Source organism: Indicator indicator, chromosome 13 (assembly GCF_027791375.1).
Source record: "Indicator indicator isolate 239-I01 chromosome 13, UM_Iind_1.1, whole genome shotgun sequence".
NCBI classification, from domain to species: Eukaryota; Metazoa; Chordata; class Aves; order Piciformes; family Indicatoridae; genus Indicator; species Indicator indicator.
Genome location: NC_072022.1, coordinates 25,354,485 through 25,412,409, shown reverse-complemented (window position 1 = coordinate 25,412,409; position 57,925 = coordinate 25,354,485). Strand labels below are relative to the sequence as shown.

Sequence of the window (57,925 nt, the reverse complement as noted above, 5' to 3'; positions counted from 1 at the left end):
CTCTGTTACAATCTCTCTCTCAAAATGCCACCTTTAAAGCTGAAATGAGTCACACAGTATATGAGGGGTGTTGAGTTTCTTTTTCAGTATGAGTAATAGGATTAACAGGAAATATTATAGTTGCTGTTTACTGCTATTAAAGGATGTTAACAAAACCAGGTGAGGAGAGAAGACATATTTCCTTCTCACAGTAAAGAAGGGCTCAGAAAATCAAATGAAGACAGCTGCAGAGTACTGGAAGAAAAGAGCATTGCCAAGTGTTTAACAAACCACCCATTGGATGCTGCATCAAACAGGAGCATCACCAAGAGTTTCAACGCATATGCTGAAAGCAGGACACAGTGCTGCCAGGCTGCCACTCTCACTATCACCTCTCAAAATACAACTACTTTGCAAGTAGAGATCTGAACACGATGCCACAGCTCCTGAGTACTTGGAATAACTAACATTTAATAGATATATGGCCACCTAAGGACCTCATAACTGAACTTTAACAGGTATATGGCCAGCTAAGGACCTCATGCCTGACACTGTATTGTAGACTTGCACGTGTTCTGTTGTCAAAGCAAATTCATAGCAAAAAAGCATGCCTTAAAAGCACAGATCTCTTGTATTACAGCTGAAGATAAAACCATGGCTTTGTCAATTTGTATTCCGTGTGCATTATTGATGCCATTTGTCTACCTACATTAGAGCACAAGTTAGCATACATGGGTTAGCATACACTTCAACTGCAATAAAACCAGCATCACTTCTAAACCCACTTTACATTCATTTCACATAAAGCTAATGAAAAGTACCTTGAAAAAAAAAAAAAAGTCCTGTCTCCTCCAGAGGACATTAAAAGCATATCAAAATATTTACAACTACAACTTGCCTAGCAAGTTTTATCAGAGAGTTATGCAACCAGTTAAATTAGCCTAAGAAAACAACATTGGATGTTTTATTTCCTACTACCACACCTTCGTTCTCAGCCACGCTTTAGATGTGCAATGTACCCCCCTCTACTAGCTATGCCATCAGATGTTCAGCCCATGAAAGCTGCTAATCCTTTAAACTGTCTCATTTTCAAAACCAGTCTTCTCATCACCCAAGTTGTTCTCATAAATGGATGTGCAATAAAAACAAGAAAAAGCCCCTAAAGTTTTGTTCAGAGCGGCTTGATGCTGAGAGGCATCTCCAGTCCTCCTCCAACACCTCACTCAGAGTCAGTACGAGATGTTACTTGCCACCCCGTGGCCCTTTTGCAACAAAACCACCCCACAGCTCAGCACTAACACATGGAAACAGCGTGCCCTCTCTCGGCTGAAGGAGCAGTAAAGTGTTTCAGCAGGTTGACACTTGTTAGAAACCTCTTCTGTCTTCAAGTGAGACCTGAAATGTTATAACATTTGTATACACGGAGACCACTTCTAGTTATAAAATAGTCAGACATAATTGACAATAATCTTCCCAAATTGCTCATTCAGTACTCAGCCATAGCAAAAAAAGCAATTAACTTTGGCAAATGTATGAAGACACTGTGAGCAACTTTAACTCAAAATAACCTCTGTAATGCAAAGTAAGTTCTAGAAAATACACTAAATTCTCAACTTCAAACAACCACAACACACTTAAGGAAGCTCCAGATAAAAAGCAGAACAGAAAACTATCTTGAAAATAAGGTTTATTCGACCAGTAACAGTATAAGACATCACACAATTTCAAATTGCATTGTGTGTTTTGTTCTTACATTTTTTTGGTCAAAGTAAAAACCTAAAGTAAAAAAAAAAAAAAAATTACCTGCTATTCTATGCCAGTAACATTAAAGTACAGTGACATGAATGTTACTATGCATGTTTTAGGAAGTTTGAATTTTGGTTAAGTGTCACAGTAATGATGAACACTGCTGACAACCTGCAATCATAACTGGCATTTGAAAATAAGTTAAGAGGGTTTTTTTTTAACATGTACTGTTCATTCTTATTCTTTCCATCCACAACCTCTCCTGACAACATAAAATAAATGAAAGCTTCTGCCAAGTGTAACCCCTCCAGGCAGGCTACAAAACAAAACTGCTTTCCCTTCATTCTACCTACACCACAGGTCAACTTTGTCCAACCGTTGGGATTTTGTGAGTTTGCTTTAAAAAAAAAAAAAAAAAAAAAAAAAAGTACACCCTGTGGAAATAATACGCCCTGTGGAAATACAACCCACGTCACACTGTGCATACGAAGCAACCCACCCGCGGGTTGCCAGGGCCCGACAGCCGGGACGGCGGCGCGTTGAGGGAGGGAGCCCCTAGGCTGCTCCGCGGGCAGTATCAGGGCCCCTCAGCAGGCGTTCCTCGCCGCAGGGCGGGCCCGGCGGGCTGACCGACCCACCCCCTCAGCCCGCCGCAACGGGCTGCGGCCCCGCCCGGTCCCGCCACAATCCGCAACCACGCTCCAACCCGCCGCCGCCGCCCGCCCCCCTGCTTCGCCCTCAGCGGCCCCGCAGGCGCCAGCCGCCGTCAGGGAGGGAGGACAGGTGGGCGGGAGGGGAGACACTCGCTGCCGGCGCGGGGCTGGGCAGGGCCGCCGCTGGGGCGCTGTCAGGGCGCGGGTCCCCGCCTACACGCCCCGCCCCACCGCGGCCTGGCCGGGGCCTGCCGTTGCCGCTTCCCCTCCTCCGCGCGTCCCGCCGGGAGACTCGCCTCGGACAAGCCGCTCACTTCGCTTCCGCCATCTTCTCACCTCCCTCCGGGGGAGGTGCCGCGCAGGCGCGCTGAGCGCCGCCGCCGCCGGGCACGTGACGGCCACCAGCGCCATGTTGCGGTTGGAGCGCGGCGTCGCCCGTGAGGGTTTGCGCTCGGGTCAGGGCTGTGGGCAGCCGGTCTGAATGTTCCCTGGGAGCCTCCTGGATGGTTGTTGGATTGCAGTGAGGTAGCGACTGTCTTGGTATTAGCACAGGAAGGTTGCGGTGGAGAGCAGTGGCCTGGCTGGGATGAAGGGGCTGGTTTCTCTCAGGGCCTGGAGTGGTCTGTGATGTTCTCTATATAGCTGCACACAGCAGCAGGGGCAGCTCATTTAATTTTCCTGTGAAAGTGGTAAAGCTGAGCAGTATGTTACTAGGGAGTGTGGCAAATAAGCCGTGGTGGGTTGAAAATTCCCCCCCCAAAAAAAATTGCCAGACCAGCTCAGTATTTACAAGCAAAACTACACTCTAGAAATGAAATGCAATGCATATGTACACAATCTACAATCTTTACATATATATACAATTTATAAACAGCAGAACACCACCCCTGGACAACCCAGGGGGTACTAATAGCTTCCCCTTCCCTGCTCTCTTCCCTACCTTCCTATACATGGGATGAGAGAAAGAGCAGAGAGTTGTTACTTAACTACAACAAGAACGCATTCAAGGTCAGCAAAGCCAGCAGAAGCCAGAAGTTAGTATCTGCCAGAGTGAAGGAATCAAAAAGAGATAATTTACCAAACTAGCTTTATGTCTGTTATTTGTCCAATGGGATTAAATAGAATTTTGCATTATTTTCCTTTTTACATCCAATAGTGATTTATTTACATTCTACTACTTTCTGTTCAAGATCTGTTGAAAATTTTCTAGGCACAGCCTAAAACTACCACATAAGCTTATGACATGCCCTAGCTACAGTAAAAAGGTGAAGGATGCTGTTGGGAGCTTAAGGGGAGGGAAATCTCTGCCCATAGTGCTTTGCCACATTGGCTCTTCAGGGATCTCTGCAGCTCCAGGCAGCACAGTGGTGGTGAATTTTTAACTTCTCTGAGGAATATGAAACACAGGAGTCTCTTTAGCTCTGTTCAGTTAGTGGTGAGCATGGACACTTCCCAACTAGATCTGGCTGTCCAGGGCCATGTGAAGCCTGACCCTGAATGTCTGCAGGGACAGGGCCTCAACCACATTCCTGGGCAACCTATTCCATTATTCTACCACTGGAACTGTAAAGAATTTCTTCCTTGAGTCTAACCTAAATCTACCCTGCTCCAGTTTGAAGTCATTGCCCTTTGTCTTATCACCACATGGCCTTCTAAACAGTCCTTCCCCAGCCTTCCTGTAGCTCTCCCTCAGATACTGAAATGCAGCTATAAGATCTCCCTGGAACTTCCTCTTCTGCAGGATAAACAGCCCCAATTCTTTCATCCTGTATTCATAGGAAGGTGCTTCAGCCTTCTGATCTTCTTGGTAACCCTCCTCTGGACATGCTCCAGCAGGTCCATGCCTCTGTTCTGTTGGGGGCCACAGAGCTGGACACAGTACTCCAGGTGAGGTCTCACCAGAGTGGCAGGATCACCTCTCTCAACCTGCTGGCCACACTTCTTTCAATACAGCTCAGGAAGCAATTTGCCTTCTGGGCTGCAAGTGCACATTGTTGGCTCATGTCTAGCTTCTAACCCACCAGCATCCCCAAGTCCTTTCCTGCAGGGCTGCTCTCAATTTCATCATCCCCCAGCCTGTACTGATGCTGAGGATTGCCCCAACAGTAGGACAAAATAGGAATTTGCATAAGTTAGAAAAGAAAGAGGTGTAGGGTGGTCAAAGACTCATGCTGAAATACACTTGGAGATCCAGAAATAGAAAACATGTTGGAAGTCCTGGTGAGTTCAAACACAGCAAAGGTACCTCTTGATGTACAAAAAGCATGTAAGGCTGTGTGGAAACTGGGTGGAATGAGTAACTTTATTCAGAGGGAAAACGAACTGCCAAAAACTGCAGGAAGGTCATAGCATGAAAACAAATATTTGTGCTTTGTGACCACACCTAAGGTAAACAGCAAATAGGTCTTTATCACCAGTATGAGAAAGAGCCAGGGGTGTGATTGGGAAGTGCCCACCTTATCTAGCAGCTAGAAACTGAACATGAAAATCTGAACTCCATGCTGCTCCCATAGAGACATCCAGATGTGATGCAAATGGGAGCATGGAGGGGGCAGTGGGAAAAGGAATTTAACAGAAGAAAACAAAGGTTCCCTAGTTCTTGACAGAAGCATCCATCTGTTCAGGAAGCTTTGGTCACTGTAAATACAGTGTTCACAAAGCTATTGATGTATTGTTAAATAGGCAAAGGGGAAGGAAATACTACTTGCAGTGATAAGGTGGCTTTTGATCAACAGTTCTAAAATACTTCTGTTAACCATCCCTTTTCTCCCCTTAATTAAAAAGCATCCTTCCTCTTTCTTTAAAAAATAATCTTAACATTTGATATACTGTAATTAAAGCTTCACCTGAACCAAATAATAGTAACAATATTGTCTTGTAGGCCATGCATAGTGCATGGGTTCTTCAGAATTCTTATGGACGATCGTAGCTGACAGCAGCCCTGTTGCCCGTTGGCTCCACGCTGGCTGCTGAAGGTCAGCGTGCTGCTTCTGCAGTGGTTTTGTATTAAAATCCTGACTTTTCAGTCGCACCTCTCCATCAGATAGGCAGTGAGGTGTCACGGTATGGAACTGACTACGCAGGAGAAGTTAAGATGTGCTCGAGGCTATTTTTCCACTCGCTCCGACAGTAGTGCTGGGCTTCGTTCTACCCAACAGCCCACTTAGCCTGGTACACGGGCTGTACTGCTTATAGACCGGAGTACCGTTGCAGGCGTTTATGGCTCTTTAATCCTCAAAAGAAGGATAGGGCTCTTACACCCTTAAAAAGAGGCTACTCCTATTGGTACCGAAGTAAAATTACGAATTTTCCTCTCTTGCTCGCTCTCCTCGGCGAAGTCCCGACTGTGGTGAAGCCCTGCAGAAGAAGCCGCTGCCAAGAGGCCAGGCATCTAGAGCTCAGAAGCAGCAGTCTGGCGGACCCGGCCTGCTCCGGCCGCCACCGCTGAGAGCGTCGGTAACTCCGGTACCCAGCCCCACTCCCGCGCCGTACCGGCGCCAGGGCCGCGCTCCTGCCTGGCAGTCCCAGCATGCTTCGCGGCGGGCCTAACTAAGTGGCGGGGAGACCACTACCAGTCCGGCTCTGGGCGCGGGAAGGGGGAAAAAGCGGCCGTCAAGGTGACTTTTGGCCCGTCTGAGTGGGAGCGGTTTGCTCTGGCGGCTTCGCTACCGGGATTCCGGCTGCCTGTACGCCGCCACTTTCCCCCTTCCGCTTCAACGTGGAGCGTTCTACTCCACAGGTGTGCGCTGGAGTCCTGCGGGAGAGGCCATGTAGCGCGGGGGGGGGGGGGGAGGGGCACACGGCACGCGAGGCGTGTCGCCCGCCCTCCCCGGGCGGCAGAGCTGCGGACCGGCCGCTCCCGGAGCGGGTGCCCCAAACTGGTGAGGAAGGGTCCATGCTCTCCTCCTGCGCCGTCCCGCACGGCTCCACGCTCTCCCCGTGCCACTTCCCGGTGCTCTCTCCGCCTTCCCGTGGTCCCGCCCTCTACGGGCTGGCGCCGCAAGGAGGGGGCGGGCCCGCGGCGCGCTTGAGGCAGCGGGGAGCGGCAGGGGTCGTGCAGCCGTTACTACCTCCCGCTCCCCCAAACCGCCTTTCGTTTCGCCCGCCCGCCAGTCCGGGCGGTGTCGCCCGCCGCAGGAGGGGGGATGCCGACGCAGCGGGACAGCAGCGGCAATAGCACCATGTCGGCTCCGGGCAGCGGAGGGAGCGGCCTCGGCGGAGACAGCGCTCACCAGGTCCGGGTGAAAGCCTACTACAAGGGGTGAGTGAGGGCGTGAAATCCCGGTGGCTGCGGGGATGGGAGATGCGGCCCGGGAAGGCGGAGGGGCGGCGGCTGGCGTGAGGAGAAGCTTTCGCCAGCGCCCGGGGCGCAGGGGCGAGGCCGGGCCCAGCGGTGGGGCCCGTGCCGTGCTGTCCGACCCCGTACCTTGGGAGCGGGGCCTGCTCGGCCATGGGTCAGAGGAGACTTTCCTCGGGGGCTGTGGGACGATGCTGTGTTTGGGGTGCCTGGTACGGGCTCCTTTGTAGTGCCGGGATATAGTGTTTCAGGACATTCACGGTTCTCCGCCGTAGCCGCCTTGCCAAGGCTTGCCCGATCTCTGTCCTTCTGCTGTGGCTTTACCAGTAAACACGGATGAACCCGAGGGGCTTTCTCTGCCCTGCTCACCCAGCTTCCCATACATCCCGAGGCCCTCGTTGTTTATTTCCTGTCAGTAATAAGGTCGTATCCCTTCAGAACACTTTATTGGGCGTCACATGCCAAAATTCATACTTTTAAAAATTGTTTCCGGGGTCCAGCTTTGGTCCTGGTCTCTGCTTCTTAAGTGATACTAAAGTCTAAAGGAAGAAGGTGTTTGGATGAAAATCTATTTAGTCAGATTTTAGGCATTTTCAAAGACCGAGTGACTTTACGGGAGTCTCAGTGGTAACAAAGATGCATCTACTGTCAGTTATGTTTCTGCTGTATAAAAAAGTCTAGAGATTGGCGCAATGAAAATCTGAACGTTGCTGGTCTAATTCAGTGACTCTATAACAACAGCATAAAACACAAGTGTTCTGCTTTCGATTTGCAGACCCCTGTTAAATAGTAACAGTTACAGGATATAACTTTAAAAGTCTGAGTGCAAGGGTTGACAGTAGTTCATTGGGCCATTAAGCTTAAGAGGAGGTGATCTAAGCAGGAAAAAATGCAGGTTGCATTTTTGGATTAAGAGTGAGCACATGATACTCTCCACAGCTTCTTTCCAGTTATCTGTATTAAGTGCAAGAGAAGATTTATTAGATTTACAGTATTTACTATCTGGTATCTCAAGCTTTCTAATTTTAAGGAGAGGTAGAGAAACCATGCCAAGCATTTGGTGCTTGCTGCTGTATTTTATTTCTGTCTTTTATGTGTCTGCTTTGGGGCTTAATAGAAGCACTGTAGGGACTAGCGCAATCTGTGACTTTAAAGGATGTGTGAAACTGTCAAAGTAATAGGGAAATTCTAAGATCTTTGTTTTACCAGTCCCTTTAATCCACCTATTCTTAAGGACCTGGAGATGCCTTTGGCTATCAGCTGGCAGAAGTGTTCATTTGGCCAGGCAGTGAACTAAAGTGAGAACTGTTCTGGGTTAAAACCATTTATTTTTCTTCTGCTGGATCAGTTTTAATCTTGATCATTTCTACATGTAATCACACGAATTCAGCACAGGAAGGCTATGGTGCAAGAACAGGTTATGGAAGCGAGGAGGAAAACCCATACTAATTTCACTGGCACTGGAATGTGTCTTTTGAGTCTCATCTGCTGAGTTTTTATCTGTTAATGCAATTAGCAGTTTTATTAAGGACACTGAGTCATATAGGGTGTTGATTAACCATTGTGAATACCAACAAACTAACAAGCTGGATGCCTTAGTCATCTAAATAAATTACTCTGTCTACTTTCTTATGATAGAAAGCTTCTTACCTACTTTTCAGACTAGGGCTAGAAGTGGGTATTGAAGCAAAACACCTTACCTGCTCTTACACTGAAACAGCTTGGAGACTGAGAATATAAATGCTGACATCAAAGGCACCATTTTCCCCTTTCATCAAATAATATGTCTCAAGGTTAGAGCTGAATAGAGGATTTGATGAGAAATAGTGTTAATCAGGAAACGTTCATCTTTCTGATTAGAAGCATTTAAGTGTATTGTAGAAGTTACTGTGACAGTCTTTTCAGCTTCTAGAAGTTGTTGGTTAAAGGAAAAAAACAAACAAAACAAAACCAACAACAAGTCCAAACCAAAATAAAACAGCAACCCAGCGACTTGGAAGCACAGATTTGATCTTGAAAGGGTCGGGAATCTGATAGTCTGGATACTCGCCTGAGGCTGGGGACGCTGGGTTTACTAACTCAGCAGAGCTGAACCTGAATCCTCAAAACATCCCATAGTCTGGCCCAGAGCCTAATTGCTTTTCTTAGCCAAGACAAAGACTTTCATGAAGAACTCTTTGAAAAGTCTTTGTTTCATTCAGATGTGCAGTGCCAGTTATTTATCTTAAATTTATTGAATATTTAAAATCAGGAAGGAAGATTTTCCTAAAATGAGCAGAGATCTTGAGAATAAAAGGATGGGAGTTCCTGGAGACTTGGGAATTAAGGCATTAGGTTGAGTTTATCCAGGTTACCTTCTTTCTAGTAACCCACACTTATCTTGCTCATAGGGCTGGTTGTTTAAAATGCTGAAAACACTCTTATCTGCTCTAAAGAGTCACCATAACCTGTAAGGTGTACGTTACAGAGGTTTCTGAGTGAGTTCTTAGGAATTAAATTTATTACAGCAACGGTGTACATACTTTTTTGTTGATATACTAACAAAGTGTAGCAGCTTCAAATGTGCGGCACCAAACAGCATTTGTAATTACAGCAGTTTCAGCTTTCTGATACTATCTGGAGTTTACCTTTTGTCTTATCTTATTTGCTGTAGATGCATTTTGTCTGTTCACTACAAGAAGCTATTAATACACATGGGAAGATGGCACTGTACTATTGGAGGACTGTTAGGGGAAGTGAGACACTGCTTGTGCTCCAGGAATCCTATGGAATTAATGTCATTGGATTCCAAACCACAAACTTGAAGAACTATTCCTCTGTCATGATTGGAACTGCTATCTTGTGTTCTTTCAGTGTCTGACTTAGATTTTGCCCTGTTACAACTGTAGGCTGGAGTATAGGTTAGACTTTCAGTACAGGCATAGGCTGCCAATGTTTTGCCCACCTTCAGTTTGATTTTGGTCAAATGAAAAATACTCCTGACAGTCCTCTCAATATTTGCTTATTTTCTTAATTTTAATACATTTACGTAAGTGTGGGGAGAAAATGTTTTAAGTGTAAAAAACCAGAATAGTCCTTGGAAATTATTTCCAAGAAAATAGTTTCTTAAGAATTTTTGAGTTCTCACATCTGTTCTTTGTATTGTTATATGTCTTGAGCACTTCCTGTTCAATTCTTCAGCTCAATGTCTTTGTCAAGGACAAGATCAGCATAGGAGGGTGTTCAGCTTAAGAAGGCTTTGATCTAAGTCTGTAAACACATTTTAACCTCATTTTGCTGTTTCAACATTGATTTGATTTTTCTGGTGATACCTTTTATTTGGAGAAAAACAAAATGCAGAAGCAGGCAGTTTAAGACCTCAGACTTCCGCTGGGGAAGGAGGTGCTTTAAATTGTTCTAGGTGGCAGTGCCTGTTCCTCACTCACTGTGCTGAAATAATACTGAAACAGCAGAACTCTCCAGGAGTCTTGTCTGGGTTTGTTTCAGTGAGCTATAATTATACATTATCAAAAGCCTTAATGGCTGACCCAGGTGTGTGATAAATATGTGGATATGTAGATAATATGTGATTATGTATCTGTGTATTTCCATATGCATAATATCTGGTGGCTTTATTAGGCTGCAGGTGGAAGAATCTAAATCTCTGTTCTTTACAGTGGGTTGTTCTCTCCCAGAAGTTTAAGCTCAGAAATGAAAAATGATCTGCAGCTATTAAATTGCATTTAACTGTTGGCATTGGGGTAGGGGTTTTTGTTGGTTGGTTGGTTGTGGGTGGTTGGGGATATTTGTGTGTCTGTGTGTCTGTGTGTTAAAGGATGTTATGACTGTTGGAAGATCTGTAAAAGAAAAGGCATGAGAAGAGCTGTTTGGTCTCAGGAAAGGTGGGGAAGATGGTGATAAGGTTCATGTCTTCTAGAGGTATTTAAAATGTATTCTCTAATGTTTGTGTTTAGATTTGGGATTGTTCAGCCTGGAGAAGAGGAGGCTCACGAGGGAGCCTTATCCTTCTCTCCAACTCCCTAAAAGGAAGTTGTAGTCAGGTGGGGGTCAGGCTCTTCTCCCAGGCAACTTGTGACAGGACAAGAGGGCACGGTATGAAGCTGTGCCAGGGGAGATTCAGGAAGCACTTCCTCACAGAAAGGCTGATCAGGCACTGGAATGGACTGCCCAGGGAGGTGGTGGAGTTGCCATCACTGGAGGTCTTTAAGAAAAGCTTGGATATGGCATTTGGTAGCATGGTTTAGCTGATGTCATGGTGTTAGGTCATAGGATGGACTTTTCAGCCTCAATAATTCTGTGATTGTGTGATTTATCATTTGTATTTTCTCAGCCTTCTCTGGTATATCTTCTACTGATTCTTACATTGGCAGGGTATAGATTCAGGCAGACCTTTAATTAGTAGGAGTAAAACAATCCTTTATTAATATTTATGGAAGCTATAAATGACAACGCTTTAACTGCAACTAATTCAGGACAAGTACTGTCTTGTGTATTTGCATGTTTTCTACTCACAGTCCTTGATTAAACTTATTATAATAGTACTAAAACAAATTCTGAAAACCCCGATGCTTCCATGGTAAGAGTTAATTGGCACATCCACATGTGGTGGTGTCAAGGGTGTGCTTAAATCAGATTTTCTTCTCATTCTTTCTGTATCATGAATGAGACAAATGAAGATACACTTTTGAATAGCTTCATGACAGACACACTTATTAAAAGCAGTGCATAAGTTTATCTTCATTGGAAGGAAAGGGCTGTTGTCAAGAGTCCTTCTTAGGTGAAAGAGAGCATTTTGTATTTTTTCCATGCAAGCCAGCAGATTAGAGTCTGCATTAACTTCCTTGTTCATGAACCTGGTCTATTACCTTCTGTTTAAAATGCCAAATAACTTCTCAGTAGAGTTTAACTTTGTCTTACCCTGCGTGAATACAGCTTTTTCCTAATGAAGACATCATAAATGTGGGTTTTGGTGTAAGAAGTAATGTAATTATGAAATAATGTAACAGTGTGATAATAAAACCACTGACAGTGGTTACACTGTCTGATAATAGCGAATTGAAAACCTGGTCAACAGATTTTGCAAATTATCTTTTTTTGCTCGGTTTTTGCAAGAGCATCAATGATTTCAGTCTTTTGAGATTGGGGTTTGTCCCCTAATGCTTTTTGCTTGGCAATAACAGCCATGTATGTAGTCACCATTTTTAACTTACCCTTTCTTGTTACTGACTTGGTCAGTCACAAAATAAACTGTGGTAACTGAAATACCTCTGATTTCTCAGTGCCCTCAGAACTTTTTGTTTAGGAACATAATCCAACGTGATCTGCACTAAAACGTGACTAAGTGAAGTGATGGTAAACTTTAGCACAAAATCAGTGAAGCTGCTAAGTAAGCAGTGCCGTATTTCCTTCCCCTGAAAAACAGGAAATACAGGTTAAGACTTTGCCTCTTAACAAAGGCTTGTGGGTTTCTCTTTGGGTGATACCTGCGTGTCTGTGACAGTAATGCACTCTGAAATCTGCCTCAGTCGGTAGAGGCAGACTCTGAAGTTGGGGTCACAGTTTTTGCATTTTGAGAGAGGCTGCAAAGGCAGAGAGAGCAGTTTTCCGTGTGGGGTGAGTGCAACCAGGTGCCCTCATTTGCCCCAGAGTACTGTACTGTGTCTAAAATTGGGGGTCCAGATACTACTTGGTCTTCTATTTTGTCTCATGTTGAAAGAAGAGGAACAGTTCCTCAACCAAATAATGCAGCAGCTTTTTGACTGCTTTATTCAGATCATTGGAGAGGTGTCATTTCACCATGCTAACCATTTACTGAAGTCTTTCCCCCAACTAAACTGATCACACTAATAACTCCAGAAGCAGGCTAGCTGTTCTTCTGGAGTGTTTGGAAATTGGTGGTTTATTTTATTTGCACTGCTGAACTTAAGGGAGCCTCAGGCAAGGATGCTTATCAGGTATGTTCCCTCCTATTCCTGAAAGTGGTTCAGGTTCAGTGATATGTTAAGTCACCTTCTTGATACCACTCTGCCCACACACAAGATAATATAAAGACCTATACAGTTCAGTCTAGTAGGTATGTTGGTGTGAATTTTAACCAGATAGAAACTTAGTTGCTTAATTATTCCCCCCCCATCCCCCTTCCCCAATAGTGCTGGCACGTGGCATCCACCAAAACAAATCCCCGCTGGCTGAGGCTTTTCTGGGAAGATTAAGCCCAATGTTTGTGATATGTTTGAATATGAGATGTTCGAAGAGTAATGTTGTAAATAGCCCTCTCTTTATTATTTTTTTCCTTCTCCACCTTCCTCTAAACTGTATCTCTGAAATCCTTCGTTTAAAGGTCTGCAAATGAGTCACCTCTTCTCCTTTAAGGTCCAGCAAATACCAAGACATTGTGTCAGCATTTTATGTCAACTTATTTAAAACATTTAAGTTAGTTAAATTTTCATCTCAATTATAACAAAAGTACCTGTTCTACATAACAGTAAAGTAGTAAAATTTAATTCTACGCAACCAAAATGTTTTAAGAAGGTATCAGTCTTCTCTAACCTAATTTTGACTCTGTGTATGTTACAAATCAAGGATAAATACTGCACAGGTTTCCTAGTGGATATGAGGAGACGTTCTAAATATTGAAAATGCCTTTAAAAACGGATTCCTGGTGCCTCTCCACAATGACAGGGAAGAAGGACAGAGAGGCATATAGTTCAAATTTACTACTAACAACAAAGTAGGTAGTAAAGAGCAAGCAAAACCAGCAATACTTTAACAATGTCCTTCAAATGTTTTGCAGCATTTCATTCTTTGGTCACCACTGGTATAATATATCTAATTCCTGTATGTATTTAATATCTACTGCAAGTCACTTCATAGTTATTTGGGCATTTAAATCTTAGTTTTATTTAAGCAGATACCTGGAGGGTTAAATGTCAGAATAATAATCATCATAGAATGGTGTGGGTTGGAAGGGACCTCCAAAGCTCATCTAGTCCAGTTCCCTCTGCAGTAAGTAGGGACATCCTTAACAAGATCAGGTTGCCCAGAGCCCTGTCAAGCCTCACTTTGAATATCTCCAGGGATAGGGCCCAACCACCTCCCTGGGCAATCTGTTCCAGTGTTCCACTACCCTCATGGTAAAGAACTTGTTCCTAGCATCCAAACCTGTTCCCAACATCCAAAATCACTTGGAGCCTGACTTTGCTATAAGAAGCGAACTTGCTAATGGGTTGCTAATATTACTTTAGTATTTCTTAAGGGGCTGCAGCAGAGATGGGGTTTATATTAGTGGTATATGGAGGGCATTGATGATGATCAAATGCTACATCTTGCAGAATAATTACTCCATTTTTTTTTCTCCTGATCAGGGACATCATGATAACATATTTTGAACCTTCCATCTCATTTGAGGGACTGTGCAATGAAGTTCGAGACATGTGCTCCTTTGACAACGAACAGCTCTTCACTATGAAATGGATTGATGAAGAAGGTAAATCAATGCTTGGTTCTTAATTTTGCCACAAATACCTGATCAGTGTGTTCTTCATCTGTCTAAATTTCGTTTCTCTTTCATCTTTTCCTTTGCCTTCATGAGATAAGCTCATAAAACATACTTCATAAGTAGGTTTTTAGAAACAGTAATCTGACTCTAAAAATAATGATTATCTGGAAGTGTATCTTAATGGAAAGGTCATTGCCCTGAACAGCTTTATGTTGAGAGCTGTTGTTTTTCAAACAAACAAATTAAACCTCAGTGATTATGAAAATATTAATTCAATGTTAGTGTTTATTAGAAAGAGAATGGAAATTATTTCCTTATGCTGCTGAAGGAATGTTTGGTTCCCCTTAAGCCTTAAATCTGTAAGTTAAACTATCCTTAAATGACACAAATCATAGTATTTATGTGCCATATCAATATGATTTTGGAGTTGTATATGTAACTAAAACCATTAAGTGTTTGTATCAGCTGTTACTTTAGAGACCTAAAATCTAACAGCACATAACAATTAGTAAAACCTTTTCTGGCTATTAAAAGAGATACTACTAGACCAAGTAGTTTTTCATCAACATGTGGTAGGAGCAACCTTGGCTGAGAATTCTTGTTATCTCTAGCACTTATGTTATCCCTGCTAAAGTTTAACCTTGGAATAAAAAATTGTAGGGAGAAGCTCAGGGTATGATTTCCCTTTTCCTTAACAGATTGTCCTGGACACAGATGTAGTCCAGTTGTGAGCTGTAGGGACACCTTAGTAATCGCTTGAAAAGGTTATATGTAGTTCTTACTTTATTTGTGGACTTTGTCTATTCTACATATAGGTTTTTGAGCTATACCAAAGAGATGTCTGAATTATGAAATAGCTGTTGAGTTATTTTAACATGCTGAGGATTTGATGGAGTACATAAAAGGCCATAACGTGCAGTGATTTGTTGTCAGTGATCAGTATTTGTATGCAGTAATTAACATAAATGGAGCTTTTAGAACTGTTTCCTCCCCTTCTCACAGCTTTCCCATTCAAAACTGGGCGTGTGCTAGTTTATTCCCAGCTGTGTGGGCAGGTGTGTTGAGAATTATGTGGTCTTGGGAATCAGGGCAGGTTTTCCCTCTTCCCTTTTCTCTCTTCCCATTTTTCCTCATCATTCTCAAATTATATGTGCCAGGCAGATGTGGTAAAATGAAAACGTTTATGGCCAAACTTCAGTGAGAGTTGACACTGTAGTTCATAGCCAGCTTCCTGTTGTGTTTTAGCTTGAGGAGGATCAGAGACTTCTCCCTGAAGAGGGAGAGTCAGCCCTAGTGAGAAGTACAGATCTTTTTAACGAAGCATTTTGTAGAAGGCTTTGTGCAGCGTCAATGGTTTACATGAAGGAGCAATTCTGTCTTCTCTCTGCTCTTTAGAGACGAGTTGTAAAAAAAGGAATGCTGCAGTTTGCCTACTTTTTGTGTGTGTGTGTGTTCACATAGGATTCATTTTTCTCAAGCAATCTGTCTTTGTTGACTTAGTTTCATGTCAGTAGAGAAAGTTAACCTGGTGATGAGGAGTGTGTTTAAAAGAAAAAAAAAAAATCCCATCCGTGTGAGTAATTCTTGCATCTACAATTCATGGCTTCTTGCCAAGACCTCTGCCTCCTCTTTTCTTCTTTCCACCACTCTAGTGTTTTCAGTTGGTATTCTTTTTAGACACTCAATATAGGGTGTCTAGGCCATCTCCACCACTGCCTGACTAAACTGCTTGAGAAGATATGTGACTAAACTGAGTTTATCTAGTCACTAAGGTTTTTATTTGACGTATGCTAAATGTCTTTTCAGCCTTTGCAAGGTACAGAGCATCATGTATCACTGCTTCTATTTCACAGAAGTAATGGCACACCAAGGCAGACCTAGCTGAGTGGAATCACTTCAAAAACACTGAGATGCAACTGGAAAACAGAATTAACTGGATGTGATTTTACACAGACTTTATTTTATCTGCATGTGATCACTTCATCTTCTGAGATGTCTTTCATGATGGACATTAGCCTCATGTTTGTGTTCAGTCTGTTGTTTCTTGCTGTATAATTCAAAAGTAAATATTTTTCTGTGACACTTAACCCAGCTGTCTTTGGCTGCAAAATTCATCCTGCTATGAACTTGCTGAGAGTATGTCTATAATCTTCTGTTTCTAGTTTGAAGCATGGTTTAAGTTCTTCAGAGCCTCCTTTTCTTTTGCCAAAAGGAAACACAATACTGTTTGCACAGGTGTCAGAAACAAATGAAGAGAAACTGGTTTGTTGATTCTCATAGTGAGTTTGAATATATCCAGTTCAATAAATCTCCTCCCCCATGCTCTCTGAGTGAGCTTGGGCAGTGGGCAGGCAACTCAGTGTCCAAACAGGCTAATTGTAGGAGGAAGGCAAAAAACAGTGCTGTGAAAAACAGCAACTGGCTTCAAAGGCTCGTTTTGGGGATCATGACATGCAGAAAAGAATAAAGACAAAGTGCTGCAAACGTAAAGTAAACGTTTACTAATATTTTATCAATAGAAAAGAATTGGTACATAAAAGGTTTTGCATTTAATGTTTAAAACTCAACATAGAAGAAAGAAAATATTCCTTTGCTTGATAGGTGCATGGCTCTACTGAAGAGCCTTAGCAATGTCTCTATTAATTCTGATGCCTTGTAGTACATCCAAACCAAAAATAGAATAGTTGATAGACTGGTGGGTGTTAGTTTTCAAACTATGGTATTGACCCAACACTCCAAGCAGTAAAACTTCCCAGTTCAGCTGAGATGTAAATTGTTCTGCCTTCCTCCAATTCAGTTACTCACAACTGGTTTACCACTTACAGATGTGGAAAGTAGTATGTTGGTTAAAAATTGGAAATGTGGTATGATGGTAAACTTGCTATATGGGATTTTGGATAGAAAGAAGCTTGTTCTGCTTATGTTCTGGAGGTAGGTTTTAAAATAATCTTACTAATCTGCATCAGTCACCAAAAAAAAGTTTTGTTGCCTGGCTGCTCTTCTCAGTCTTTGTAGCACTTTCCAAACACCGACAGACACAAGAGGTTCATTAAAATATCAAATGAAGTCTTGAATGAATCTTGAGAAACCGTTCAAGTGCAGGCTGTGTGTCTGAAAGATTATGAACTGAGGCTAGAATTTAAGGTCCTTCTCACTCCTGATCATAAATACAACAGATCTTTAGCTTAACATCCCTTGTTCTTCACTCACCTCAGTTTTAAATCTACCTATATGCCCTAACACAGTTCAGTGTTGTGTTTAATGATTCTGAAATAACTTTGTGGATACCTCATGTTTTTGAGAAACACGAAGTAGATATCTACAGAGACCTTACTGCATCCTGAACTGTTACTTCTGAAACAGATTTTTTTTTTAGAGCAATCCAAAACAGTCCTGTTAGAGAAACTTTAAAATACATGCCAAATGCTTGTGTATCTGCTCCATTTCAGATGATCAACTAAAGGTACAATTGTTTTATGGAAAAAAAAAACCAACCACAAAGCAAGCAACCCTTACTTTTTTTTTCTCCTCTGCCTTGGTGTCCTTTCTTGAAAGGATTTTACTTCAAATAGTCCTGTGAATGTGAAATTATAAGTCAAAAATCAGAAAAATGAGGTATTTTCACTTAAATTATGTGGGTTTTTTTCCAGTGTCTTGATTGAGGCTTGAGAAAAGACTAGAGGTCTAACTGCTTTTTGCACACCTCCTCGTTAAAGTCTTAGCAGTGTTGAAGCAGCTGTGAAAATAAATCCACTTGGTTTCAATTAAATCCATGAAATAAAATGGAATCTTAGAAGGATTTGAGGTACAGAAGATAACTTACACCTCCTGTACTGTAATGATGCGTAACCATGCTTGTGGCAGTCTAAACCAGTGGTGTTTTGTGATTATAATCTGCTTGCCTCTTGAGAGTATTTAATCTTTCTATTTTCCCTGAAAGCACTCAATATGATTGTATTTTCAGATGCACTCTTTGAACAGCATTAAAAATTAATCCTACCACACTTAAGAATATTGTTCTGGATTGCTACAATAATTATCTTACAACTGACTGTGAGGTAACTGGTGAATGGCACAGAACTAATTGGAGTTTTTGTATTGCTCTCTCATCTTTTTACAGGTGATCCATGTACAGTTTCTTCTCAGCTGGAGTTAGAAGAGGCCTTCAGGTTGTATGAATTAAACAAGGATTCAGAGCTTCTAATTCACGGTACAGTGAAATTCACCACATTACTTCTCACGTTTGTACCTGCGAATAAGTGGAATTTTCACCTTGCATTATCAGCGTCCTTTGCAGTTGTGGCATTTTGTCAGGAAGATGCTGAAACCACACGCTGCACTCCTTACTAAATGAAGAGGGAGAAAAATAATTGGCTGTTAGTTTACTAATGAAAGACAGCCCCTGTGTCTTTCATTCATTCATCCCAAGTCCCTTCCTATGCCTCCTGTCTGCCTGCAGGCTGGAAGAGATCTTTAAAATCATGACGTTCAACCATTCACCCAGCACTGTCAAGTCAAAAATCTATAGTACAGTATCCTACACTTAGGTAAGTGCTTTAGAGCAGCATCTGTATTAGGAAAAAAAGTTGATGAACTCCATTCGTGATACCAAGTTGGTCAAAAGTTTGACTATTCTAAAATTAAGTACTTTAGACCAGTTTTGAACCTAATAAAGTAGCCCTGTTTCATGTGTAGCAGTTCGATATTTTTTTCAAGGTTATGTACCTTTTTTGGTAGCTTCTTGCGTTATGTTTTTCTTACTGTTTGTAATTTGTTACAAGAAGAGACAGATTTCAGTTGAACAGATTATAGTAGAAAAGCAGAGGATCACCATAGTGTTGGTGGATGTGTTACACTACAGTGTCTTAACATAGTCCTTCTCTAAAAGGATGCAAAATATCTACTTCACCATCAGCTCACTTAGGAGGAAGAGAGCTTTTCAGTTTCCCTTAAAGACTTTCAAAGAGTGGCAGCTTTGAAGAGCTCACCTGCTCTTGTGCAAGGCTTTGTTAAATGCAGTCTGTGCTGTCTCACTAAAGGGTTGAATGCCTTTCAGAAGTGTTGTGTTTAACCCAAAGGCTTATTTTCTGTCCAAAATTAATCACAAATTAATATCTTTCTTACAGTGTTTCCTTGTGTACCAGAAAGGCCTGGTATGCCTTGTCCAGGAGAAGACAGTAAGTAGGCATTTTAGTTAAGAAGTACAAAAAAAATCAGCAATTCAAATTGCCTGATTTAGAAGAATTTGTTATTCTTTGGTTTGGCATCCTACACATAGGAATATTAATAGTGCACGTCTCTACAAATTATTTTAAAGGAAGAGAGAGTCTTGCTAAACTTCAATGTTGTTTGTCACTTCTGAATCATTGTTAATGAGCATTTCACATTCCTGTTAACTATTCATGTCACTCTGCTTTCCTTGCTTTTGCTTCTTCTATTGTGACAGGTTTTTTTATCCTATTTCTGTCTTTTTGGTAGTTGCCAGATTGCTGGCTGAATAATGTGAACAAAGGCTTGTAACCAGTGGTAACCCATGGTAATGGATCATTGCCTCACCATTTAGAAATCTGTGTGTAATTGATTTTAAATTGATGTTGTGTACTATCAGGAGTATTCTCTGAAGACCTCCAAGTTACGTTAGCAAATGTAGTAGGCCTTAAAGAAATGATTTTTTCCTCTCTTGAAGTTTCATGAGAGCATGTGTGTGTTATGCACACACTCACATCTGTTCAGCTCTCTGACATGTGTAAACATGCAGGCTTAAAAGTTAACTTTCACAGTATGGGTAATGTTGCTTTCTGAAAAAATGAAGTTGTGGTCTGAATCAGAAATAGATTTGCAGCTTGGTGTGGTGTTGTATATTCTAGTTTTCAGGTTTGGGTACTGACATGCCTCTAGTAATAAAACAAAAATCCAAACCAATGGGAGCTGTGGATCTAAAGCACAGGAGGATTCCTGCAAGCAGCCTTATAAATTAGGGCATGCTCCTTACTTTCACCTTCTTTCCTCCTTCCTCACAGCTCTTTCCCAAGTGTAGGTAAGGTAGGTGCACATTTTGCACATGAGGGTTTGTGGTGTTTGGGTAGTTTCCCTTGTCTTGACTCACTTCTCCTGTTTACTCTGGAAGAGCAGAGTTAAGTTAGAATTGGTCAGGATGTTCTACTTCAAATTTTCTCCAAAATTAGAGAAAAGAGATAATTAAAACCTGACTCTGCACCTCTGTAAAGTGCAGGAGTGAGAACTGTACTCTGCAAATCGTTTTACACAGAGATGTCCATGAGCAGATGTTGTAGTTTTGTGTTTTATATTTGTATGGATATAATCCTATGTTTTTCCTCTTAGAATCCATTTATCGCCGAGGCGCCCGCCGGTGGCGAAAGCTCTATTGTGCAAATGGTCACACTTTCCAAGCCAAACGATTTAACAGGGTGAGACACTTGTTGGGCACTTAACAACCACGGTGCAGGGCTGTCTTGCTTTTGTAATTACATATGTCGCTACCTTGAAAAATTATAAGGTAGTTTTGTCCTCGTTTTTGTCGTTCATCTATAGTATGTAGACTTCTGGTAACTCTGTAGTTTGAGGAAACTTCGTTATTATTGAATTATCAGAAAATTAGAAAAAAAAGAAATAAAAATTTTTTAAACTATTAAAAAATAAATTGGTTGCAATTCACTTTTTGAAATCATGTTATCGATTATATAAATGCTCCCTGTGCTCCCTTATAGTCTTCCCAGAAGGCAAGCTTGAACACTGGCATTAGATTACTGAAAGTACTTTCTCAGTTCTTAAAGTTCTGGGAATAAAAAGGTCTGAACTTGCTTATGATGCACAGGCTTCCTTTTTTTTTTTTTCCCCACAACTTTTAAATGAAAAACCTTCTCCAAACAGCCTTCTTGTGATGGCATGTAATCAACTGCAAATAATAAACCATTTGGAATATTTTTTCAAGAAGCAATAGTCAAATATAATCAGCTGAGCACCAAGAAGGCTATCTGCTGTGTTTAGAGAAAGCAACAGCACAAAACAATCCCAAAATATTGGGAAAAGCCGCATTCTTTGACAGCTTCAGTAATCTTTCCTTCTTTTCTAAGCTGAGTGTGCTTAATGCTTGACAATATCTCCACTAAACTTCATCTTGATCATCTTCATATCTAACTTCTGCTCTTTCTCCCCTCTTCCCCCTTATTTTACCTCTTCTGGTCAAAGGCTGTCAAGACACCATAGTTTAATCACTTCCCACACTTGCTTTCATAGACAGCCTGTTTTCATGGATCTTTTGAGTTGTTTTGTGACTGTCCTTCAGTGAGTGGTGATCTTCCTGTTTCCTATTATTTGGTGGTTTATGTGGTGAAGCTTTTGCTCTCCTGCCTTCCTCTGTATAAATGTAAGGACTCATCTACACAGACATAACAACATAGGAAGCAACTTAGCTTGGTCACAGCAGCCTGATGATTTAGTTGCAACACTTTTGACTCTTGAGTGGGCTCCTGCCTCTCTGTGTGCAGAAGAGACTGACTGTGCCTGCACCCCTCCCTGTAGATGTGTGCCTTCTGTACAGCAGTTGCTGCTCACTGTTCAATTGTAATTTTTTAGCTCCTGTGTATTGTATCTGCCTGTTTGTTCTTTAAAGTTTTCAGAGGCTCTTGGTATAGTGGCAAGTTCAGCAGGGATCTCTGACCTCATATCCTATGTTTTTTGTTGATGAAAGTCTGGCTGAAAAGTTTTTATTGTTTAGGTTTGCTCTTTAATCGGTTTTTTTGATTTCTCATTCTAGAGAGCTCACTGTGCCATCTGCACTGACCGAATATGGGGCCTGGGTCGCCAGGGATATAAATGCATCAATTGCAAACTCCTTGTTCACAAGAAGTGTCACAAACTTGTCAATATTGAGTGTGGTCGTCATACGCTACAGCCAGTAAGTAAAACTTAGTGGATTAGAGCAGTAACTGTGAGTAATCAAGTTTAAAAGTAGCTAGATTATTCTCCTCAGGGATCATTTTATTTCATTTATTGTCTCTAATGTCTCTTACACTTGGACAATTTGTTACAAAATTCCTTTGCATATTTGCAGGAGCCAATAATGCCTATGGATCCATCGTCAGTGCATCCAGATAATGTAGAATCAGGTAAAACCAATATATTTTTATTTTTATTTTTTTAAATTACTGTAAGTTGCTGAAAGATGAACTTTGAGTTTTAAATTGAAACAGAATAACTTTAAAATTCTCCCTTTTTTATAGAACAAGAAAAATAAGACAGCTTTTTTAATGCGAAGGGGGATATAAATATAAAAATTCTTCAGTTTTCCATATTTTACTTAAATTTATATTATTTAAGAAACTTGGCTAAAAATGAAGATTTTAGGCTTTCAGTTACATTTTTTTCCATCAAGTGAGCTGTGTACTTCAAATGCCTTAGTCAAAACAAGTCCTTAACAGAATTGGAAGGGTTTCTGCTGGGTTGGGAGTCAAAACAAATTTGTTCCATAGCAATCAGAGTGACAGTCCTAACATTTGGATTTGGATATAGACGTTGTTCAGTTTGAAAACCAAATCACTGTTCTGCACTAGATTCTCTGTACGTGGAGTAAAGATTAATCTGAAGAGATCTCCAGCCATGATTACAGTTTTGTATTAGCCATAACTGATAATAATTGGTGTTACAAAAGAATGATTCTGATGGTTTAGAAAGGAAAAACCAACAATCACAACAGTTTTGAATACTTTCAATGGATACTTTTAAATTATGTTATCTCTGATTGATTGAGATCTTATGTGTGGAAATTGTAAGGCAAAAGAAAATGCTGTTGTGTTGTGTTGGTCTAACCATTTTTCTTGCATCTCTAGTGATTCCATACAATCCATCAAGTCATGAGAGCTTGGACCATGTTGGTGAAGAAAAAGAGGTAAAGTATCTTAACCGTGCTAACTGTATTTGGAGATTTTAAAGCTTTTGTCTCTGTTTAAAGATTTTAGTAATTTTACTTTTCCTGAAGTGAAAGCATAACACACTTTCGGATTGGTCACTCAGGTGTTTGTGTGTATGACTTGAAGGCTGCTTTATTTTGAACCTTGTATTTGGGATGTGTATTTGTGCTTTGACTTAAAACTGGAGGAGGTTGGAATGCTTTATTTGTTTCTCATCTGCCAAGTCTCCTCCTTTCCCCACACATTCCTTTCCAGGACAGTGTCGTTTTAGGAATAACAAATGTTAATTGAGTCAGTTGTTTATATTAATTTTGCTGGTCAAAATGCTAACTTTTGCAGCTGTTACCATTGGCAAGCCTGCTTACTAATTTCAAATTCCCTTTATCAAAAGGCAATGAGCATTAGAGAAAGTGGCAAAGCTTCTTCCAGTCTGGGTCTTCAGGACTTTGACTTACTCCGAGTTATAGGAAGAGGCAGTTATGCGAAGGTGCTGCTTGTCCGGCTGAAGAAAACTGAACGCATTTATGCAATGAAAGTGGTGAAGAAAGAGCTCGTCAATGATGATGAGGTAGGCAAGATTTTTATCAATAGAACAACTCTTCCAAAGAGCTTCAGGATCTGCCAGAACGTAGGAACCAGGCTTCTGGGTCTGCACCAGTAAAAAGTGATACATGCAGTTTCTTATGCACACTGTACTATACTACAGAAGGTTCAGGAGACAGATGAACCCATTTTGAGGTCTCCACTGACAGAATGGTAGCTCACAGCTGCCCTCCTGTGTCATTGGTTTCTGTCATGAGCCTTATTTGTGTTCATCACTGTCTGCAGCAGTGCTTCTGCAGTATTCAAGTAAATGAGCCTGGCTTGCTTCATTATTTTGGAGCAATGTGTCTCCTATTCTGTTGGCTTACTAGGCTGGAAAAGAAATGAGTGGCATCAGATTTTTATATGTTAAAAGTTTTGTTTGTTTTTAGTTTTTTTGTTACAAAGGAGAACTCACAATGTTATTTTAATTGCTCTTTAAATCAAACTTACATTTTAACAATTTGTCTCTAGCTTATACAATGATTAGTGGAAACTTGTCAGAAATTGCAGCATTGAACTGCAACATTCCTATTGTCTCTGAATATTTCCCTTGGATTTATTTAGGCTATTTTGAAAAGACTCAAGTGAATGTGGTTTGCTGCCCAGGAGCTTTTGCATTTATTTCTCACATCTACCATTGATTTCTTCTGCATGTTGTAATGGTACTTTACATTTGTCTGCACCAGTTTATTTTTATAGATGAGTGGGTTTTTTTCATTCCCAAGTGTAGTTATACAATGAGACTCAAGGAACAGGGCACTCAAAATGCAGAAAAAAATTATTTTGCTAAATTGTCTTACTTCACATTGGATAACTATCTAATGTTTAATTTCTTGCAAGTAAAATAAAAATGGCAAAACACTTGAGCATCTTTTTGCTAATTGTCATGAATACTTGAGCTAAGAAGTGTAACAGTCCTTTTCTGAATGTCACTTTCCTTAAACAGGATATTGACTGGGTTCAGACTGAGAAACATGTCTTTGAACAGGCTTCAAATCATCCCTTTCTTGTTGGGCTACACTCTTGCTTCCAGACAGAAAGCAGGTAAAGGTCATGAAATAATGAGAAGAATGCATTAAGTGTTACATGTGTGGCAACAGACAATGTTCCATAAAACTTTGTAGCATTTTATGATCAAAGGGCCAGATTCATCATCTCAATTTTCCATACTGAGATTATGATAAAGAATATAAAGCACTAGTAGGTGAAATGGGAAGGATTCTAGACAGGAAGAGAAGTACGCGTGACAGAAAAAAAGGCTGAAGAATATAAGGTAGAAGACAGAACTCAGAATGGGAGGGGATAAGATTTTAGGGAAGAGAGAAATCAGAAATATAAAAATTGAGGAAATTTACCTCAAACTTGAATGGACTCTCTGAACATGAGTCTCTAAGCAAGACTTAGAAAATAGTACCTGAAGTTTGAAAAGGAAAGCAGAGTAACAGATGAAAGTGATTCTTTTCCCGTATATATAAACAAAAGAGTGCAGTAGATTAATAAATAATTACTGTATAAAGTAATAGTTTGCAGTGTATATAAAACATAGTTGTTGTACATTCGAACAGCATCCTTGCTGTTAGAAAAGGTGAAAAGCTAGTGGAAGAAAGTGAGAAGAGTATCTGTAACATACTAATAGCCCTAACCACAAACAAAGGAGATTAAAGGGGCCAAGAAGGGAAAAGCTTTTTTCCAATTGTTGTGTTGTTGTTGTTTTCATTTTCATGTTTAGGCATAGAAACTGATACGAATCTATTTGTATAGTCACATACTTACTAATGACATGCAGTAGTTGTAATGGATCAGAGTATGGGAAGGGTTAGCTTTAACAGTTAAGGAATTATCTAGAGAAACTTTGTATACTAGATTTTTAACTGGGAATTTATTCAAAGGGAGGAAAAATGGTGAAATGAAAGAGATGGGAGGAGTTGGATTGACATCATTCAGTAACAGACCTGGGACATCTCAAAACTCTTTCAGCCTTGTTTGCAGTTATGTTTAACAAACTCCTCTGTCTTTCAGGTTATTCTTTGTTATAGAGTATGTAAACGGAGGAGATCTAATGTTCCATATGCAGAGACAGAGAAAGCTGCCAGAGGAGCATGCCAGGTATGTCTAATTCCATATTGCTTACATCAAACCAGTTGATTTTCTGACACAGTGCAGAAGTGCAGAGATTATGATGATTAGCTAGCAAATCCTCTCCAGATGTTAAGGATTTCAGAAACATGAAACTGCTTCCTCACTTTAATTCTGCAAGCTACCACATTTTTGTTCCAAGGAGGGGCTGTAATAGGTATTGTTTGTATTAGCATTACCCTGGATGACTACAGTCCAATTCTGATTTTTTTTTTCCTAGAAAAACACTGTTGTGTTATTTTTTAACTGTCTAATGATATCAATGTGTTTTTCATACAACAGCCACTACCAGCTGTCCAGGCAAATGCTGAGTTCTTGGTGCATATGCTTCATCTCAGATGGTGAGATGCAAGGGATGATTTCAGCAGACATTAATATTAATTTTTTTATCTGACTGTGGATAGAAACACTTCTATGATTATCCACAACTTGTCCACTTCTCTGATGAAAAGTAATAGAATACACATGATTATAATTTTAAAATTTTTATACTACCAGGACACTGTGGTTTGGGTTTGATTACCTGAGTAATTAATGTCTCTTTCTACATTAGGTTCTACTCTGCTGAAATCAGTCTAGCGTTGAACTATTTACATGAACGAGGGATAATCTACAGAGACTTAAAACTGGACAACGTGCTGCTAGATTCTGAAGGGCATATTAAACTCACAGATTATGGCATGTGCAAGGTAAGCTCTAGTTCCTTGCTAACCAGTAAAATCAACAATTAAGGAATTATCATAAGTTAAAAGATTAAAAATGTGAGATGCCAAGGTATTAATTTGTGCACAGCACAGACAGCTGTAGAGCTATTTCACTTTTACAAATGTAGAAAAGAGAAAGAAATGCCCAAGTGCACAGACTACATAAATACATTGTTTTTATAAAGCTGCTTTATCAGCTTGACTGAGAGGGGTAGGCTGAGACAGTTAAGACAGCTTGATTTCAAAAAGAGCAAGAGGTTGAAATACATCAGTCACACTTGGATTCTGTGACACTTCCCATTTTCCTTCAGAAAATCTTTGTCACGACAAAGACACTGAAGCACAAATTTGACTTTGCCATGGAATTGTCATTATGCTGATCTTAGAACTGTTTTAAATGCTGTAATTTTGACTAAGCAATGAGAAAGCATAAAATTATATAGATCGGAAGGAGCCTCAGGAGGTCTAATCCACCCTCCTGCTCAAAGCAGGGTAAGCTATAATGTCAGACCAGGTTACTAAGGGCTTTTTTCAGTTTGGTCTGAGGACTCACGAGGATGAAGACTGAACAACTCCTTTGGGTAACCTCCCATTCTGCATCCCATGCTCTTGTCTGTAAAGCTTGTCTCTGTGCATTGCAACACTCTGGTCATGTAAACTCATGCTTCAGTTATTCATATCTTCTTATCACTGGAGATGTGGTGGAGCTTACTAGCTAAAATCTTGAAAGATGTCAGCAGTAGGTATGTGCCATCCTCCTGAGACTTTAGATGCAACCTACTTCTGTTTCTTCTGAAACTGCTAGTGCTTCATATTTATTTATGTGCAGATTTAAATATAGTTTTACTAAAACAAAAGAATTTTTTTCAGGACACTTTAGTCAATTTAAAATAAAGTCCTTAGCAGTGCAGGATCTTTGGCTAACTGAAGTATTTTTTCCCCATTTTTTTAACACAAAGGAGGGTCTGAGGCCTGGAGACACAACTAGCACGTTCTGCGGAACACCAAACTATATTGCACCTGAAATTCTCCGGGGAGAGGATTATGGTAAATTGATTTTATCACTGCTACCATGTAACTTTCACCTTGTCTCTTACTGCTTACTTTCTACTGCTAAACAACTCAAGTATTAGACGTGTAATCAGTCTAAATCAGCATCCTCTCAGAAAAAGTAAGTCCCTCAAAGGAAGAGCAGAAAACACCACCCCAAGCAAAGGAGATACCCTGCCTTCTGCATTATTCTTGTCGTTGTTGCTTATAACTGGTTAGATACTACTAATGATATAGTTGCAGTCTTGATTTGTGTGCAGTTTTAGAGCTTTGTATTTGGCAGCAATGACAGTATTAGATATAGATGCCACTGCAAAGGGCCTGGTTAGTAGACATCCTTTTCACAAATCTCAGTGTTAAAAATGAAATAATCTCTGCAATTGCTTGTTCAGGACGTCCATAAGATTCCTGAAGCAAGAGATGTAAGAGGGTAAAGAAGGCTTGCTGTGTATGTTTCCTCTTACTTATCCTTTTTTCCTAAGCTTCTAGTACTGTGCCAAGTAGATCATAGAATTGTCAGGGTTGGAAGGGACCTCAAGGAGCATCCAGTTCCAATCCCCCTGCCATGGGCAGGGACACCTCACACTAGATCAGGTTGCTCAGAGCTCTGTCCTGCCAGCCTTAAAAACTTCCAGGGATGGATCTCTGATGACTTTTCTTCTCGTAAGGTTTTAACAAGTTCTGCAATTAGTTCCTACTAGAAAAGAAAATTAATTCTACCATCTTACTTATCTCTTTTGGACAAACTTTCTGGGCCAGCCAGACTGCATCAGTCCCGGTCTAGCTACAGGAATCTTTGGCAGTGATAGCACAACAGATATGCTTAGCTCCATAACCTACTGTCTTGCTACTATTGAGTTGCATACTTCCTCCCTGTCCTTATCTCCTGCCATGGATAATGCACTGTTAGTAATGACTAGGCTTAAATATTATCTAAAGCTTTGTTAAGGTCCTAATACCAACCTTCAGACTTCTTGTATTTCCTTCTCTTTGCCCAGCATTCCCTCCAGTTGTGCCCGTAATGAACCCAGTAATGCTGAGAACAGTTTTTGCCTCTCCTGTGTTCAGACAGTCAGAAAGACTGACAATACTTACGGTTTTGAACTCTTTTTTTTTTGTTTGTTTGGTTTTTTTTGGTTTTTTTTTTTTTTTTTTTTAAGGCATATGTTTTTAGCCCCCAAAGCGCTGCTATTTCTACTCCAAAACATTTCCAGTGGTGTTTTCTCCTTTGAATTCTAGGCTTCAGCGTAGATTGGTGGGCGCTTGGTGTCCTTATGTTTGAAATGATGGCTGGCCGGTCACCCTTTGATATTGTTGGCAGTTCTGACAATCCTGATCAGAACACAGAAGATTATCTTTTCCAAGGTAAGTTCCACAAGTGTTCTTTGTGTTTCTACTTGCCTTTAATTCACTTTTAAAGATGAAAAGGCTGATATGAACCTTGTTTTCTTGCAGTAATTTTGGAAAAACAGATCCGAATTCCCCGATCCCTTTCTGTTAAAGCAGCAGGTGTGCTAAAGAGCTTCCTTAATAAGGTAAGAGCTAGAGGGGGGACTATTTAAGACTTGTCAAGAGTGGCTGGTTTTATTAAAACCTGTTGATTAATTGATGTTTAGCAGACTTTAACTGCCATATCAAAACAGGATAGAAAAGGTGTGAGCCTAAAGTAGTTTCAGTGGGACTGAGGGGGACCTATTCTAGATACTTGTCTTAAAATATGAAGCTCCAGGCTCTGAGCTTGCAATCGTGAGTAAATTTCATCTTGAAAGGCATAGAAAAACTCCAAGTGATTTCTTTGATCTGGGGAATTAGACTAATTTACCAGATTTATGTTGTTTCTTAAAGAGAAGCTTAGTAAATCATTCTGACAACTGCTGATGACTTCATTCAGGGAAATGCAGAGGCAGTATACATGGACTGTTCGCTGGTGACTAACCAGCCTGAGTGGCCAAAGGTTCCTGTGTGGACTAGTCCAAGCACCTGCTGGGTCTTTATTGAGTGAGTGTTAGATGAGTGGGGAGAAAATGGTGCAGGAGAAACCAGATTGGGCTATTCTGAGAAAGTAACACAGTTCAAGAACACTGCTTCTGTTGTAGCTCCTTGGTAGTGTGTGCGTGGATGCATACGAATACATGGAGATGGAATTAATTGTCTTGTTAAAGTAACCTTTCCACCATATTTATCAGAAAACTGCAGTTGCTACCCCAAAATGATTACCTGGCAGCCAGTCTGCTCAGGGAGGGAAAGAATCATGTTTGCTCTGAAACACATGAAACATTTAAACAGGTCTCAGTAAAAAAGAAGAAAGGTGACATGGTTTGTATAAAATTCCAGTAAAGGCTTCCATATATCCATGCCTGTTTCAGACAGTAAATTGGATCCGTTTCCAATAACAAAAAAAGTAATGCTAACTTAGTTCTTCAGTGTCTCTCGTAACTCTGGTGTTGCTTTTCTCATAGACTTTGTGACACTTGTATTTTATTCACCCATTTAGAAATACTTTGTTCCTTGTGCAGGATCCAAAGGAACGTTTAGGCTGCCATCCTCAAACAGGATTTGCAGACATCCAGGGACATCCATTCTTTCGCAACGTTGACTGGGATCTGGTATGTGAGTGCCCACTGGCTGAGCTTACTGGCTTTGTATACTGGGAGGGCTTGCCAACTTGTTTTGAGCTTGAGAGGTGATGTAAAAACATCAACATCTCTAAGCTCTTAATTTATGATGTACCATAATGACAACACATAATCATGTAACCCTTTTTACACACAGTAAGTACAGCAGATGAATAGAATGAATTTTTTAAGGTATACAAAAGAAATTTAATAGTAACTTTCAGTCTTGATTAAAAATAATTCAGTAGGTCATAACTTATCCTTGGTGTCACTAAATGCATTTATTCTTAGATGGAGCAGAAGCAAGTGGTGCCTCCATTTAAACCAAATATATCTGGAGAATTTGGTCTGGACAACTTTGATTCCCAATTCACCAATGAACCTGTGCAGCTCACTCCAGATGATGAGTAAGTAACATTGAATTTGGGAAGCTCTATTGAATCAGTGAAGGAGGTAAAACTTCATTCATTAGCTGCAGTTGTAATACACAGAATATGCATAAAGCAGTAAATAACATTTTCTAGTGTTAGTTTGGGGAAATTTTGTTGTATGTCTTCATGGCAGACTTAGTATGGCTGGATTAAGTATTGTACTCTGGCCTGAAGTGAAAATCAGGTAACAGTGGGAAAGTTACTATAAAGAACCTTGGTTCAGGGAAAGATGAACAAGTACAGTTTTTCACAAGTTTTAGTGGTATCAGCTGTAAGAAATGTGAAGTAAAAACCTATTTTGTCAAGTGGTTTATTTTTGCATTACTTTAACCCACGATATTTCTAGAATTCAGATTGGATTTACCTTGGGTGTTCTGAGCAAGAGAAGATGCTTTGTTTGGCTTGTTGGGTATTTTAAATTGTTAGTGGTTGAGTGAGATTATCTTGAGCCTTGATAAGATGAATGCTGCTGTGTTTTATTTTGGTTATGGGTTTGTGGTTCCTTCCTCCTGAAGGACTCTGATTTGGGATGAGGAGGGAAAGGCCTTTCTAGTTTGACTCAGCCACTGCTGTTTGCATTTTAGTAATTTTTCTAGGGTTTTGATAAAGTTCGTGTGGTAGATAAACAGTGAATATTAAACTAGGTCTGACATCTGATGTCTTTTGTTCCTCTGTAAATACCTAAAGTCCAAATAAAGTTTGGAAAAGTTGCTGATGCAGGTGCAGTATCTTATCGCATCCTAATGTTTTTAATGTTTTTTACAAAGTGACTGTTTTGGGAAATTTTTAAAACTGCAAACCTTGCAGATTGTTTTGTGGGGAAGATACACGCATGGGAGCAGCCCAGCCACTACTCCCCAGTGGGTTTGTGTTACCGTTTCAGGGGCTAGAAAAAAGATAATGGTAATTGTAAGGATGGAAAGGGACAAAAAAGTGAAGTGAAATGTTGTCAGTTGCAGTCTGGTGTGCAGGGCTAAATTTTAAGACAAACTCCCAGTTAATATTGCTACCTTTTTAAATTTTGCTGATATAATGCCGTTTGTTTGTTTGTTTTAATCTTTATAGTGATATCGTGAAGAAGATTGACCAGTCTGAATTCGAAGGCTTTGAATATATAAATCCTCTTTTGATGTCAGCTGAGGAATGTGTCTGAATTCTCCATACCTGGACTGTGCCAATTGTTGCTCTGTTTCTGCATGGATAAACATATCTTCATTTGGATGCACTCACGTAAAATGAGTAAAGGAACATCTTACCCTTGCCACCCAGTGTGAATTACTCGCTGATTTTTCTTTTTGTATTGTCATCCAGGACAGTTGTCATGCTTCAACCTTCGCCTGCAAGATGTAAAACATTAAACTTTCCAGCAGTTTTGCCAAACTTGAATTTTAATATATAGGAGTTGGTCTCTGGGGCTTCTGACTCAGCAACGGGGTCTGGCTGTGTGATTGCCAACACAGAGTTCTGATAAAGGAAAGTTTGGGGTTTTTTTTCTTCTTGCTTTAAGAATACAAATTACATTGGAAGGAGTGATAACATATTGTTACAGGACCTCCATTTTCCTGGCAGGATTACTCCTGTATTTCTAAATCTCTAAACATCTGTGTTCCCTGTTGTCCCTACGCTTGTTAGAGCTATGTTACCACCCCTCAGATTGAAATGACAGCAAGGAGAGCAGATTATTAAACTGAATGGCTGCTTTAAAAGAGTATATTGATCCTATTGAAAAGGAGATGATCAGTTCAATATTGGAATCAATAGACTTTGCTCCAAAATTCTGCACTAGGAACTGAACATTCATATGCAGAGTGCCTTTCTGAGCCTGTCCCTGCAGTGAGGGTTGTTCCAAAGTATCAATTTAGATAAATGGAATTCAATTGATACTTAAATTAAAATCTGTCATTTAGCAGTAATGGGCAGCTAATATTGAGGGATGTAAAGCCTCTCACACCTATTTATTGCTTTTACACTTGCTGTCTTAACTGTATCAGAACTGCACATGTTATAGCCATGGCCTCAGCAAGGGCATTTGTTTCCTTTTTGTTGTTGTTTTTTAACCTTACTGCCATACTGTTGGAAATGCCAGTGGAAAAAGCACACCTAGCTAAAAATAGGTGCTGTCCACAATGAATCCCTTAACTTCTCCACTTACAGTTGGTGATTGGTAATCACCATCAAACCTTAAATGTTGGTAGTAGACTCCAAGTTAATAATAAAGTGGTTGGAATTAATGGAAGCAACAGTTTAAGTAGGACTTTGGGGAGGTAACGATTCTTACATTTCATGTTAGTGAACAGTGTAATATACAGCACAGATAATTCTTGTTTTAATGTTTAAGGAATAGTTTGGAATGTCTTCGGCAGAAGAAATGCCAAATGTACCACTTGGGTTTTTTATTACTATTTTTGGGAAAAGGGATTAAGAGACATTGAAGAGAAGATTCATAAGGAAGAGCTGTAAGGCAAGCTAAGCATTACTGAAAACAGATCTAAGTGTCTGTAAGCACAAGTTAGCAAACCTTGTCAAAGCTTTCAAGAAGACTTCTGCTTGGTCAGTGTCTCTCCTTACAAAAGCCTTGTATGGCAACACTAAAGTTGCAGCACAAATCTCCCAGTGTATGGTTTCTCACTTACATGTTAGCTTCAAGGAGAGAGACTGCACAAACACACAGTGGTGTCATGGTGTGGTGTTTCATTCCTGGTTTTTCTTTGCCACATGAATAAGAAGCTCTTAAGTATTGGGCCAACTGTTCAGAACTGGGAAGGGATCGGAGGGGCCTTGGTTTCAGGGAAGCACTGAACCTCCACACAATTAAAAATCAAGTTCCCTTAAACCCCAGTTGTGTATTTTCAAATGTGACATATCAGAATAAGCTTACCTGAAGAGCAGCTCATGACTTTGGCACGCTTAGTTCATGTCAACTGCTTCCAGGCAATTTCAAATTTGTAATTGTTTAGCCTCTGATTTTTACACCCACATGACTTAGTTGAGTTCTGACATCTAAACTAAAACTAAACTTGGAAGTTATTTAAAGCAAACAAGAAAAGCCTTGTCTCTACAGTGGCTTAGTTAATTTCCTATGGGTTACTAAGTAAAATGGTTTTATGTAAAGAACGGCGTTTCTATGGTTCATCACAGGAGAACAACAGTTAAATGCTGTCTTTTGTCCTTAAAGCAAAAATTAATGATTTTTTTTTTTAAGTAGATGTCACAGAAAGGATACATTTTGCATATCATTCTTTATGTACTAAGAATGTTGCTGTGACAGATACCTGAAGTGACTGTAAATCCATTTTTTAACATTGATTTTTTTTTTTCTCCTAAGTGCCATGATATTAACATCTTTTTTTCATTGTTAAGCATATAGCAGCTGTCATTATAAATATTCAGAAGGGACATTGGGTGTAACCAGTCCAGTGCAGTAGGCTTTGTCCTTCAGAGAAAGTGTTTGCATCAGAAGCATGATGTATTTATGTGGAGTGACCTCCTTTTTGTATACAAGTTGGATTCTTATGGGTGCTCTGCTAGTTAATATTGTCACTACTATTTTCCTGTTTCATATGGAATGTGGTCTTGAACGTTGTGGTGTAATCATTCCCTTTATTTGTCCACACTTTTTACTTTAAATAAAACATTTCTATTAGGAGTCCGTGTGTTAGCCTCTAAAACACTGTGACATGCTGGGGTTTGCTTGGCATTGTTGCCTGACCCTTAAATAGCCAGGTCTTACAGGAGCATTGTTTTAGTATTGTAACCTTCTCTAGAAGGTTAGCACTGGGATAGAGAATGGCACCCTAAGAAATACTTCTCTCAGGCTGTGCTCCCCACGTGTGTCCTAGAATAGAGGTCCCTCCAGTGTGCTTCACTGGCCTTAAATTCATCATGCCCTACGAAGAAAAAGCATCCTTGTAGATTGTCTTTGGTTCCAGCACCACTGATGAAACAAAAGTAAATAGTGAGGCTTCAGTCAGCTGTGCAGATACAGAGTAAAATATAAAATGCTATTCCAGCTTGCTTGACCAAGGAGCTCTTTCAGCTGCAACTTCTAAGACATCATCTCAGCTGCCAGAGGTGGGGATGTGGAGTTCAGAGCAACATTCTCATCTACTGCGCTTACTTCTGCATGATTTCTTTCTTTGTTTCTTCACCTCCTCCCCTGCATTCTCTTAGATTTCTGCCACAGAGAGCAAGAGCTCTTATGTTGTACCCTGCTGCAAATGCAGTGCTTTAATATCTCTTGTATTTCAGTATCTGTGTCTCTCTGGTTTGAAAGAGATTTCCTCTTGAGATCTGGCTTGTTATTAAAAGTGTGTATTGCAGTCCTAGGCGAATGCTGCAGATGGCTGCATATCTTAAATGCCTAACCTCCCCCCACGCACGCTTCTTGTTTCTGTTCAGTTTGGTGGCCAACTGCTCTCGCCTCAGTCTGAGCAATTGTTTGTGTTAAGACACTCTATAAAAGAAATTAATAGCATGTATTTTATATATATATATATATATATATACACACACACACACACCCTTGATACCTTAACTGTGAAACATGCATCCTGGCTTCATTATGGACAGCAGGTGAAGGAAGGTGTCTGAGGCTGCCTGCAGATTAATGCTCCCCTGGGTGGAGGGGGGTGGGGTTGGAGCTCCTTTCAGAAAATGGGGATTTTATCGTATCTTATGTTTTCTTGAGAAGAGTTCCCTTAGGGTTTATTTTAAGACCATTTCTCTGCTTATAATAAAGGGATCTGCGTACTTGAAATGTGTGATCTTGCCATTTAATCAGCAGTGGTTAAAGGCAGCGAAGCATTGACTTCCTGGATCTGTTTGGCTTGTGCAGGAGGCATAAATAGAACCAGAAATCTGTTGTGTCCACATTTGATTTCTAAGCTTGGAGGAAGTGTCTGATGCTGGCTGGTGAGGCAGCTAGCTGAGCAGCTGAGTTTTAACTGTGGATTCAGATGCACAAAGTAAGTCATGGCTCAGGTTCTTCATTAGCTGTCGTGGTCTGTACAAAACTCTGTCCAAAGTAACTTGTCCTGACAGATGTGGTGTGTGTTAAAATCATCTCTTTGTGCTTTACCCAATTACAGATCTTACAGTGTCTCTCATACAGTATCTTAGCTCTACTGCTCAATCTGTCACAGCAGGTGGCTTCACAAGAGTATTAAGTATTACAACTTAATATAAAAAAACAGCCCCTAAAGTGATTTTTTTTCTTCTTTAAAATGCAGAGCTAATATCTCCAAAGAAGAAAATGCAGTTTTTGTTCTCTCTTTAGTATTTAATCCTACCCTTTAGCATCCCTAGAGACTATGCATATGAAAAGTTTTCAAGCCTCCTTTGTTCATAACTGCACAAATTGAACCTTATCCATAGAATCATAGAATGGTTTGGGTTTGGAGGGACCTTTAAAGGTCACCCAATCCACCCTCCCTGCAGTGAGCAGGGACATCTTCAACTAGAGCAGGTTTCTCAGAGCCCCACACAACTTGACCTGGAATGGTTCCAGAAATGGGGCTTCTGCCACCTCTCTTGGCAATCTGGGCCAGTGTTTCACCACCCTCATTGTAAAACATTCTTCCTTGTATCGAGTCTAAATCTCCTCTCTTTTCATTTCAAACCATCACCCCTTGTTCTGTCACAACAGACCCTGCTGAAAAGTCTGTCCACAGCTTTCTTACAGGCGCCCTTAAGTACAAAAAGGCTGCAATAAAATCTCTATGAAGTCTACAGGCTGAACAACCCCAACTCCCTCAGAATGTCCTCATAGAACTGACAGAAGTTCTCACACACTTAGCAGCTCAATGAACAACTCTGTATCTCTGTTAATGACCTCAACTGCAAGACCCTGTTTTAATATTGGCACTTGGCACTTTGCTTTCTATGCAGTATTTTAAAGGATTTCTTTATTTTAGTTTGTCTCACTTTCCCCGTGCCCTGTATGCAAATGGAAGAGGGATAAACCCCAGTGACTATTGCAGATGGCCTGCAAGGAATTTAAATGGACGTCGTGGAGAGAATGGGAGTTAGTTGATGGTTTTGGTGGGGGGTTTTATGTTGGGGTTTTTTTTATAACTTTTTTTACTTCGTGATATTTTTGTAAGTCTATGGTTCTGAGTGTGTCCTGCTTGGTAGTATTTTTGAAATATATGAAATAAAAATGGCATACCTTATAAGGAGCCACTTGGTTCCCCACATATATTCTATATACTTTTATTTATTATTAGTATTATTGTTCTTTTAGCCAAAAATGAAACATCTATAGTCGCTGTTACTTGAAAAGCAAAAAATGAAAACGTTTTTTAGAAGAGTAAAGACAAAAATTCTCTACAGACTGTCATGGTGTTAAACTTATGTGTGGAAACCAGGTAGTGAAGGTGCTGTTTGTGAGCTGCATTTTAAGACAACCTTAAATGCTAATTTTCTGAGCTTTGAAAGAGCTTCAGCACCTCATGAAATTTCAGAGGCATTTACAATAAAAGACAGATTCTTCCTCTTCTCCCTCAGTGCAGTTCACTGCATCTCGCAAAGGTCTAACTTGGGTTTTAGTTGCGCAGTGTCTTTGGAACAGCTTTTCACAGTCTGCAGCAGAAGTTGTAGGCAGAGTTAACATCTTTTTTTAGACAATCTTCTACCTCCAAACATTGTCTAACATTGCCTGATTGCTGTAGCTCTATAGCAACACCATCATTACAGCACAATAGTTACCAGCATTCGCAACCTGAAATGGAAAATGTGCAGCAGAACTTGAGAAAAAAAACTTATTTTAAACAATACCACCAAGTTCCTAAGCTTCCATCAGTAGGTCTAATAAAAGATGTAATATCTGCCTACATACTTTCCTTGCATCCATCCATCTGTCCAGCTCTGCTGATACAGACCTTGCATTTTCTTCAGTAAAATCTGTGAAATGTAAAGCAGAAATACGCCATAGTGTGTTTCATTCACTGTTGTTGGTTTGTTGGTTTGTTTTTTTGTTTTTTTTTTGATACTATTTTTATCAGACTGTAATTCCTGCAGGGTGGAGAAGACAGGAATGTCCAGACTGTCTGGACAGTTTTATTGCAGCTCTACTTCTTACAAGATCAGCTCCAACAACTGGTAGATATAGGAATACAGTTTTATTCTGCAGTATTGTTGTTGCTTTTCACAGGATCACAGGTTCCAGGGTTTGGAAGGGACCCAAAGAGATCATTAAGTCCAACCCCAAAGCAAACCTTGTATCTGCTTAGTAAATCGAGTTCCTAACAAATGTGGTTACTTTTCCATGATGCTTTTTGTTGTCCTACCCTCAGACATTGTGGGGGTTGGCCTCTTCTCTCAGATAGGAAGTGACAGCATAAGAAAAAATGGTCTCAAGTTGCAGCAGGGAAGGTTTAGCCTGGATATTAGAAAAGAAATTTTTCACTGAAAGAGTGGTTAAGTATTAGGCAGGTGGAGTCCTCACCCCTGGAGGGATTTAAAAGCTCTGTAGATGTGCTGCTGAGGGACATGCTTTAGTGGTGCACTTGGCAGTGTTAATGGTTGGACTTGGTGATCTTGGAGGTCTTTTCCAAATGTAATGGTTTTATTTTGTGATTTTATTGCAGAAGAACAAATAATTACAATTCAAACAGACAACTGAATCACAGACAAATGCACTCCTGCGTGTTCTCCCTCGTTTTTCTCTGTCCCTGCTCTGCACCAAAGCAGTCTGCATTTTCCTGTAAGGCTAGCAATTGTACTCCAGCCACTGCTTTGTCTCATATTGTTTGTTTAACTGTAAATGGGGGGAAAATACCAATATTTATAAGATCCTGCTGCAGCATCATTACACAAAGCAATCCTCTTTTCTGTCCAAGGCTAGAAATGCTGCAGAAGCATTTGATGTAGCAGCAAGAGTGAGATGATGCTTGTACAGCGCTGTGTAATTGTGTTGCTGCAGGCTAAGGAATAGCATTTATGAGAAGCACCAGGGTACTGCTCCACAGTGCTGGAATTATTCAAACATGTTTATAATGCTTCCCTGCCCAAGCAGAGCAGACAAGCCTAGATATTAAACTGCATATTGAAACAGAATGGCCAGTGTTTATTAACCAGTCTGTGTTGCTGAACTGGATCAAGTGCTGTTGGATGCAAAGATGAACCAAGAACAGTTTATGGGACAACCTCCATAAAATTTCCCTAAATATACAAATCCTATTTGTGGTGAATCTCAGGTAGAGAGGTGTCAGCTTCAGCTGTGGTTCTGCTGCCATGGAGGGGTTACCCAGATTAAGTCCAGTTTAAGAAGTTAGAAAGTAGCAGGGTAAATGTAAATTAAGGACAAATACCCTCCTCATATGGTAATTACTAAAATAAATACTCCCTGAGGAAAGGCTGAGTCAATCTTTAGTGATTTACAATAAAAAAAAAAGAGAATCCAAATGAGGATGGAACAAAACCAAACAGTAGATTATTAAAAGGCAAGGGGTGGGGGGGTGGGAATTGCATTTCTCCAATACTTGTGTTCCTCCCCAGTATTAAATCTTGGTTGCAGTTTTTGGGAAGCTTTTATCTCTGCTTCGGCCCATATGGAATGGAAGGGGTTTATGCTTTCCTTTCCTTTCTCTGTTCTCTCCAGCCTGTGAAAAGTTATGTTTTTCTATAGGCATTCTATGAAATGTCTGTTTCAAGCAGCTGCAAGAAAGAGCAGACTTAATTTCAAGTAATTTGGAGGTTTACATCCCTCAACCAAATTAAGGCTCTTTTTTTTTTTTTGGTACCCCTTTGTTTGTAGGAAAGCTGCCTGCCCGAGGGTGCTGCAATATGGCAACAGTAAAACAATGATCCTTGTTACAGCACCTTCCGCTGAACGTAAAAATTGAGGTCGTGCTCTATTTCAGTTTTATTTGCCTTCATCTGTTCCTGAATTCTTTAACAATAGAAAAGTCAATTGCTTTTCTTTAGGTTTAAAAAAAAAATACAACCATTATTGTGTTTGCCACCACAGAGTTATCATTAAAAGCCCAGGCACTGCTATTAATACAGTTATTCTAAACCCTAATCTACTACTTAAACTGTCAGCAATTTATTATTTTTGCAATAAAAAGCACCACAGGTCCCAAAGATTGCACTTGCTGCTGTGCAAACATGGACTAGGATAGCTCCTACAGACGTGACATTAGCAACAAGGGCAAAACCTGCATGCAAAATAATCCCAGATCATGCCTTGCCCAGACAAAACTAGGAGGAAATGTTGTAAAATGCCGTTGGTAGATACTGCATCTGATGTGCTGGTTTAAAAGTGAGTTGCAAGGTGACTGGTGAAGCAGCTTTGCGGTGGTTCTCAAGGCTCGTCCATCGGTAAACCCTGGAGGAAATCCGAGTGTAAGGGAGGTGTGGTCAAAGATTAAAGGGCATCGAGCCCCCTTCGCTGATCAACTGCTCAGCAGTGAGGCGGGTTTTGTTTGCTCCACGCTAATCCTGCTGCCGTGGCGCTAGGGGATGGCACGGAAGGGAGCACGCTCGCTGTGGCCAGTGCTAAGCGGTGCCGGGTGGTTGTACAACTGCCCCATTTTCATGTGCTATGCTTTTATATTCACGTTACATAAAAGCACGTAACTGTACGGGATGAAAGGCAGTGGCAAACTGGATTGTGCCTTAATCTCATCTGAAGCGCTGTTACAAAGAAGGTGTAAACCAAAAAAGCTTTGGTGTCCTTGCAAGCAGAAGAAACTTTTAGTATATAAATTGATTGTACAAGGTGTGAACAGTCCTTGAAGAGAATCTTCTGCTTCCCGCAGCAAGCCTGAAACAGGAGAACCCCTTCAAGTGAACTCTCCACACTGCTTTTCAGACAGCTTCTGTGACTATCTTTGACGTCTTTTCCTTCACTTCGGTGTCTCTTCGGTACTGCTGCCACACAATGAGCCTGCCACTGGAAGGAGAGATGTGTGAAACCTTCCTTTGGGGACAGACAACATCGTGCTCATTCACCTCCCGGTATCTCCCTCTCCCACGGTGGTGGGAATGTCAGAGCAGGGTTCACCTCGCATGGGGAACCTCACTGGAACATGCGGGAGTGTCATTGAGGGACCCTCACTAACTGGCCTGTGCTGAGGGACAGTCAGTGAGAGTAACTGAAGGACCCTCGCAAAGGGGCAATCACTGAGTGTTGTTGAGGGACCCTCACTGAGGGGCACTCCAAACGCGGGTAGGTCATGGAGGGATCCTCTCTGAGAGACAGATAGTGACTGACAGCCAGAGTTTCGGACGGACAGTCACTGAGGGCCTATCGCGCTGCGGGCCGCTCGCTGCTGGCCGCCACGCCTCAGGGCAGCGGTCCGCCTGTCAGCACCTAGACAGCGCTGGGGCCTGCTCCCTCTTCTCCTCTCCTCTCCCGTTTTGGCTGCCGCCAGCGCTCCGGCTCAACTCCTCCTTTTCTGCCACGGCTACTCTCACCTCTTTCCCCCACCCCGGCCCGCCTCCGGGCCCTCAGCGCGTAGCCGCCTCCAAGCACCGGCGCCACCCGGGCGCTGCCCACCGTCTCTGCCGGCTCCACACGTCCTTAGCGGCGGGGACAGCCTCAGGGTGGCCTGGGGCTGGGTTTGACCGGAGAAGCGGTGGGAGGACGAACAGAAGTAACTCTTTTTCCTTTCTTTTTCCCATGTGTTCTTATCCCCCACCCTCTTTTCCTGTCGGGGTGGGGGGAGCTGGGCTGGGGGAGGGTTTCCCGGCACTGAAGCAGCGGCGGCGGGCGGGGGAGGGGCGGCCGCTCTCGCCGCTGCCCCAGACAGTGGGGCGGGGCTGCGGCGGCGGCGCGCCCCCCCGTCGGGTTCGTGCCCGCGCGCCGCCGCCGCCGTCGCCGTCTCCGTGGCTGTCTCTGGCCGCCGCCGTCTCCGCAGTGAGGTCACGGGTGGGCGGTGCGTACGCGGCTGCTGTTCCGCTCCTCGGGCTACCGAAGCCCCCGCGGCGTCGGGTGAGGTGCTGGAGGGAGTTAGTTACCGGGGGACTTACCGGTTCGTGAGGGGGAGGGGGCGCGGCCGGCCGTAGAGTGGGGGAAGGGACGGGAGCGCCTGAGGGGGGATGGGGCTGAACAGGGGGAGGGGCGCGCCGGCGCCGGGGGGAGGGTGGGAGCGGCGGCGGCGGGCTGGAGGAAGGGGGGTGCGGGCAGCCGAAGGGCGGGGGCGGCGGGCAGCCGAAGGGCGGGGGCGGCGGGCAGAGGGGGACGGGAAGGGAAGGGAAGGAACTAAGGCGGCGGAGCGGCTCGGGTAGGGCGGGCTGCGTTCGCAGGGAGCCGGGCAGGGCGGAGGGACGGGACCGGCGACGGCGGGCACGGGAGGGGGCGGGGGCGAGCCTGCCCGGAGCGGTGCCGGCGGGGCTGAGGTGAGTCACGGTGCGGGAGGGAGGAGGGAGTGGGTGTGAGCGGCGGGATGCAGCTTCCCGGGCCCTTCCGTGAAGGGGCTGCGGGGGCTTGGTGCCGCTTCCCGGCGGAGGGGATGGAGGAAAGCTTCGTCCTCCTGGGATGTGCACGCCGTGGGAGAGCCGCGTCGGCCCCCCTCCTCCTGCCCGCCCGCGGCTCGCCGGGCGGCGAATGCAGCGCTTCGGGAGCTGTCTGCTGCTGCTGCCAGCTTCCCCCATCTGCCAGGGCTTGTCATGGGGCTTACGGCTTTGCAGGAGAGCTCTTTGCGCGCTGGCGTTTCGTGATTAATTGAGAAACGTAGCTAGCAAACTCACGTTCTGGGGTGGCTTATGGCTGGTCTTCCTCTGTTTTCACAGGTTATCTGGAGAGACTGCCAGAACTCTGTGTTAGCACAAGGCATGAGTCTAGCCGATGGCCTGGACCTTACCTCTGTTACTAATAACTCGGAGTGGGAAAATTCTGACACACACCAGTGACATCTGTGCGAAGGGTGACTCTCGAGGGACGTTTGGTTTTTTGGCTGGTGATTTGGATCAGTCCTAAATTTGGGCATTTATTTGCAAACTGCCATAGTAACTCTGCTCATGGTAGTGAAATCATAAAAGTTGGCAGCACAATAAAGCAAGCCCTTAAGATTGTGTTTGATCTCTGAGAACTGAAAGCATTGAATAAAATTTTCATACAACTTAAAACTCCATCTTGGATCAGTTGCATTAAGATCAGTGTTCTTTACACTGAGACCATTTTTTTCTATTTTAATATTTAAATAGAGACTTACTTGAAGAGACAATCTTATTTTTTAAAGGAAAAACAAAATGATCAAGGATGGACACTGCATCTTTTTTTTTTTTTACTAAATTGCTGTATTATGTAAAATGGTAGGGTATGAAGAAAAGCCTTTTGTATACCTAGTGCAGTGGGGGTTTTATATTAGAAAGTTGAACAAATAATTAAAAGAAAAACTTCTGTAACTTCTCCAATAATTTTATGGTATTACAAAATGGTTTGCAGTTTTTACTATTGGAGTCTTGAAGAAGTAACATTTTACTGAAAAGAGCGCAAAACTTTTGGTGTACCTGAGGTAACCAAGGTCACGTGAAATTGTTTTGGGTTTTTTTATATGAACAAGCAAGAAAATGCACATTCAAGACTGACTTAATTAACGTTCTCGTGTTTAACAATGGAGAGCCCACAAATTAATTTCCCCCTGGGTCTAGTTTCGGACCAAAAAAGGAGTGGGATCAAAGAAGATGGGAGTCCACCATTAAAAAAAGCAATGACAGAAATGCATGTAAATAGCAAAGTACGAGTTGTAATAAACAAATTGCCAACAATAAAGAAGGAAAACTTGGATGAATATGATGAAACTCCTGTGGAGGCTGGTGGGGAAACTGCCAAGCCAAACAGTGCTTCGCTATCTGAGCCTTTGAATTTAAATCCAGGTTTGAAACACACGTTGGCACAGTTCCACCTGAGCAGCCAGAGTTCACTGGGTGGACCAGCAGCTTTTTCAGCTCGTTATTCCCAGGAAAGTATGTCACCCACTGTCTTCTTGCCTCTTCCATCGCCGCAAATACTCTCTGGTCCGCTGCTCATTCCCCCGGACAGCTCCACAGAGCTCACCCAGACTACACTGGAGGGGGAATCGATCTCCTGTTTTAAAGTGGGAGGAGAAAAAAGACTTTGCCTGCCTCAAGTGTTGAATTCGGTTCTCCGAGACTTTTCATTGCAACAGATCAACACAGTGTGTGATGAACTGTATATTTACTGCTCAAGGTGCACTTCTGACCAGCTTCATATTCTGAAGGTTTTGGGAATTCTTCCATTTAACGCTCCATCCTGTGGGCTAATTACACTGACCGATGCTCAGAGACTATGCAATGCTTTACTACGTCCTCGCACTTTTCCTCAAAATGGCAGTTTCCTCCCTGGTAAGAACACCTTGGCCCAATTGAAAGAGACTGGCAGTGCCTTTGAAGTAGAGCATGAATGCCTGGGCAAGTGCCAGGGGTTGTTTGCACCTCAGTTCTACCTTGCACCGGATGATCCCTGTATCCAGTGTTTAGAGTGCTACGGGATGTTCTCCCCCCAGACGTTTGTGATGCATTCACACAGATCCCCAGACAAGAGGACCTGCCACTGGGGGTTTGAATCAGCCAAGTGGCACTGCTACCTGCATATTAACCAAAAATACTTGGGAACGTCAGAGGAACGGGAACTGAAGCATCTCTTGGAGGAAATGAAGGAGAAGTTTAGCGAGAAAAATCAGAAAAGACCTCGGTCCAAAGTAAGTTCACCCACTCATTCATGTACAACTCTCAGATCTGTGCTCACACATAAATCCTTGTTTGGCAGGGGCTTTGCTTGCCTTTTGTAAATGGCAATGCTTGTCAAATCAAGCCTGTGTAAAATTGTGAGAGAGTTTCACCATGGAAAAGTATTTCTCATTGAAAGATGCAGTAATCTCTTTCCTCTTCAGGCTGCAAGTAGCTCCATTCGAGCTGGTTTGGCTTTGTTGGTTCTTGTTCTGAGGTATGCAGTCTCTGGAAAATTCAGAGCTATTGTTGAAATTTTCATTCTCCTGTTTGACCTTTCAGGATGTTTTATGCAGTGTGTGTTGCAGCAGCTGAGCAAAGCAGAAAGGACCTTGAAAATCAAGTATTACAAATTAATTCTTCATCTGTTAGTTTTATTCCAGCGCACGCATGTGTGGGGTATGGCCACCTGCCTTGCTGATCACCCATCTTATGACTTTGCTTGTAGGGTAATGGTGCCTTGATAACTGGCTGTTCAGAAGGCCAAAGTCAGCTTGTTCAGCAACTGCTTTCTGTTTAAACCAGTTGTATAGAGAAATGTGCCAAGGAGAGAGGGGGTTTTAAGCAGCCCAAGTAATGAGCTGTAGGCCGGTATCTTGACGATGGTTAATAATAGCTGTTGGATTTTTTCCTAAAATACTGCTGCAAGTCTGCACTGTCCTTCAAAAATACAGAGCTTATTTTTCCCTTAGAGAGCTTCTACTTTAAATAATAAGGCAAGCATCAGATAAATGCTGAGCATCATAAATGTTTTCATTCTATGAATGTACCTTTTTGGGGATAATTTAAACACAAGCAGTTTTTAAATGGTCCCTGCCCCACGACTATGTTTATTTTCAGTGTATTTGGCATTTCTGTGTCTGTTTGATGGCTTGCTGGTTTGATTATAGATCCTTTTTGCCTGTGGTGGATTTCAAACTAGCCGCAAAAGCATTCCAGATGGTTGAGCACAAAAAAGGTTTGCTGTGGGTTGATACCTTTCAGTATGAACTTCTGAAGAGTTAGTATTGCAGAAAGGCTTGCTGTGCTAACAGGTATATGTATAGTTGTGCCAGCCTATAGTAATGGATTTTAGCACAAAATTTCCATAAAAGTCTGCAATATGACTGCTTTTTCCAAGTGCTGAATTACTTGAAGATGCAGGTAAATTCATAGCAAGGAGACTGCTTTTCATCAGATAAAGGCATGGCAATCTTTATCCTGGTAATGCCAGTGCGGGTAGTAAAGTATTGGTGGATGTATCAGTGGAAATAGACTTCCATATTCATACATAAAAATACTGCTTCCCTTTTTGCAGTAGCAGATTTCAGACCACAAGGTCTTTCAGTTTCATGTGTACAGATGAAAAAAAAAACAGCTGAAATTAGCAGTAACAGTGCAAATGAAATAGAAAAACTTTCTGGAGTTTTCTGTTGCAGAGCTGTGGAGTTCTGGCTTACAAAGCAGCAGATGAAATCAGAGAGAGAAACTGAGCACTTGAACAAAGATAAAATGGTGGGGGAGGGTTCTTTTTCCTTTTTTTTTTTCTTGTCTCATGGATATTCATCTGGGAAGTACAAAAGACTGGAAGAGTTTAATGGGGGAGTGTGGGAGCACAGCTTCTGTTTCCTTGTCCTTGAGAAGCTTGGACTGCTTCAGTTGCCTTTGCCTCATTTCTGCGGCGTGAGAGACATGGAGGCAATTCCCTTATCTTACGCTCCTAGGGAGATCTATTTGCAGGTTGTTCCATTTCCTGTCCTGTCACCTTCTTACCACCTTTGCTGAGTCAGTCCTCAGAAGTGCAGACACATCTTTAAGGTTATCTTGGAGAGCCCAGTAAGAACAGTTGCCCTTGGCTAGGTCTTTGTCCATACAGTAATAATAAATCACTAATTAAACCCCATAGTCTTTGGAGCATCCTAGATCCTGTGCCTTGCCTTTCTCTGTAGCATTTCACTCCGAGTTTATTCACCTCACAGTGCAAATACACTTTTGCTTTCTGTATTTTCAGAGCAGACAGGGCAGCCACAAGGTTAATTCCTTTCTGTTCCCTGTGCTGATAAGAAAGCTGTTAGCTGTGTGTTTGATTGTCACCGAGTTTCTCATTTTCTGTGGAATTCTAGACTGCAGTGTAACATCCACCTGCTCTTCATGGAACAGCTGTCACTAAGTCTCTGCTGATCCCTGTGCTGTCAGTTCCTCCTTCCCTTTGACTTTGCGACAGTTTATGCTAAACTCTATGCACTTAAACGTTGTCTTGTTTCTCAGACCAGTTCCTTGAGTTTATCACTGCCTGTGGGGATAGGCTTGCAGTGAGGAGAGTAAACATAGTTTCTGAATGTTTTCACAAATCCCATCCCTGCTAAAACTACTGCCTTAATGATTAGGCTGAAGCCACTACTTACCTTATGTTCTTTTTCCTTAAAGGACAGTTTTGAACAACTAGCTTTGCAGGAAAAATAAGATGTTTTTCATGTAACCCTTTCAACCAGTTTAGGTAGAAGTCATTCAATTCAATGTGGATATGTTGTTTTTATAGAATTGTTTGAGAGCATTTAGACTAAACAGATTGTCAGTAATGAAATACACATATCTATATCTATATATATATGGAAGTAGATGCTTTTTATCTCTACTTTATTAACCTAGATGATGAGGAAGGAATTGAGTTAGAAAAAGGCTTTGTGTCTATTTACAATAACCTTTTATTTTCTTCCCTAAGTAAAGATTCAATAGTAAGTTATGTCATCATTTATTTGCAAAATGCACACTCATGGGTAGACACTGCAGTTGGTTTCCATTTGAGATGGATGAGAATGTGAAAATCTGACCTTATCACTTGAAAATACGGATTACCTGATAATTTCACCCGTGAATATATAAACATTAAAATTGAAGTCCTAAAACATGGGCACAATGTGATTCAGAAGTTAGAATTGGATTACTATGTACTAGGTGTAATGTAAATAGAATAATGTATGTGCATTATTGAAATTATTAGAGTGATCTGAATAAGTAGAAAAAAACATTGGCAAGTGTCAGGATGAGGCTGCTTTTCTAGAGATTATTTGCTGTATTTCAAATCCTTATTATTTAAATGCTTGGTTATGAATGTACTCCTCTGTAGTTCAGCTTCCTTCCACCCTCCCTCCTTTCTGTCTGTATTGGCGCTGCAGGGATGGAGTTAGATTTCAGTTTCATTCTTAGAGCTGATTTTAGTGAGCTGAAAGTTTTGACCAGAATACTGTAGATTTGGTCTCTCTCATGGTCAAATGGTGTTTGGTTCTGCAGCCACAATGTGTAATTGACTACTCTCTCCACTGCCAGAGGTGAAGTTCTGTGACAGTTTATTTGGGGGTGTATAAATGTAAACTATTCTGATGTGTATCTTGTACACAAGACATTGTGAAGATGTTAGAATGATAGAAGAAGCTTTTGGTGCAGTAGGATATTTGTTTTGTTTTAACTTTATAGGTTTTTGGGTTTTTTGACATTGAGCAAATTTCCATAGGTACCGAAACTGTTTGTAATGATGGTAGCTTTATTCCTAGCAGCCTGTATGGTGCTGTACTCTGGATTTGTGGCTAAAACAGTGTTAGTTACACACCAAAGCTCTGGCTGCTGCTGAACTGTGTTTGGGCAGTGTCAGTGCTTTCTCTGTTTTGTTCTCAGTCCCTGCAGCGAGTGCCCTGGGGGTGAGCAAGAGACTGGCAGGGGCCAAAGAGAAACTCTATGCTGTGTAATGCCATGCTCAGCAATAGAAATTGGGATAGAAGGAGAAGAAAGGGGGGGGTTGGCATCTAAGGTAGACATCATTCAAAGCCTGTTGGGCATCAGTGTGCCTGTGGATGGTAATGAGCAATACCCTTTGCTTCACTTGGGTTTTGGTTTTGTTTGTTGTTGGTTTTTTCCCTCTTTCCTTCACCTATTAAACTGCCTTTATCTTGACATAGGAACTGTCTTGCTTTTGTCCTCATCCTGCTAGTGGGGGTGGTGAGGGAGCAGCTGCATGGGTGCTCAGCTGCTGGCTTGGGTCAAACAATTATACCTTTCCCAAAAACCTGCTTCCCAAGGCTATTTAAATGCAATGAAATTAAGAAACAATTTCTTAGCTGTGAGTCTTGTTTCAATACATAGCAAGTCATTTGAAATGAGTAGTAACTTTGCAGTGGAGCAGGAACTATTACCAGTAAGTGACTAAAGTGATATCTTGAGACAAACAGAACAAGAATTGCTATCCAAGTACAAAATGCACAGGGGTTTTGTAGGATGATATATTCTGGTTTTATTTGTTACTGCACAGGGGATGGAGTTGTCATGTCACTGCAGCAGCTCTGCCTGCTTCTGTAATAAAAAATTGTGACAACTGAAGAAATTTGTGTCTCTGCAACACCAGGAATTGTTCCATTTTAGTCACAGGTTTTATTTTGTAATAAAGTATCTGGCAGGTGCTTACTGTGATGTGGATACTTTATTGCAAAAGGCTCCTACAACCTTTTGGGAATCCTGGTTTCTGGTTTTTGTTTCTCCCAAACATTTTTAGCATGCCTCTGGCAGAGTTCTGGAAACTAAGCAGAGCTTTTATATAGACTTGTAAAGAGATTTTCTTTTCATTTCATCACTACTTTGCCCATAATGGGAAATTGGAGATTGATGAAACTTTTGTGGCTTGCATCACCATGCCTCTCTACCAGACACTCCATCTGCCAGTACCCCAGTTTGTCTGGTGCGTATGTATAAATGGTACAAATGCCATTCCCCTTAGGAGAGTAAATAACATGAGTAGATAACCTCTACCAGTTACCCATTTATTTTCTTTTCTTCAGGCAGATTCACAGCAGCAGAGCCTGGAATTACCACAATGGTATCCAGTTATAAAGCAAGAAGCAGAAACCGATCCTCAACCACCCTCCTTTTTCCATCCCAGGTAAATTAATTTCCTGTGTAGGACTGTAAGTGCTGGTATGTATAGATGTTTACATATTTTTTGGCTATTAAAAGATAATTTAAACTGATAATAAATAAATAAAAATTTGCAACCCTAAATTTTTGGCAGAACTCCAAGGGATCGCACAGGAATAATTGAACCCTAACTCTGTATACATTTCCTAGTGTGAATACTGATGAACTTCTTAGGAGTGGGGTTTGGTACAGACTCCAGCTGTGATCTGTGAGTGTTCTTCAGTAGGCAATACAATTGAAATGTAATTACAATTTCCCTTTTCAGAATAGAAATGACAGAAGGTAATGCATGTGGAAAGCTGCATAGGGCTGATTTACCGTGAGTGCAACTTCATTTCCTTTCAAGAAAAGACTTGTAAAAGGTGTTTGAAGGCTTTCTTCCCCACTGGAACAGTGGCTGCAGCTGAATTTTCTGTTAATGTTTCCTGGTTTAGAAACCAAGTGCATTTCCTTAGCACAGTACAGTTTGTCATCTGCATCAACAAGGGGAACCTCTTACCCTCATCCTCCTGTGGTTCTACGCTTACCATATATGGGTGAGATCAGAACAACACACACGCAGCAAACTGCTTCCCATGCAAACATGAATAGTGGAACTTCTGTGGTGGTCCCTCAGTTTGCTGTTTCTGTTGGTGCCTTCCTTCAGAACTAGGAGAAAGGAGCGTGGAAGATAGTGATATTAAGATAGCAGTGTCCAGCATTGTGGCACTCAGTATCCTGACACTCTTTTCCCTCTCTACAAGGCAAAAGCTGAGTGAATGGTTTAGGGCAGTACAGAAGGATGCTCCCAGGAGTCCAGGAGCTGTGAAAATCCAAATGAGGATGGTGAGACATGGAACAGGTTGCCCAGGGAGGTGGTAGAAGCCCCATCCTTGGAGGTTTTTAAGGCCAGGCTGGATGTGGCTCTGAGCAACCTGATGTAGTGTAAGGTGTCCCTGCCCATGGCAGGGGGGTTGGAACTGGATGCTCCTTGTGGTCCCTTCCAACCCTGACAATTCTATAATTCTATGAGTTGCTCAGCATATGTGGGAAAGAAGGTCCAGCAGTGGCCTCAAGCATGGTCCAGCACTGTCAGTGTACAGCTTTGCAGTTTGAAGAGTGAGAGGCACATTCCCACTATGCTGATCACTTCCCCCCTCCTCCATTGCTAATAGAAGGATTATGAAAATGCTAGAGAGTCTGGATTCTGATGGCAGTCTAATTTCAGTCTTTGCATTTAAATGAGAACTTCATGTGATTTTCTGTATGATTATTTTAATCAGCCATGTTTGGGAAATCCTCTTGTTTGATAGCCTCAAAACCTTATCTAGATAATCTACTCAGTGAAGATTAAGTGGGTTTCCTTTTGCGTAGGAAAAATTTGTAAAGGACATGCTTGGTTTTCTTTAAAGCTTTTACAGTTTGAAATCATGTTAAGTTAAACTTGCTGCTCTTTACCGTTTATTATGCCTTAGCTTTCATTCTTAATTTTGCTGTTCTCCTGCTGCAGCTACTACCTTTATATGTGTGATAAAGTGGTGGCCCCAAATGTATCTCTTGCGTCACAATATAAGGATGTTGCAAAACCAGCAGTCAGAGCTTCAGAAGTAATTAAATGCTCACCTGGACATTCAGAGAAAAAACTCAGTAGTGGAAAGCACAAAAAAGCTGCCTCTTACCCAGAACTTTCTCTTGAAGAACAGGAAAAAATTGACTTGAAAGCCGGTGTGGAGCAGCATAAATGTTTAGGTGAGTAGGGAAAATTATGTTGGGTTTTTATAGCATGTAATGGGCACAAATCCAGGCTGGGTGCAGAGTGCATTAGGAGTAGCTCTGAAAAAGAGACCTAGGGGTATTGATTGAAGAGAAGTTCAACAGGAGCCAACAGTGCACTCATGCAGCCCAGAATGAAAATTGTATCCTAGGCTGCATCAAGAGGAGTGTGGCCAGCAGGTAAAGAGAGGTGATTCTGCCCCTTTACTCTGCTCTTGTGATACTCCAGCCTTGAATACTGCATCCAGTTCTGGTGTCCCCATCATAAGAAGGACACAGAGCTGTTGGAGCAAGTCTAGAGGAGTGCCACAAGGATGATCCAAGGGCTGGAACACCTCTGCTATGAGGATATGCTGAGGGATCTGGGGTTGTTCAGCCTAGAGAAGGTTCTTGGGGGACCTTAGAGGTGCCTTTCAATACCTGAAGGTATCCTACAGGAAGGCTGGAGAATGACTTTTCATAAGAGTGTCTAGCACTAGGACAAGGGGGAATGGTTTGAAGCTGAGGGAGAGTAGGTTTGGACTGGGTCTTAGGAAGAAGTTCTTCAGTATGAGAGTGGTGGGACTCTGGAATAGGCTGCCCAGAGATTGTGGTTATGGATGCCTTCTCCCTGGATGTGTTCAAGGCAAAGCTGGATGAGGTCTTGAGCAGCTGAGTCTAGTTGAAAGGAGTTCCTGCCCAGAGGAGGTTGGAGTAGATGATCTCTAAGGTCCCTTCCAACTTAAGCCATTCTGTGATTCTATGATGATTTTGGAAAGCTCAACACTAAGCTGGCATTTTGTCATGTGCACTTCCCAAAAATTTTTCTGACCTTTTTGTAATCTTCAGGGATTTTTTTTTCCATATTTTTCACTCTGGAAGTTTGATTTTCAGTGACTACTATGCTGTGCTTTTCTCAATAGATCCACCCATGTCAACTCGTTCTGCAAGAGGTGGGAAGTCTGAGCATGCTCCTTCCAGAATCACTAGAGACTCCAGCCGTGTGGAAGTAGGTAGTGATGTGCAAACCTTGTCCCCAACTCTCATGAAAGACATCAGCTGTGAAGACGACAAGGGAAAGATCATGGAAGAAGTAATGAAAACCTACATCAAACAGCAAGAAAAACTGAACACTATTCTGCGGAGGAAACAGCAGCTGCAAATGGTACGGTGCCAGTCTGAGTGCTTTTCACTTCTGACACCAGAAAACTGATGGTAGCTCACTGGGTCTGGAATCAATATCACAGATTACAGTCATTTAGACACACTAAAATGCACAGATAATTTTTCCCTCAGCTTGAATCCAGACACTAAATCTTTAATATTCGTTGTGCTCATTAGATTTGAGCATAATTAGAGTCTTTTCTGTTTGCTGCAACTATTGTGTTCAAGCAGCACCTTCTTTTTTTTCATGGAAATAAAGTTACTTCTTTTACTTTAAAATGTTTTCCAAATGCTTAAATATTTTGACAAATACAGTTTTAATTCCTCTAAAATGTCTCAGTTTTGAGGATTTTAATGATGCAGACTTCCTAGGAATTTCTAGTGTTTTAGGAGTGGTCTCATCACTGTCATATATAAAAAAGAAAGTGAGCTTCCTATTTCTGTGTGGTAAACCCTTGTTTTTAGGAGGATCTTAGTAGTCTTGTTTAATAGTGGATGACATTACAAGATGGTGTTCACTTGTGATTTTTGTCTCATTTCACTTTTCTGAACTAAGCTAAACACTGTCTTTGTTCCTTACATTCTTAGAGCAGACATAACAGTTTGTTTAATGTTAACTTTAGAATCTCTGGGCTCAGATAGGGCCCTAGAGCTGCTACTTTTAAGTTGTTCTGCTGTTGAAGGTGAAGATTGTAGATAAGTTAAAAAAATAATTAAAATATTAGTGGGAAAAAATCAAAGACATTTATCCTGCTTTTTGCTGATGCACTTCTTGCATCTTAAAAGTACATTTTAGCAAATAAATGCTTCTGCTTTCTGAGGTTCACAACTGGAAGTTGTGAATGTTTCTGGAAGCTCCAGGTACTTGCTTGCACCTAATTGCAACCTGTCATTGATAAGTAGTTAAATACCAGTATCAGGATGCTGTTATCAGTAGTTAAATGTGCTCTTTTTGACCTCATTTGTTTCCAAGTACACATTTAAATTCAGCTTTTTACTATTCTGGTCTGAGAACCAAGGTGTATGTTGTTTTTTTTGGTTGTTGGTTGTTTTTTTTTTTTTTTTTTTGACAGGAAGTGGAAATGTTAAGCAACTCCAAAGCTATGAAGGAACTAACTGAAGAGCAGCAGAACTTACAAAAAGAACTTGAATGTTTGCAAACAGAGCATGCTCAGAGGATGGAAGAATTTTATTTTGAGCAGAGAGACTTGGAGAAGAAACTGGACCAAGTTATGAAGCAAAAGTGTAGCTGTGACTCCAATTTGGAAAAAGACAAAGAAGCTGAATATGCAGCACAGGTGAGAATGGAAAGCTCCTTTCAAACCAAGCTGTATTTAGTCTATCAGGACATTGTGAAGCTATTGCTCAAGCCAGGTTTCATCTTCTCTGTGTGTTCTGATACCACAGATGAATACCAACATAGGTCACAGGGACAGCAATATTTATTTCCCTGTTCCTTGACTGACACCGATGTAGAATGCAACTCACAGAAACATATTACTGACCAAATACTAATCTTAAAGTCTCTTACAGCTTTATTTACAGCAAATCACATTTTAAATCTATATAGGCTTGCCTGTGTTACAGTATTAATCATTCTTACTTTAGAGAAATAAATTACTCCTCTTTTTATTCCTTTTTGTGTTAAAAAAGAATAATTCCAAACCACATTTTTGTCAAATTAGTAGCATATCTTTCTGCTCCTTGGTGCTGCGATCTGATGAACCCCTTTTCTCTGCTCTATCAAAGCATTTGCTCAGGAGTTCTTTTGGAAATAAAAATTATGTTTTTATCTTTCATTCCCCTCTTGGTTTCATATGCCAAAACCTATGAAGGTGGTGGGTTTTTTTTTTTTTTGTTTGTTTGTTTTCTTTCAATTCCTTTTTTTTGACTTCTTTATGTTGGAGGTTATTCATGTCATTCCAAAGGGAGAGATATAGTTAATGCCAAGAGGAGCCTTGGAATGCCCCTTTTCAAAATCAGTTGCAGTTATGGCTAAATATATAGTGGTGTGTCACAGAAAACCAGTCCTCACAGGTTTTTTAAAGTAAACAAAATCTCAAACTTAAGCTCTGTAAAGCTTTGTGGTCGTTTGCTCATAGCTGTGTGTATTTCCTGTTCTTGCTGTCTCCAACTAACAAACAGGCAGTACTTGAGAGACAGGTTTTGGTGTTTTTGGGGAATAGGGCAGAGACTAGCATCATAAATCCTTCTCATGAATTTAATTTCATGACATCCCACTCCACAGATTCCTAGCCTTTGCTGCCAGAAATAATCCTCTCTGACTAAGGCCTGATATACTAAACATCTGGTACCAGCCCTATTACTGCAAGTAACAACACGTTCTGTTTTATTAAGATAATCATGTATAGCATGTTTTATATGGTATGTGCAGCTTACCTTCCTTAGAGGGTAAAAAGCATAGATTGTTCTCCAAGGAGACTGTTTGATTGCTTCTTTTGAAGTTAGATTTTGAAAACTGAATAAATGCCTTCCTCGCGTGAAGGTTTTACTCTGTCATTACCTGTGTGGTAGAGTTATTCACAACATATAATTTGAACATTTTTCTCCATTTATCACATCTTAGAACAGATTTTGGACCCTAGGTTTTTAAACAGAAGTACCCTTGTTGAACAAAGGTCCTGGCAACAGGTAGCTTCCCCAAGCTGTGTGTACAGCATTTTGAAGAACCCTTCATCTGAGGTCTTCTGGAAGCAGTTGCCCTTTCTCTCTCAGAACTGTGGGCTAGGGGCAGGGTAAACCTTAAACAAAATTAATAATTCGGGATTTGCAACTTGCTTAAATGTCTGGTTTTCATTCTAGGCCTGTCTGAAGATGCATTAAGTGTCTTCTCCCCCTTTTTGACTCCTTTGTTGAATTGTCTAGTTTAATTGTTACTTTACCCTGTCAATCACAGTAGGGCAGCATAGCCAGTACTGGAACCTCTCCCTAGAGCTGGAAATCAGGGCTCAACCAGAGACCTGCTTGTGTACTATGTGCTGCAACATGGAGGCAGTGGTCTTTTTCATGGAATCATAGAATGCTTAAGGTTGAGGAGCTGTCTCCCTCATTTGCAGTGAGATGTATGTTCAGTGATGATGTGGATCAGATAGATACCTCTCATTATAAAGGCAGATGAATTTTTTAGATTCAATGAGGTCCTCTTCTAAGAAATAATTCCTTAAATCCATGGTAGGGAAGGAAACTGGTTTCCAGTCTTCCTCCCTGCTTTAACTACTGGTAGTATACCTTATGCATTTTAACAGCAACGTTTTCACACTGGAAAAATTCATCAGGTGTTTCCAGATCTCACTATAAAGAAGTTTTGATGACACTCCAGCAAGTTTGAATTTTGCTGTTTTAGTTTCTATGTTTAAACACAAAATATTACAGAAAAAAAAAGATAGAGTGGGCTCAGATTTGTATTTGAACATAAACATGAACATAAACACACACACATCAATGCACAGATATTTACATTCAAGATTTTTCTGAATGCTATTCCTGGTAGTTCTGTTTCATTTATATTAAAGGGTATCTGAAAGCAGTGTTGGTGGTTTTGTTTGTTCTACAGATGCATTCAGTCTTTGAAATAAAGAAGTAATATTTTGTCAGGTTAGAGAACTGAACCTGGGAAAAGGAAAAGTGCCATTTATTTCTGAAGCAAATCTGATGCAGACATCACCACATTACCTTTCGTTACTGACAAGGTCTGCTGTGACAGTTCAATTATCTGCAATTTAGATGCATTTAAAAATGAGACTTCCCTATTTTTTAATTCAGTATGATGTTTGTGCACCTTTGCCTGTCGAGCTCATTTGCTAATGTTGAACTGGGTAGCTGCAGAATTCTTGGTGACAGTAGAAGGTGAGCTGATAAATACTGGTGACTGAAATACTTCTATCTGAATGTGCTGTTAGTGATGTCTTGAAGGGAATAGTTGACATTTCCAAATAAGCTTGCTAAAATGTGCTCTCTTTTACAGCTGGCAGAATTGAGACAGCGATTGGATCACGCAGAGGCTGATAGACAAGAGCTTCAGGATGAACTGAGGCAAGAACGAGAGGCAAGGGAAAAGTTAGAGATGATGATAAAGGAACTGAAGTTACAGATCTTGAAGTCATCAAAAAATGGGAAAGGAAAATAGAAAGTGGAAGAGGAAGCATGACTGTGTCCTTCAAACAGGGTGTTTTGGTTTTTAATGAATTGTGAGCAGTTTCTGTGTGATCAGAAGTATCCTCTACAGATTTCTATTTCCCAGCCAAACCCAGATGAAGATATACATAAATATAAATAACTAGAGATAGATAGATAAACATTTTTAGATTTTCCTAACCAATGAAAATCTGCAGTTCTTTATACTGGTGTTTTTCTCAAACAATGAAAAAAATACGATTTAGAGTGACCAGTTTCTGTCTATTTCTAATGCAGTCTTGAGGACTCTACCTTTTGAAACTGTCTGTTAAAATATATGTGGTGATCTTTATTTTGCTATCAATTGCACATCCAGTTATAAAAGTATAATAGAAGCATTCTGAATCCTTCAAGGTCAAAAAGCAGTTTGGGTTTCAGAGAGAATTAGGTGTTCTCAAACTGGGGAAAGCAAAGGCAGTTTTTCATCTGTAAGGAAATAGTCCAAATCACCACAGTAATAGATGATTGATCATCAGAAGTGATTTACCAGCCTGAGTTTCGCCCATAATTTCCTTGAGTGAAGTCAAGCTGATCTTTCCAGTATTCTTAACAACTCATTATCAGTCTAAAGAGTTTTAGAGCCAGCATTTAACTTGCTTTGCTGGAAGAAGAAAACATTAAGGGTGGGGTGGGTTTTTTGTAAGTGAAATTTGCAACTATAATGAAATCTTGGGAAGTGAGAAACAATTCACAGATGTTTGTTTTATTCTATATAGTAGGTATGAAAGAGATGCTAATAAAAAGGCTAAAAGGTGGGGCTTTTCCTTCTGGAAACCAAGAAAGCTTGACTTAACTGGTTTTCAGTTACAAATGCTTTCAAGAAAAAACAGTATTTATTGAAAAATATCTATTAGTTTCTTTAGTACCCTAAATCTCCACGCTTTGAGCTTCTTGCCAACTTGTGATTTTGTTTTCTTTCGTTACATAGAGCAGGCCTTAACTGACATTGTTATAATAGCTTAAAAAAATAATCAAACCCTGAGATATGGCACTTTGAAAATCATTTTGATAGTCTCTGGGTTTTTTTGAGTGGCATGGTAACGTTACCATGAGTTAAGAAATACAGCATGTTTGTTAAGCTATAACATTTGAAAACGTGTAATTGTACAGAATTGCTGTTTTATGTATATATAATGTTTTGAGTACTTCAGAAGTCTGGTTCCTAGTGGATTAACTGCATGATTACAAAGTTGGATGAAGAAATACTTTTTGCACTTCTCTCCAGAAGGTTTGATACAGCTGGCAGATGTTGGCTGGTGATGTCAGTGACTAGGAATATTTTAGTAGTTCTAGTATTTCGCTACATAATTTTAACCTGCCCTTTAGCTTCTGGTTTTGAGGTACTTAGGTTTATATTTCTCTTAACAATTCAGTTAGTTTGGAATTAAACCACTAGTAAAAGTCTACCTTAATTACTGTTTTTTCCTCAACTATTATAACTGAAAACTGTTGAGTTCTTTTTTTTTTGTTGTTGTTGTTTTCCTTTTAGTGGTAAAACAGGGCTGACTAGCACAGAGAAAGATAAAATTGCACATAACCTTTTAAATTGTATGAAAAATGAGGTGGCAAATTAAAT

General features: G+C 41.1%; 2 protein-coding genes across 2 annotated transcripts; both read left to right on the top strand.

The window, feature by feature from the left end:
* Positions 1–6,523: 6,523 nt before the first annotated feature.
* Positions 6,524–31,787, top strand: PRKCI (protein kinase C iota). Its single transcript, XM_054385691.1, has 18 exons — positions 6,524–6,639; positions 14,040–14,161; positions 18,294–18,383; positions 19,300–19,350; positions 20,516–20,601; positions 21,951–22,091; positions 22,248–22,302; positions 23,023–23,081; positions 23,495–23,671; positions 24,635–24,732; positions 25,708–25,794; positions 26,378–26,513; positions 27,488–27,575; positions 28,818–28,943; positions 29,034–29,113; positions 30,095–30,184; positions 30,485–30,600; positions 31,690–31,787. The coding sequence occupies exons 1-18, from the start codon at positions 6,524–6,526 to the stop codon at positions 31,775–31,777; spliced, it is 1,806 nt and encodes a 601-aa protein (XP_054241666.1). The 3' UTR covers positions 31,778–31,787.
* Positions 31,788–43,184: 11,397 nt separating this feature from the next.
* On the top strand, positions 43,185–56,302 carry SKIL (SKI like proto-oncogene). The gene is made up of 6 exons (XM_054386153.1): positions 43,185–44,291; positions 49,125–49,225; positions 50,750–50,988; positions 51,915–52,156; positions 53,229–53,453; positions 56,141–56,302. The coding sequence occupies exons 1-6, from the start codon at positions 43,185–43,187 to the stop codon at positions 56,300–56,302; spliced, it is 2,076 nt and encodes a 691-aa protein (XP_054242128.1).
* Positions 56,303–57,925: the final 1,623 nt, after the last annotated feature.

Bases quoted from the DNA above. Each gene is read 5' to 3' on its own strand.
- SKIL (XM_054386153.1), top strand. From the start codon at position 43,185: ATGGAGAGCCCACAAATTAATTTCCCCCTGGGTCTAGTTTCGGACCAA. The intron at 50,989-51,914 runs GTGAGTAGGGAA...TTTTCTCAATAG, and splicing joins GGAGCAGCATAAATGTTTAG to ATCCACCCATGTCAACTCGT. The intron at 53,454-56,140 runs GTGAGAATGGAA...TCTCTTTTACAG, and splicing joins AAGCTGAATATGCAGCACAG to CTGGCAGAATTGAGACAGCG.
- PRKCI (XM_054385691.1), top strand. From the start codon at position 6,524: ATGCCGACGCAGCGGGACAGCAGCGGCAATAGCACCATGTCGGCTCCG. The intron at 23,672-24,634 runs GTAGGCAAGATT...TTCCTTAAACAG, and splicing joins AGCTCGTCAATGATGATGAG to GATATTGACTGGGTTCAGAC. The intron at 30,185-30,484 runs GTATGTGAGTGC...ATTTATTCTTAG, and splicing joins GCAACGTTGACTGGGATCTG to ATGGAGCAGAAGCAAGTGGT.